Below are 63970 nucleotides of genomic sequence, written 5' to 3'. Positions count from 1 at the left end.
AAGAAGATTTTGATAAAACAAAGTACCAAAATCATAGATCCTAACTTGATCTTACCTTAGGTGAAGAATTTGTGAAGATACCTCCTTGAAAGCTTCTTAGATCACGAAATTTTGGAGGAGAAATGAGAGAGTTTCTTGAGAGAAAAGATGAGTGAAATGTGTGTGTGTGTGCTTGAAATCGGCCGAGAGCAAGAGAGAGAGAAGGAGAAAGGAATGGCTAAGCTTGGAAATATGTGAGTGCATGGATGTTTGAGTTCTCATGCATGGGTGTCCCATGGATAATGGTGAGGTGTCACTCACAAGTCAACTCCTCTTTCTCTTGGGCTTGGGCCGAGAATGGGGAGAGTGAGGGGAGGTTTTTGGGCTTTTTGCCCTTAAGCCCATGTTCTAGTTAGGTTGAATGATTTTTGGCCCTATAAAAATATAAGTGTGATTTTTATGCTTTATTAGGCTAGATTAGGTTAATTATGGTCCAAAATGGTTCATATAATTAATCTATTTCATTCTAGGCCCAATATGGCCCAAAATATTGAATTAAATGGAAATGGGTCCAATTAGAGCCCATTTAAGAGTTGTAAACCCAAGATGGTCAAATTGGAAGCTTATTGGTCCATTGGGCCCAATAAGGAAGTCCTAGTCCAAAAGTGGACTTAAACAAGAACTTCTAGGGTTTCCAATTGCCTATTGACTACTTGAAATGCTTGCATGGTGTATTTGATTGAATTTTTGTTGTCATAAAGTAAGCATCATACATGCTCTTAAGTCTTTGATTCATAATTTTACTCAATTATCGTAGTTACAAGGCACAAAATTTCTAGTTGTGACAATACGGGCCTCGCCCACACTCCGCTATCTAGGAGATATGGGCCTCGCCCACACTCAGGTATCTAGGAGATACGGGTCTCGCCCACACTCCACTACTAAACCATAATATACAAGTATCACACAGACAACGAGTATAAACAATTCTACCACGCTAGCATATAACATCATCAGACTCAACTAAGAGATACGGGCTCCGCCCACACTCCGACACTATCATATCGTCTATACGGGTCGGCCTTGGTGCCTTAGACCCATTACTACTGGAAGGAAACTCACATCGAAGTAGCTGCTGAAAGTCTGCTTGCTAAGCGCCTCACTGCTGAACTGGAACTCCCCGGCTACAATTTCCATACACACTAAGTTAGATACTGATAACTAATCTTAGGGTAAAATGACTATTTTACCCCCCGATCAAAGTCAACATCTTGTTCAAAGTCAACTTCCTGGTTGACCGGACTCGCCGAGTTGGCTCGCCAACTCGCCGAGTCCTTTCCATCTGTTCTAGTTCTACACCTGTTTCTACTCGTTGAGATTAGCGAAGACTCGACGCGTTCTTCCTCGATGCATACATGCTAAGTCCAAGTTCATATGACTCGCTAAGTTGAAGAACAACTCGTCGAGTCTAAGGCAATCTTCATCGGACTCGTCGAGTTGCTCATCCAACTCGCCGAGTCCACGGCTAACTTCATAGGACTCACCGAGTCTATCGTTCTACTCGCCGAGTTCATTCAGTCCTTTTTCTATACAGACCTGATTTGAGTCATGCAGCGGATCCAAACCACAGATCTAGGCTTCTAGGGAATGCTTATCACGTAAAGTTGCAGACTTTATGTGCATGCATAGCTTTAGAGGCTTCAAATGTCCAAACTAAGCTCTTAATGGGATTCTAAGCTCAAGAGGGACCTTAATCACCAATATGACTGAAACTTAACACTTCAAGAAGGTAATGAGAGTTCAGATCTGGAGTATAACCCAACCATAAGATTTCTCTTCAAGGATTTGGGATTTTAGGGCTTAAAAGCAACAATTTAGCGACAAACAAGATCTAATAGATCAATAACCAAGATGGAAACTTTATTACCAGAATGGATGACCACAAATGAATGTGTTCTAGATCTAATTCCCCCTCCTTGACCTCTTCAACCTCTCCCTTCTTCCTCTTGCTCCAAGGTGCACCAAAAGTCCCTTCACAAGGCAACAATCACTTAAACTTATCAATGGAGGCTAGGGTTTTCGATAAGGAATGCTTTGAGGGTGATGGCGGCTGAGATGGGGCTGTAAGGACGTTTAAATAAGGTGCAAACCCTAAGGATTAGGGTCTCCTCCTGATTGGCCTACTCGCCGAGTCCAGGCATGGACTCGCCGAGTAGATCACTTAAAGCCCGCATCCACTCGACATCTACTCGGCGAGTTAGGGCTACAACTCGTCGAGTAGCTCTTCCCAAAAGAACATTTAATCAAAATAAATACGTACCAGGAACGGGGCATTACAAATTGATTCTTAGGGTAGATCTTTAAGAGCAAAGAAGATAATGGGGATGGGTAATTGAGTTAATTGTTTGATGATTAAACATAATAATTATATTATTGTGGGTTGAAAACCCTATGTACTCACCAAGTTTCCCAGCCTGACCCACTCAAACTTATTTATATCACAAGTGTTGATATGAAGTCACATTACACCGAGTGATTAAGAAGATATAAATCACTAGTGATAATGAATGTAAGTTTTGTTTATGCTTATGTTTCTGTATTGACGATGACATCCCAAATGTTTTAAAATGAATAAAAATACTTTTCTTCAGAAATGCTTTGATAACGTATTTATCATGTTTTACTGGGAACAAATTCCACAACATTTTTATTAAAAGAAGCACTCTGATTTTATAAAGCATAAACACAAATCAGTCTTTTATGGTAGTGAAAACGGGGATGTCACAGTTGGTATCAGAGCATTAGTTTAAGCGAACTAGGAATATGGATTTATTTCTAGACTTAAACTTCGAATGCTAAGCAATGATTGTGAGGAGTGTGTCTAATAAAATTTAGGTAATACACCTGAATAGACACAAACACTAGCTAATTTAGGAAAACTGCTTAACATGCTTTTATGTGCTAAAAGATTTGTGATGCTTTATGCTATTGTTTGATCAGATCTATGGTCTGTTGTCGACCGGATCTGGAAATTTTATGTGTTCAAATTTCTAAACGTTTAAGTACTGTATTATGCAACGACCCAAATTTTAAGTCAATTTTTTTTTTAACTAACTAATTCATAAAAACGTTCATGAGGAAATACTGTGAAATTACATCGTCTCATAAAATAATGTATCATGTCTGAAAACCCAAGTCACAAAATAATAACATGTCAGAGTACAATCCCAGAATATCCATGGTGCGGAAAACAAAGAGTGTGTGTATGACGTGCCGCTATCGCGCCAGCTCCTTCCACTTCGCTGAAGAGGTACCTGAAACCAAAACTGTAAACTGTAAGCACGAAGCTTAGTGAGTTCCCCCATTGTACCACAGACCATACAATCACATAACATACATACTGCCAGGCAATTATGGGGTGCCCGACCTACCCGATACAACCATTCTGGGGTGCCGACCTACCCGTACGACCATTCTGGGGTGTCGACCTACCCATGCGGCCATTCTGGGGTGCCGTCCTACCCATGCGGCCATTCTGGGATTCCGTCCTACCCATGTCAAGCCATTATGGGGTGCTGACCTACCCGTCGGTCCTAACAACCGAACCTCGAGGACTATTCCACCCCTTACTGCTACTATCACATATATCATAACATAAACATACTATCAGACATATTTGGGGTGTCCGAACTACCCTTCGATCCCTACAACCGAACTTGGGGACTATTCCCCTCCTACTATCACTATCACATATAACATATCATGCCAACATATAAACATATCATCACGTACTGTCAAACATATATGGGGTGTCTGACCTACCCTTCGGTCCTAACAATCGAACTCTACTATTATCACATATAACATATCATGCCAGCATATAACATATTAGGTAGTAGCAAACCTAGATGAATATCACAAAGACAATCATCTAACATACGACTCCTACTGGTGGGCCGACATTGTGGCCGTAGACCCACCGCTACTGGAAAGTAACTCACCTCGAACAAGTAGCTGCTAATAATCCGCGTGGGAAGTCTCTGTCTGCTGCTGCTCCGGAAATCCTCCGACTACAATCCCCACAAACACTTAGTCAGAAACTGACATCTACTCTTAGGATAAAATGACTATTCTACCCCTAATCAAGTCCAAGTTAAAGTCAACTTCAAGTTGACCTAACTCGCCGAGTTGGGCTGTCAACTCGCTGAGTCCCTCACCCTTTACTCGTCCTCATCCATGAACCCACTCGTCGAGTTAGGATGTCAACTCGACGGGTTCTTCTCTCATATGAACATCACATGAAAACTCATCCGACTCACCGAGTTGATGAACAACTCGTCGAGTTCACCTTCATCTGATGAACACGTTCTGCCCTTGACTCGTCGAGTTCATCTTCATCCTTAAGAAGATTGCCTTGGACTCGCCGAGTCCAAGAACGGACTCGTCGAGTCCAGTCTTGACCAATTCCATATAGTCGGTTTAAATGAGATCTAACACACCAAAACCATAGATTTGGCCTCCTAATGTCCACTTTATACGTAAAGTTCCAAACTTGATACACATGCATGGGGTTTTTAGCTCAAAAATCCACATAAAGTGTCCTACAATTTGCATGGGGCTCTTGTGGCCCTAAAGTTGGCACCTTTATGCCATGAGACCCCTCTTAAGGTCCAGATATGAAGTTAAAACTCACTCAACATTTGTATGTGTTATAATTGTTTCTGTGATAGTAACTTGGAAAACTGCGAGACAATACTTGGGACGAGTATGAATAAGTGTGAATGGTAGTAGAGGTCTATACTACCGGAAGCACAGGACTCGCACTTGGATCAGGGAAAGTCACAAGGTTACCAAGAAACTAGTAATTGATTCCGTTTTATTCAAGTATATTGTTACCATCGTTTCGGTAATGACTAAGAAGATGATTGTGTTACATGGTTCAGAGAACCAAGTCCGATGTAGCATCTAACTTAAGCTGAAAGATTGAAGTGAAAGACAATCAAAGCGATCAGTAGAGGTATCGCGATAGTTGCTTGTAGCTAGAAATGCTACCTTTTAAGATGTGATTATATCACATTAGAATATGAAGGAAGGTATAGTCTATTCTGGAATTTGACTTTAAGAGACCTGAGTCTAAGCGTTGCAACATACGATGATAGGTCATTATAATATGACACATCGGTCCATTGTATTAATAAAGGAACTTATCTTAAGTTTGTTAAGAATAAGAAGGAGTCTCCAGTAAGGATCAAGATTGTGACTCGAATGTCATAATTTGGAGTCTAACGTTAGATAGGGAGCTGGTGGAAGATCAAGCACCGCTTACAGTCAAGAAGACCAGGAGTTAGATACGCATTCGAAGAAATGTAGAAGTTACGGCTACTACCTAGGATGAAAAGAGAATGTATGGAATCATTATACAACCCTGTTTCGTTGATGATTCCGGGACGTAATCATCGTAAGGGGGAGATAACTGTAACGTCCGTAGATCCGGGCTAGTCATTTTCCGACAATAAGTGTCGAAAATGACTTGTCGGCAAAATATTACTTAGAATAAATAATATTAAACAATTTATAGAATATGTCTCAAGGTTTCCGTGGATATAAAGAACGCCGAAATCCGAGTTATAACGAATAAGTTATGGCCCGTCAAAGTTTCACGGCAAAACCGACACGACACCGAAAAATGTAAAATAATGAATTTACGATAGAAATTTTTTTGGCCTTAGTAATCTAAAAAAAAGTTTTAGTATACATTAAACCAAGATCGTCCACAAAAGAACGCCCAAATCTGACTTCGTATGAGGAAGTTATGATTTTTCGAAGTCTCGACTTAGCAGTGTACGATCCGAAACTCGAATTTTAGTTCGAGTTGTTTTTGGCTTACGTGACCTAAATGAGATTTTAAGATCTCATTAATAGGAACTCAATAGTAAAACAACAGACAAAAACAGAGTTCGTATGAAGGAGTTACGAATTCTTCGCGGTCATTTAACAGTGTAATCTCCTTGTACTGTTAGATTTAAGATCGATCGAGAATTAGCCGACGAAGTCAAAATAAAAGTTGTAGATCTTGTTTTTACCTAAGTGTGGATATAAAGAACGTCGAAAATGGAGCTCGTATGCGAAAGTTATGAATTTTTGAAAATCGACTGATTTCCACCCTGTGTGCGATGCCACGTGTCAGCACCAAGTTGTGGTCGGCTGTAGCCAGCCTAGCTCACGACGTGAATATAAAAAATTCACGACGTGAACCTTCCTCTAGTCCCTATAAATAAGTGGTGAGGCCTCCATTTATTCTCACACCTTCCTATTTATTCCTCTCTCTCTCTCTCTAAACCTCTCTCTAGCCCTCGAACCCCCCCGAAAAGCCTAGGGAACTTCCCTAGCACGAGGCGGAAGCCCCGGAGCGCCCGATGACTCCGAGAAGAAGAGCCTTTAGGCTTGGGAACGTTGCTCCAGCGAAGCCTGGTTTTGAGAAAAACCCGCTGTAAGTGAGCTACGTCTAACCTATCTTTAGTATAGCTTATGATTCAATATAGTAATGTTATTAGGACCTTATAACAAATACTTGGGCTATTATTATGGGTTATATAAGTATTGTTTAACGCTTATATAATAGTAATAATATATAGACTATTAATTTGTCTCGGTGAATAATAAACTAAACTCTAGTGGTAATGATACTAGGTTTTGTCCGAAGGAAATTGTTTTGAGATAACGAAGCGTTGTCCGAGTACAGAGTCACCACCTAACCAAGTGAGTGCATAGTTACTTTCAGCTTACACATAGATATGAAGTATTTTATAAATTACGTGCTATGTGTGCATATTATCTGTATACTTGTTATCTATGGTGGATGAATGATTTTATGCATGTTTTAAATGATTTAAACTGTATATGTATTTTATATCTACAAAATGTGTTGGGTAAACATGGGTAGATGAAATAGTTGTTGTGTGACAAAAACAAAATGATGAGAGGTGACATAGACCATGGGATAAGGGTGAGAAGTGAACCATGAGATAAGCCTTTTACCCAAATGTTGGCTCCGTCATCTAGCAGAGTATGGATGACAACCACATACTATTCTAGACAGTCCAGTGGAACACTAGCAGGCTCACAACCTGTAGGTGTTGTTTGAACTGTGTATTCACGAGCTGTACTCTAAAAACCCATTGACATGTATTGCGAGTGGATTACCGGAAACAATATTGTCGATAAACGAGATAAAACCCATTGACATGTATTGCGAGTGGATTCTAGGAAACGATACTGTCGATAAACGAGATAACTCTGGCAACTATGGATTTAGTGCTTGATGAGCAAACCTTGACAACTGTGGATTTAGTGCATGTTGAGTAAACCCTGGCAACGATGGATTTCGTGCCTATTCCTTAGGATAATCCTTAAGAAAGAATGAACGAGGAATAATTGAGTCTTAAGGTAGATCTGTAAGAGTAAAGAAGATAACGGGGATGGGTAATTGTGTTAATTGTTTGATGATTAAACATAATAATTATATTATTGTGGGTTGAAAACCTTATATACTCACCAAGTTTCCCAACCTGACCCACTCAAACTTATTTATATCACAAGTGTTGATATGAAGCCATATTACACTGAGAGATTAAGGAGATATAAATCACTAGTGATAATGAATGTAAGTTTTGTTTATGCTTATGTTTCTGTATTGACGATGACATCCCAAATATTTTAAAATGAATAAATTTTTTTTTTCGGAAATGCTTTGATAACGTATTTATCATGTTTTACTGGGAACAAATTCTGCAACATTTTTATTAAAATAAATACTTTGATTTTTATAAAGCATAAACAAAAATCGATCTTTTCTAGCCGTGAAAATGAGGATGTCACAACATGCGTCACATTCTAGTAGACTGATGAGACATCGACCTCCGGCGAGTCTTCTGGTATTCTGTTGCGGAGAAGATCTGCTAGTCACAATCAGAGAGATGCGTTAGAGCCGCCCCAGGGACTGTGCCCCGGGAGCGGGCTCCGACGGTCAAGTTAGACCAACTGGTAGATCCGAGACGATCCTCCATAGCTGGAGAGAACAATCTTGGTGTTGGTGGTGGTGTATGGTGGCTAACGGCGACTGAGCCACCCGACGGGAGTATAATGTGGTGGTTGAGCCATAGGGGAAGTCTAGTGGTGGCGGCTGAGCCACTTGGGGAAGAGTTCAAGGGAAAGGTCATCCTTCATGGAGGAGACACTATTCTATTTATAGTGGACAATTAGATCAAGGGGAATTAGGTCAGGACTTGGGCAAGCCCAACTCAGGCCCAACTAGCAAGGAGCTGGGCAAGGCCGCCCGGAGGCGCCGGGCGGGGCTGGTGGGCCCGCCCTAGGCAAGGCTGACGGGCGCGCACCAGGAAAGACCGACAAGGGAATGCCAGGCAAGGGAGCACTAGGCCGGGCCAGGAGGAGAGTCCCCAGCAAGGCTGGCAGGAGCGCGCCATACCAGGCTGGCGCTCTAGTGCAGTCTATGCCATGTTAATAGACCATATATCATCACAAACTATTATGCAAGTTTTAATACTTATCAACATCTTTCATTTTTATCCTTTTAACCAAAATTACACAATTAATGATCCAACCCATATTCTGATGATCGTAAAACAAATTTCAAAGATCATTTCATCATATAACAATGTATCAACCAAACAAAATGTTTAACATTTTATAACTTTTGTCACTTTAGACCATATTATCTGTTTACATTAGAGTTCACATACAAACTAATCTAGATGTTACAATAGCCGATTACTTAACTTCTAAAATCCACTTATCACTTCTAATTAACTTCTAAAATCCACTTATCACTTCTAATTATTTTGGAGAAATCCGACTATCCAATACGCATAAAATCATAACTCATAAACCTTGAATTGGGCCGTAGAGAGAGTTTACAAACCAGGCGGTAACCAAGCCAAGCCCAACTCTAATTTCATTAGTTTGCGAAACCCTAAATATCAGATCACATCGTTTTATGCCTTGGTAAAAGGAAACCCCCCATACATTTGTGTTAGGGTTCTTCGTCATCGCCGTTTCGAAGCTGCGAATCCAAGTCTTCACAAATGGTGAGCATCCTAACTCCATCTAACTATCTCATGTTTTCTGTTCGTATTGTAAGGAAATGTGCATAAGTTGGTTATCCAACTCTACTCCCAGCTCTATAGGATGGTTGATTAATCGTTAATTATCAAAATTTTAAGTTGATTTAGGTGGATTTTGTTTGTATAATGCTAATCATAGTCGTGTAATATCTTGTTACTTGCAGGCTCCGAAGAAGGGTGGAAAGCCGATTGTAACCAAGAAGAAAACGGTATGACAACTGAGACTGATTTCCGGCTTTCATTGATTTCCATAGCTAAAGTAGCATTTATATATTGGCAGTAAACTCGAATCGATAACATAGATTTTGAAACCGAAATTCGTTTACTCATAAGAAGAAATCAAACTACATATTTTGAAAACCCCTGGAGTATGATCGGAATTGTTCTGTTGTTAATATCTACGAGTCTATCTAATTTCCCAGGAGAAGGTCGCGAATCCATTGTTCGAGAAACGACCAAAGCAATTTGGAATCGGTGGAGCTTTGCCTCCTAAGAAGGATCTTCACAGATTCGTAAGATGGCCTCAAGTCGTCCGAATTCAGAGAAAGAGGAGAATCCTCAAGCAGCGTTTGAAGGTCCCACCAGCATTGAACCAGTTTACCAAAACCCTTGACAAGAATCTCGGTATAATGCTCATCCTTAACAATAATTTTGTTCTAATTCCAACTATGTTCTTACTCCTTTTACAATCCACCGAGTTTCATCAAACTGATAGACAAATCTCTGTTTATGAAATTATGAAGCAACGACTTTGTTCAAGATGCTACTCAAGTACAGGCCGGAAGACAAAGCAGCCAAAAAGGAACGCCTGTTGAAGAGAGCTCAAGCTGAATCAGAAGGAAAGACTGTTGAAGCTAAGAAACCCATTGTTGTGAAGTATGGTCTTAACCATATTACCTACCTTATCGAGCAGGTTTTTCTCATTTACACTCACTGTAATCTTCTATTTCTTTTTCTTCTAAAGTGCTTAATGACATATTATGTTCCATTTCAGAACAAGGCACAATTGGTGATCATTGCCCATGATGTTGATCCAATTGAATTGGTTGTCTGGCTTCCTGCACTCTGCAGAAAGATGGAAATCCCTTACTGCATTGTAAAGGGGAAATCTCGTTTAGGAACTGTAAATTTTTCCCTTATCATACTTTTTACTTCTTTTTTTCTTCTCATTTTCAGTTGTGAGTGACAATTCTTTTTGTATGATTCAGATTGTCCATCAGAAAACTGCAGCAGCCTTGTGTTTGACTACAGTCAAGAACGAGGATAAAATGGAGTTCAGCCGAGTATTGGAGGCCATCAAGGTACTACACATAGCACACTTTCTCTTGATCTGTTATCTGGGCAAAAGACTCAAATGCCCTTATAGTATTATTTTTTAGTAAAAATTTGGAGACTTGATTGTATTGATTTATGATGTTTGATTTGGTGTTTCAGGCTAACTTCAATGACAAGTATGAGGAGTACAGGAAGAAGTGGGGTGGTGGAATAATGGGTTCCAAGTCACAGGCAAAAACTAAGGCAAAAGAGAGGGTTCTTGCAAAGGAGGCTGCTCAGAGGTTGAATTAGATTATGCTTTTGGTAATGTACTTTCTGGTTTTGATTTTTGTTTTAGAATATCTAAATTTAAGGTTATTTTTTGTTTTGGAAATTTTGAAAAGGACAAATGTTTACTTGTTATGGTTATTGTATGTGTTTGGTTTTTGGATTTATGATAATTATTGATTCGAAGTGAGTTGCCTTAGAAAAATTAAATTGGTTATGTGTTTAAAGTGCTATAAAACACTCGGATTTACGATTTATGTTTTTAATATGGAAAGAGTCGTCTCCTTCAAACCAGTGGGCATGTTAACAGAGCTTTTTTATTCTTATAATTTAATTTTATTAATTTAATTTATAGAATGATACTGGTATGAAGAAAAACTAACTCTATAGTGGAGGTTTGTGAAGAAAAATTTTATTGATAAAACTCTCCAATTATGAAATCCTTTTAGTAATGGTGACTCAACTCTTTTACGTTGTACCGAAGCTTCTATTAAAAACCTCTTCAAACCATTTTATTTTTTATATCTAACAACAATAAGACTTCTAGACTACAATATGGGTAATTTTGCTTTTGTCTCCATTCTCCATACATCGGTAGGGTTTGTGGAAGATGTGTACTTGATTGCTTGCAATCAGCATTCCACAAGATGCATGTGTCAAATGTAGGTATGTGTTAGTCAGTTTGTGTTGGATATAAATACTAGATAGGCATCAAATAATTAATTAGAAAGCAAAGAAGGCATTCTTGAAATCAATTATGTTACTAGAGCTTAAAGATACCTAACCCTAGCCTTGGTACCCATCCTTGAACCTTCTTCCCATAGTCCACTAACCTACGAAGTTATATATGCAAAAAATTGCATTTTAGACCTAGCTAGAGCATCTAAGACCGACTGGTATACATTGCACGAGATGGTTTGTGGTCTAGGTGGCCACGAACCACGACCGTGCACACCACCCCGGTGGTTCGTGGTGGGTCGTGGTCGTGGCCCTCCGTGCTCCGGACAATGACCCTAAACGCCCAATGAGATTTTACGATGCAAAAATTTGACCGTTTACTTTTATGTAGCCGTTGAACGGCTAGATTTGTAAAAAAATAAATAAATAAATAAACAATTTATTTACCTATAAAATACCATATTTTTACTCCTTATTTTTTACACCATTCTTTTCTTTCTCTATACACAAACTACACACTACATCTTCACAACCAAAAATCATGGATTTCAACCAAAATACCCCTCCAAACTACCGAAATCGCAAACCCGATAACGCTTTTGCGTTAGATACAACACCTCGACAATTCCCGACTATGGAGCCACCTCAAGACGGTTTTATCAATCTACTTCAAAGTGGTTCCCCTATCCAACAAACACCACTTTTCCAACAACAATATCAACCTTTTCCGGCTTTCCAACAACAACAAATGCAACAATAATACCAACAATTTCAACAATTCCAACAACTACAACAACTCCAACAACAATCGTCACAACAACAACAACCACCAATTTCACAACCACCACTTTCGCCAGATTTTGTTCTGGAAACGCAACCTTCACCACCACCTCAACCAAAAAAGAAAAAAGGAAAAAAAACGGTCTGACCCACTACCACCCAAGAAAGGGTCCCATGGACAAAAGAAGAAGAAGAAAAGTTAGCGGAGGCATGAGTGGCGGCTTCCGAAGATCCAATTGTAGGAGATAGCCAGCCTTACGGAAGTTTTTGGGAAAAAGTCCGAGCCATTTTTTACGAGTTAATGGAAAGTCCAACTCGAAATGCCGATCAAATTACGTCGAAATGACGAGATATTCGACTAAAATGCACCGAGTTTGGAGGAATCTACAACAATCTCCTAAACATACGCAAAAGCGGCTCGAACGATTTTGATGTTTTCAAGGCGGCCATGGACCAATTTGAAAAAACAACGCCAACATGCAAAGCTTTTCCGTATATGAAACCGTGGCTAAAATTGAAAGACGCCCCAAAATGGAAAGAGCAAATGGAAGGAAGTTCCCAATCTTCCGGTTCAAAGCGTTCGAGAAACCCCGATGGAACTTCTCAACAATCGGACGGCCGAACACACATCGACATCAACGACGATCCGATAGATCTTGAAAACGACCAACCTCTTCGTCGGCCCGTTGGAAGAAATAAAGCAAAAAAAGCGGCGTCAACATCTTCGAATTCTAGTGTTATGGATATGTTTGGCGATAAATTTGATCGATATGTGCAACTTCAAGAAACGAAGGCCGAGGTGATGACTCGGATGGAACAAAAAATGATCGAAGCACAAACATCATTTCAAAAGGCACAAGAGACACTCCAAACAAAAACCGATATGAAAATCTTGAAAATGAAAGCGGACGACCTTGAGGGCGAAGACTTGGAACTTTTCCAAGCAATGAAAGAGTCGGTTCGAGTCCGACGTAGGCGTAGGGGGTAGTTTATTTTATGCATGGTTGAAAATTTTAGTTTTTTTTAATGTTTTTTTTTTAATTTTTTTTAAATTTAACTAATGTAATTTTTATTTTGATTGTTATTTTTATTTTATTTTTTAATTTCAATTAATTTAGTTTTTATTTAATGTAATTTGGTATTTTAATTTAATGGAAAAACTAGTATTAAAAAAATGTTTTTAATGTATTTTTGAATTAAATTTAAATAAAAAAAATGAGGTGGAGTGGTGTGTTTAGTGGTAAGTATCCCATGTTAGTGGTAGTGGAATGTGGTGCTGATGTGGTACCCACCACATATGTGGTATGTGGTGGGTATAACAGATGGCCTAATTATCATCGCATCACTAAACCAAAAAGCATAAGGCTGCCCAATATGGAAGCCTTCTTACGTGTAGGTACATATGCGGCACCCTCCTTCCACTCGTGAACAACGCCCCCAAAGGGCGTAGATGTTTTGTGGAGTGATGTTGGTCACGACAAATCACAAAGACATTGATTGATTGGGACGAACATGAAGACATCACTTGTTATTCTTATTCTCTCTCCCTCCCTCTCTCTACACGTGAACAATCAATCCCCTTGTGCTATAAATATAATGATATTTGTGGAGTAAAGTTGTGATGAGGTTGCGTGAAAACACGCATGAACACCTTGTATAATAAACCTTGTTATTGTAAAATATTTTCACAAAAGTTATTTTGGTCCTACCAATATGAGTTTGGAGAGTAAATTATAAAATATTAAAGAAAAAAGCTATATTTATTGAGCTTGTAAATATTAAAAAAAATGGTAAACACGCTCTAATATCCATGTAAAGATCAATTGTGGAACACTATTAATATTTTGGATGTGTCAGAGTTTGTACTCTGTATCCTATATAGAATATCGTTCTTCAACGATTAGGCTCCTGTAGGAGCTGAGCTTGTAAATAAATAAGCAATGTGAAAAAGCTCGAACAATAGGTTTTTTATTTTACAAAACTTATTTGACCAAATGTGTTTTTGAGAAGATCATAATATTAACTGACAATTGACCTTGTGAATGGAGAATGCGATCCTATGTAAAAGTCATTTAGACTAGTTTTTTAGGAGTATTTTTTTTAAAAAATTTCAAATATACACTTTAATTAATTATGAAAACATATTCTTTTATCTCATTTCATATTTTTTAGTTAGTTTTATCAAACGTTATTTTTTATAAGCTAACTTTTTATTTAACAACTAGCTTTTAAGCTAGTAAGTCAAACATAACTTTATTCGTCAATTACTTCAACAAGTTAGCTTTTATTTATATATTTAAGTGCTTATTTTGAAGTGTTATATTACTATATATATTTTCATTGGTAGGTTGCAGATTTTATGGTTGTTGCAAGATTCACGTGCGGCGATATTTGTACTCGTAACAGGTATATCAACGCCTCCAAACCATATTCCCTGCCATGTCAATCTTAAAATTTAAAAATCTCCCACCACTCTCCCTCCTCCCGACGCCAATAACCTTTACCCTTCGCATTTATCGTCCATATCTCTCTCTCTCCCCCTATCTCTCTCTCTCTCTCTCTCTCTAGAATCCAAACATTATCATATTTTTCTGGTTTTTCATTTCAAATTGGATCTCGATTTTGATTCTGTTTCGTTCCCCCAAAATCACCAAGTCAAACGATGCAGCGACTCGTTGACAACTTTCTCGCTGTCACAAAAGAGTTAGTTTCTCCCTCCCTCCCTCTTTCCTTCCCTAATAAAATTCAATTACATAATTTAACGTGTGGGTAGTTTGATCAATCGAATTGGTAATGCTGATTAATAACGGAGTTTGATCGTGTTGGTTTATACGAACATGAAGACGATTACAATGAAATCGTATGATGAAGATGTTCTGCTTCATCATATGAATTTAAAATCGTTTTCGTTTTGTATTAAGCTTTCATATTTAGATAGCTGATTCAGCGCATGCATCACATTTTGTATCTATGAATGTATGCATATACATGATTTTTGTTTGATTCGTAGCATTTCTGGAAACGACATCTATGCGAAATCACATATGTTTAATTGACGGGTTTAACATTTAGGCGTTGAATTTGTGACACATAGCTTCCATGTATACTCATGAACGATTAGAGAGCATGAGGATTTGAGAATCAATGATCAAAACTGATGAGAGATTATGAAAATTAAACATACATGGATGATTGTAATTAAATGCAATTCATTCCAAAAGTTGTCTAAAATCGATAACAATTGGATTGATTATGTTTATTTTCTTCAGATCTGTGAAGACTGTTACTTATGAGTCATTAAGTAACATATTAAGGCTGATAAATGGATTGTCTGCACTATTATTATCTATATTGCCTGGCAAGGCTAATATGCTTGAAGGAGTCCAAGGTTGGGAGCTCAAACCAACTCTGCGTGGCCCTAAGTTACCACGTTGGATGGAGGAGTAAGTTTATTTGAATATTGATTCTGTAAATAAATCATGTTCTTCATAATCTTAATTCTAGATCAAATTATCACATCGAGGTTTGAAATATTGATTTTCTTGATGTAGTGGGGCGTCATCATTTAACCACTTCATTCATGAACTATCGGTGGATTATGATTCAGCATCAAGTGTAGAGTATTCATCTGGAGAAGACTTGGATGATTATGATGATGCTTACATTTACCCTTCTTCTCCAATGACACCTTACGCAAAATTCTCACGAGCACCAAGCTTCACCAAACGTGAAAGGAATCGGGCTCATTGGATTTTGTCCATTATCATGTTCTTTTTAATTCCTGTAAGACTTTTGTTCGTGTTACCGTTTTATATGTTTAAAACCATTTTCATGAGAAGCAAAAGACCACCGGTGACAAGCCCTGGAAGGATGAAGAATTCACCAGCCGCCAAGAAAGGTCTGGATCATGTTGTTCAACGTGCTACTGACAAAAGACGCGGTGTTGTAGAGGTTCATTAATTTCTTCTTAATTCGTACTCCCTACGTCCCAAAATTATTGTCCACAGACAAAAAACACATAGATTAAGAAATCATTAATTACCACTAACTTTATACAATAAAATGACAGTTTTGTCTTTACTTTGCATTTAATGTTCCATTAAATATTAGTTAGTTAAGTAATAATGAAGGAGTATTTTGATAAAAATATTATTTATTTTTAGAAATAGACTATTATTTTGAGACAAACCAAAAAGGAAAGATGGACAATAATTTTGGGATGGAGGGAGTATATTACGACATCCAAACTTGTTATTTACACGGGTTCTTTTGCATTGGCAGGATCTCCATCTAGGAATAGAGATATGTATAGAAACGGTGTTTGATGGTATTCACCACGCAGCTCATTGTGTTCTTCATCCGTTGGATTCTCTAATGATGTTATTAAGGTGGTCTTCTTCGAATGGTGTTGGGAAAATTCCACGTAATGATTCAGGCACCTCGGTCTCCACTGCCACTCTTGCTGATACTGATCCTACTCCGACCGTAAAGAAAAATAATTTAAGTACCAGACTTAATACAGATTCTCGCACGTGTCGAGATGTAATTACAGGAGAAGGGTAAGAAGAGTAACAATAACAATAATGGTAACAATAGTTATCAATAAAAGTAAGAAACATTTTCTCATCGTTCAAATTTTCAGGTACCCCTATGAAGTTATTAATGTTGTAACATCCGATGGATATGTTCTCCTTCTGGAAAGAATTCCAAGGTAGAATTTTTGTTTTGTTTGTATTTTTTTTTCGTGTTTCAATTCTTAGAAAGTTTCGTTGATTTACAATGTTGTAGGCCGAAAGCGAAAAAGGTTGTTTATTTGCAACATGGTGTATTTGATTCGTCTATGTGGTGAGTAATTATATTGACAATCTACAATGTGATACTATAAAACTTTTGTTCGGGATACCGCTTTCATTTTACGTTAATATTTTGTAAAAACATCAAATTTTTTTGCTATTTTATACGTAAAAAGCAAGGAATTAGATTAAATTTGTAATTTTTTCTCCTATAAATTCAGGCATATATCTTCAACGATTAATCGTTGTTTTCTGGTTTTCTTACTAGTTGGGTTTCAAATGGCAATGTCGGGTCTCCAGCTTTTGCAGCTTATGACGCAGGTACGTGATATTCATCTTTCACAAACTTGCTAATAACTTTTCAACACCCAAAACGATAACAATTCTCTTTCTCTGTTTCAGGTTATGACGTTTTCCTTGGTAATTTTCGTGGTCTAGTTTCTCGAGAACATGTTGACAAAAGCATTTCTTCACGACAGTAAGTTCAGGGTTTAGAAATCAAATCAGGATCAAGTTTTCTATCAGATATTGAAATGGCAATTTCGTATGATTTTGTAGGTATTGGCGTTACTCCATCAATGAGCATGGAACCGAAGATTTACCAGCCATGTTTGAGAAGATTCACCAAGTGAAAACTCAAGATCTAAAATCGTTGTCTGAAGATAACACAGAAGAAGAAAAAAACCCCGAACAACAACCTTATAAACTCTGTGTAATATGCCATAGCTTAGGTGGAGCTGCGATTCTTATGTACGTCGTAACACGTCGGGTAGAAAAAAAGCCTCACCGGCTATCGAGATTAATCCTTTTATCTCCGGCTGGATTTCATCACGATTCCCCGTTTTTCTTCACCGTAATCGAGTACACATGTCTCTGGTTAGCTCCGATTTTGGCCCCAATCTGTCCGGGATTATACATCCCCACCAGATTCTTCCGGATGCTGGTCCATAAATTAGCCAGAGATCTCCAAAACTATCCCGCCGTCGGCGGGCTGGTCCAAACCCTAATGAGTTACCTAATCGGTGGCGACAGCTCGAATTGGATCGGAGTGATGGGGTTACCTCATTACAACATGACTAACATGCCTGGCGTTGCTTTTGGGGTGGCGCGTCATTTAGCTCAGATCAAACGCGCGAGAAAATTCGTGATGTTTGATTACGGGAGTCGTGAAGCTAACATGCGAGTTTATGGTACGCCGGAGCCGATGGATTTAGGGGAACGGTATAATCTGATTGATATTCCGGTGGATCTTGTTGCCGGGAAGAACGACAAGGTGATTCTTCCGTCGATGATTAGGAAACATTATAGGGTGCTGAAAGAGGGAGGCGTGACTGCTTCTTATAAAGAATTTAATTATGCTCATTTGGATTTTACGTTTTCTCATCGACCAGAGCTTTTGGAATATGTAATGTCTCGTTTGCTTCTTCTGGAACCCAATTTGAAGCTCAGGCAGTTGAAAATGAAGATGAAAAAATGTTAAAACGATAGAGGTTAGTTGTTGATTGAACCTTTTGTGTTTTTTAGCTAAGTCATAACTCTCTGAAACTAGAAGTTAGATATGGTTCTCTGTATATATATGATATGTGTATGTATATTATATATCTATATCTCATCCATCCATTCTCCCTCTATTTTTTATGGGGATGGAGATAGATGCTTGGTGAGTAATGTAGATCTGAGTTGTATGGTTGGATTCTTTTGTTACTTTGAGACAGTGGAGGAGTTAGTGGTAGAAAAGAAAGAACATACTGCATGATATTTATATACTCTATGAAGGGGCGAGGATTATGAATTGATTGTTATAATTAGAGAGGAATGTAGAATGGTGTCATAATCAAAATGTCTTGAATTGTAAGGATTGTGTTCAGGCTTGTCCCAAGTCGATTTGAGGCCTAGGGCAAAATCAAACAATAAGACAATGATGGTATAGAGACAGGTATATGAGTACTTGTTATTGAATTATATATATATTATGAAAAAAATGTAGGGATTTAGAGGGTGCGAGATAAATATTAAAACCGATAACCCATTAGCTTACTGAAAAAAAAAAGACAAACCAAAATAAATTAAAAACGAACAATCAAACCATTTTGAAAACTGCCACTTTTGTGTCCGGTAAAAAAAAAACAAAAAAACTGAGTGTTTTGAAAAAAAAAATCATATTTAGGTGAAAACTCAAAAAATAAAAAAAAAAACTTGAAAATGGCTAGGTTAGCTTGAGTTTTTGCTAACAAACAATCAAATAATAGTTATTATATATTAATTGATTTTTTATTAACAAACGTAGTTATTATATATTAAAAGAGGATGCAGGGTAGAAAATCTCATATAGGGAAATTATGCGTGATAAGGAATAGAGAAACATTTTAAATAAAATAAGTGTTTGGATGGTTTGTCAAAACCGTCATTTTATTATGCATGACAATGACTAGAAAAATACCAAAATTTTAAATAAAATAAGTGTTATGATGGTTTGTCAAAACCATCACTTTGGTGTCTGGTAAAAAAACAAAAAGTTGAATGTTTGTAAATTTTTTTTGATGAAAACTCTAATAATAGAAAATGGCCTGCAAAACCTATAGGTTAGCTTGATTTTTTGTTAATAAACATACAAAAAATAGTTATTATATATTAAAGACGATGCAAGATAGAAAATCTCATATAGAAAAATTATGTATGATAAGGATTAGAAAGAACCCAAAGTTTTAATAAAATAAATATTTGGGTGGTTTGTCAAAAAAAAACAAAAAGAACCAGGGACCATTTAAATAACTTGGATGATCTTTGAATAACAAACAAGAATGCATGGGTTATTTTTGTAATTTGAATTCCAATTTTCAATAAAATGAAGCTGCAAGTTATTAAAAAATACATAAAAAATTGAGGCGTGGTACTAATAAAAGAGAGAAAAATGATTATTTCTTGTTAATTAAAAAAGCGCATGCATATAATAAGAATCGAACCTACGCGACCCTCTAAAACTTACCGACGCTTACAACAGCACTGACCAACTCAACTAATGAAATCTTGGTTAACTTTTTAACACGGCTCATATAAATAAAATATCAAAGAATGTTAATTTTGGGACCCCAAGCCGTAGCGAGGCCCCGGGTGGTCGCCCTTGCCCGCCCTATTGGGCTGGACCTGATTGTGTTTTTTCACTATCCCTTAAATAATAATTCTCTACTCACTAGCTAATAGCTATGTGTGTGTGAATCACAAACTTTGTATGAAAGATAATCCAAGCCGATAGAAATTTCGAGTATAGACAAAAAACAAGAAATTCGTAGTACTAAATCTGTGTATGAGAGTTCAAAATCTTTGAAGAGTCATTAATGTGGTAAATAGTATATATACCCATGAAATGGAATAGTAGTTTTCAGAAGTTACACAAACAGTTAAGATCAACAATCCCGAATATATGTCCCAAAATCCAACTTGTTCAGATTATACTCCATATTTATATATTTTGAGAAAGTGCCCTAAATTCTTCCTTGGGCATATTTTGAGGTCGGTAGATTTTGTCTTAGTCAAATGTTGACTCAAGCAAATTGTGCCCTACTCAAATTCCTGCTCCTAATATTGATCTTTTACTTTTGTCCATGTTTTCCATTATACTTGTAGACTGGAAATCTGTTTCGGGCAAGTGCACCTTATACACAAAAGGAGCGCAACCCTTTGAATCCAATCCATTAATTGTGTCCATGATCAAATTAGTGTATACATGTGTGTACTCTGCAGAACATGAATTGTATTAGATCATGGTCTGAATCCCCTTTTGGCGTTCATATAAATTCCAATAACCTAAAATGACATGATGAACATGGATTCTTGAGCTTAAAGATTTCATGAACATTGAATCTAGGAGGCATTTGGCAATGGTGTTTCTCCCAGAGACGAAGGATGATTACAACCCAAAGACTATTATAATAATGTTGGCACACTACTCAATGACTAAAGTGTAGGTTTGTAATGGCATCTCGACCTTCTGCATGATCCACAAGTATCAAAAAGATTTTTCGTACCAATCATGTCATTAAATGTAACTTAACCTTCATAAAACACATATAACTGGTCAAATAAGGTGAAATGATGCATGTAAAATACACCACACAATACCTATGGATGTATCTCGTTAATTATTTGAACCAACCCAAAAAATTATGAACAACATCCTACATAAACAAATATAACAGTCTAAGTATTTCGAAACCAAGACGTTATAAAATTAATACTCAATGATCACTACAATCTTAGGTTGGTCCTTACGTCAACCTACTTATTTAAATAGTAACATACTTTGTGTACTATATTTATCTCCTGCTACATTTTGTGTGTTTTGACTCAACCGTATCAAACTAAAAATTATGAAGACAACTATTCTCTTGCCAAAGTATATCGTTATTTTAACAACACATTATAAATTCTACTGGCTATTAAAAATATTCCGTAAAACCTTATACATAAAACAACAGATAAACACCTATCTACAAGGGCATATTTAGGGGTTCTCGGGATGGTCGATGCAACCCCTCAAATTTTGCAGCACAGTGTAAGTTTTTTGAAAAAAATAAATATCTGGCGTAATGCAAAATTTTCGACATACAACCCCCAAAATTATGTATGCAGCCGCTATCATCCTGCGTTCCCCACTAGAATATATATACATACCAGCAGTGGAACTAGAATATATATACATACCAGCAGTTTTTATAAGAGCTTTCGAAAAATAGTATGGGATTATGAGAATATAGAGTTTGGTGAGCATTGTTGTGAAAGTGAAACCAATGTGATAAACATATATTTATACCAACTCTAAAAAATAAACAAACATATACAAAGATAAATAATGTAAATTTTTAAACGAATGAACAAGAACAATGACAGGGGCGACCCTAATGGTGTGCAGGGTGTGCATCCGCACAAGATCTCGGAAAAAATAAGGCCCGGATTTAACAAAATTAATATTATATACTTAATATATATATATATATATATATATATATATATATATATATATATATATATATATATATTTGTTACATCAATAAGAAATCATAAAATGTTACTTAGTTCAGCCGGCAAAATCTCACTCCCTGTGTGGGCTATTTCATGTTTGATGTTTGTTCGATCCTCTTCCTATTTAACTTTTTTATTAAATCAATTTTTTTTCTTTTTTTAAATAAATAGAAGTTACATATCAAACCCTCAAATTTAGTAGTTAATTTAATAAATCAACTTCCATAAGTTACAAGTTTGGCCTTCCTAACTTTTATAATCACATTTTGAGTTATTAAACAATTTTGTTTTCTGTTTTACCTCATACAATTGATCTTAACCAATTTTGTTTATATATATATATATATATATATATATATATATATATATATATATATATATATATATATATAATCTTATTTTTAGGGGGTCTTTTTTGCGTGTTTGCACCGGACCTAAGATAACTTGGGACCAGCCCTGAACAATGAAATTCGTTCGTTTATGCGTTCATTTGTTCAGTTAAAAATAAACAAAAGCTTCGTTCTTGTTCATTCAGTTATTTTACAACTTTAATCCTACTCATATCTTTCCCTAGAATCCTCGAAAGTTGCACATTGGTGGTCCCAGATGGGGTCGGGTCGGTCTTGAAACGGTCCATTTTATTGGGCCGTTTCGCAACAATCCATTTTTTCGAACCTAACTTTTTTGATCCGATCATTTTTGGGACTTATATTGCGGTTTTTCTGTGCGTCTTTTTTTTTTTTAGTTTGGTTTCGATTTTGAGTTTTTCCATCAACAAATATTTGATTAACACTAAAATGATAGATTAAATATTTATTAAAAATGGTACGCTTAAGTTTAATAAAAGAAAAAAAGGAAAATAGTTAGATAATGTGATTCAAATTTGTGTAATTAACTAGCTATCGGTCTTTTGTATAACTGGTCTCGGAACGACCCGGTTTTTTTGGACCGGTCTCGGAAGGTTGGTTTTATTCGGACCGCTCCCAGACGGTCTCGGGCCAGGTTTTTTTTAAGACCGGCATTTTTTTCAGTCTGATCCGAAATCGGTCTTTTTTGCATTTCTACTAAACTGATTGCAGATCGGATTCCTGATTCTGTAAAAGAACCGGATCGCAGCCTACCTTAACCCGTATGTATAATATGTACTCATTTAGCCCAAATTTAATAAAGTAGCCCATTAGCCCAGTCTGTTAAGGCCCCAAGTTCTCGTCGGAGACTCGGAGTAGGGAAAGAGAACTGTGGCTCTGTGGAGAGAGAGAGAGAGCAGCAGCAGCAGACGATCTGCGATTTTTGTGTATTTGTAAGATAGGAGAAGGAGAATGGTGAGATCGATGGCATGGGGATACATTAGGATCATGGCAGGGACCATCGTCGGCGGAGGTGCCGGGTTTTACGTCATGCACCGCCTCGAAATCAGCTACAAGGTCCTTGGATTTTTTTTATATACATCTTATTGTTGAATTAGGTTTATCCACATCCATGAATTCTCCCTTTGCTCCATCGATTGCTACTATAGCATTGTAATATTAGGGTTTTCTGAATTTTATCATTCATTTGAAATTTTCAGGAGAAGTGGGATGAACGATTGAGGAATTACGAGGAACAGCTGAACAAAAAGAAACAGAATCCAAAAGAACTTGAAGAAGCCCTATGAGTAACTACATACATCTCTTCCTTCATACTTTGTTGAATTTGCAAAACGTTTCTAGGTTTATGATACTGGAAACAGCGATGTATAATTATTCTCTTAACTCTTAAAATTCCAGAAATACATCAACATAAGATTTCAATTGAATGATAAATGTTGTTAAATTCTATTGATTTTTATGTAATTTTTGTTGGGAAGTATTGTATCCAAAACATTTTAGGGATTTTTATAATTTGTGCCCCTTTTTGTAAAAAGGAAATCATAATGATAATATGAATTGAAAGTACCTTGCTATTATTGAAGTAATTTAGGTTGTGAACGGCTCTTGTAGAAGGTTGTGTTGGAAAGGTGATTATTTGAACTATGTGTATTGCATTATGTACGCATGATTTATTGAGACTGTAATAGTTGAACCAAAAACTCTGTAATTACTAGACTAGAACATATTTGTGTTATTCGTGTGAACCCTGACCATATCAAGATTGTTTAGAAACTAAATGAATCTGGATTCTATCACTAACGAGGAGCAAAAACATTTTTTTCCTGACATGAAATTCAAAGAAACGTTGATGTCTAACAACTATACCCGGTAAAAACAATGTTTTTATAGATTAACGTTCTGTTCCCTGAGTTTATCAAAAGAAAAGAAAAGAAAATGAAAACATTTTTTTTTTTTTTTTTGTGTTCTCGAGTTGGAGATAAGTGGAAGAATAATTAATCATTTTGTTTTTTTTTTCCAAATCGGAAGGAAAGTTAAGAAGAAAAGTGATTCTTTCATTTCTCTTCATTTCCTTTTTTTTAATGAAACTGAGGAACATCAATTTCTTTTATTTTTTCTCATTTCCAATGATTTTCTTTCTTTTCTCTCGTTAAGTTGAACTCGATAACATGATGTAAAGTTTGGATGCCACATTTTTGTTATAATTCTATAAATGCAATTGGATGACACACCGGATAGCCTTATATTTCAAGTCAAACCAAGATACTATTGTTGTAAATGTTTAATCTTTTTAAATATAATTTTTTTCTTGTTTTTTGTTGTTAAGGTATTTATTTATTTTTTTCATTAAAATGACTATACATTGGTTTAGTATATAATTACGCGACAATACTTTTATCTTTTATCACAAAAGAAAAATGACTATACATTGGTTTAGTATATAATTACGCGACCATACTTTTATCTTTTATCACAAAAGTTACTATCTACATCGTTTAAAAACAAGGATCTTATTTTTCTTCACAGAATACATTTTATTAAAAAACATTGCTACTTTTAGCAGTAGTTAGTAAAAATACTCAAATTTGTGAAATATTTTGCTAAAGACTGTATAAATTTTCAAAAGTAAACTAAAAATCATAAATTTGTGAAATATTTTGCTAAAAACTGTATAAATTTTCAAGAGTAAACTAGAAATCATTTTTCTTTAGAAAGATTTGCATAAAAATAAAAATTGATTTTTTCAAACTTGTTTAACATAGATATCTCCAAAAATTAGAAATGTGGTTGAAATAGTTAAGATTCATGGTTTCAACTCTCAAATGTCTATTTTAGGCTTAAATCTAATTAAATTTTGTTTTGCCACAATTTCAACTAACCTCATATTTGCTTATGTTTTTAGGATCTACTATAATAAACGAAGATAATTTTATCACATGTCAATCACTAATAAGTTTTGACACTTGTCATTTTATGGTATTTTTTAAATAAATAATATCCAAATGTCAATTTATGTTTTTTTCAATTTTTAAATTTAAAAAAGCCACATAATACTTATTATACTTATATACTTAAAGTATCATATTTAATAAATATTATATTAAATTGCAATTAATATGTTCATTTGTTCCTTATTTCAAATTTTTATTTTAAAAAACTAATCATTATTTATATTTTAATGTTTTATTTTCTTTAATCAACCTGGGTAATACATATGTTTTACACATAGTTATTTATTATATGATTTTTGTAAAATACTGTACAAATTTGAGTATTTTTGTCAATTGCTAACGTAATTTAACATGATATTTTTGTTATAAAATGTTTTATGTGTTAAAAAGTTTGACATATGAACACACAAGTTTTTTAATGATGTAGATAGTCATGTTGTGATTAAAGAGAAAATGATCATGTATATCAAATTAATATGTAGTTATTTTAGTAAATAACTGTTAAAAAAACTAAATAATAGATTAAACAAATGACAATAATACCATAGGTCCTTAAAAGACTTTAGGTGCGGACATGTAGTACAAAAGACTCCATTATTGATCACCCCAATTGGGGCAAAAATGTTTGGTGAAAGAGTGACATATTCCACACATAGCAATAATGTATATGCACTATAAATCTTTATTTTACATATTTTAACAAAATAACATGATACTATAAAAATCAATTTAAAACATTTTTATGTATGTTTTATTTATTTGATTTAAAAAACAAAACTGATACTCAAAAAGTAAAGATCGATGAATGGAGTGATTTTTACTATCATTTAATATTTTAATTCATATATTGATATATTGAAAAGTATAATACTCTGGTTTTTATATATATATATATATATATATATATATATATATATATATATATATATATATATATATATATATATATATTGAGAACTTATAGTTTTCCTAAAACCCAAGAACTAAACAAGGACTGATAGATCAAAATAATAGAATGTTAAGATGTTCTGTGACATTTTTGTAAATACTTAAAAAAAATACTGGGGGTATCTTCCTGAAACTAATCAAGGGGCATTTTAGGGATAATATCCCAAATCAAATCTATGATTCACGTCACACTCATTCCATATATTGCCCCCCCCCCCCCCCCCCCCAATTCCCCCGATTTCATCTCGCCTCCTTAACGATGGGCGATTCACCATCTGTCCTCCGCAAACTCATTCCATATACTCTCCCCTCCTCCCCCCTTCCCCCGTTTCATCTCGCCTCCTTGACGATGGGCGATTCACGATCTGTCCTCCTCCTCTAAACGACAGTCTTCTCTAATGTTGGCAACAAACTTCTTCCCTGTCAATGTATCATTGTCGATCCTTCATCAATCCAGTCACCCCAAAAATCAACACCACTGTCGTCCAGATCTGAGATTTAATCATCATTCCATATCTCGTCTCGTTACTGCCTCTAAATCCATATCCCAATCGATCTAGCTATCATTATCAATGATCATCATTCTATATGAAATCAGAAATCTCCTCCCCCCACCCCAACGATTGTTGCCGACCATGAACAAAATGTAGGTGTGATGTGGTATTCAAGGCATCATAGGTGATCAATTGAGATGTATTATTGTGGTGATGGCTAACTTGCCGCCGGTTATAGTAAACATGGATGATCAATAGAAGGTTGGAAGAGGAATCGAGGAGCATTTTTCTCATACCGGGATACATCAACAACAAATCAAATGTAACAACCCAAATATAGTGATAATTTTTTTTAAAGTCATTAGTTCCATACATCTTATGTCTCTAAAACAACCACGATACAAACTATCAAAAACAACAGAGTAAAAGTAATCATAAGTGCGGAAACATGAGGGGGATGTTGTGCCGTCACGTCGGGCTCTTCCCTTTCGTACTAGAAATACCTGAAACCATAAACATAATTCTAAGCACAAAGCTTAGTTAGTTCCCCAAAGTACCACATACCAAACATACAGTTGACCCAACCTGGGGTATATTTCAACCCAATATACAATCATGGGCCCAACTATGGGGTTTCTTTCAACCCGTCATATGTTCATGGGCCCTGCCCTGGGGTTTCTTTCAACCTAATCATATAATAATGGGCCCAACCCTGAGGTTTATTTCAACCCAATCATACAAATGCAAGAGTCACAAAGACATCTAGCATCCTACATACACAATCCAGTGGGCCGTCTTTGGTGCCTTCGACCCACAAATAAAGTGAAAGGACTCAACTATGAGAAAATGCCCAACTGCTACTGCTCATAATTATAGAATATCGCTGCTACACACCACATATACAGTCATACCAGATAAACCCTTAACTCTTCATCCAAACTAGGTGTTTGACCAAAACTCAACTCAAGTCTAAAGTCAACAGTCAATGTTGACTTTAGTCAATCGTCACATCATGACCACCAATGGCCACGTCATGGACCTCAATCATCCAGACAGTCATGATTTTCCCAATCGCCACGCCATGGCGGCCTAATGCCACATCGTGGGCACTGGGTTTTCAACAACTTAATGGGTTAAGTTGTTTTCTTCGATCCTAAGAGCTCCAAAGGTCATATATGGTCTGAAACAAGGTCGAGAAGGATAAAATTTCCTAATTTACTTAATATAACCACCCAAAAGGTCAAAATCTCAAACCCTAGGTTCCAAAAAGGCTAAATAAGACATGACTTCATCCATTAAACATTTATTTCACAAAGTCCTTGGCTCATACACTCTAAAAGGTTCTAATACCAAAACCATCATAAAAGTCGGTGCTTTATAGATATGCATGTCTAATTTCTTGAAGCCATAATTAGTCAAAATAAGGGTTTTTTTCCATGGAAATCACATGCATGGCTCAAAACCCAACTAAAATTCAGATCCAAACCAACAATCATGTCAAATGTTCCAAAGATTCATAAAGTCGCAAACTTTATGAGATATCACCATTCCAACCAACAAGAACATGAAGATTTAGGGACAAAACTTAAGATCTAGCAACCTATCATGATAAAAATCGTGTCTTGGACACTTACAAATGTCCAGAAAAGTGCCAAACCAAAGGATGACGACTAGCTTGTTGAATTTTAGCTCACTTCTTCTTCTTCTTCTTCCTTTAATGACTTCAAGGTCACTTACAAATTCCCAATACAGAGAAAGGATGGAGATCATTCCCATCCTAGGGCACTTGAAGGAAGCTTGCCTATGCAAAGGCTTTGGTTCGACCCTTACAGAATCAACCCTCAAATGGCTGCTAAACGTTCCCCCATAGTCTATTATTTCATTTGCACGCTTAGTGAATATATTTAATAACCAGTTTTCTTGCAGCAGAAACTTCGAGAAGATCACTAGTAATCTCTAGCGGGTGGTTCAGGATCCTAAGGAAAAACTTAGGGACTTTGTTAACACGTTTGGCAGGGAGGCTCTGAGCATCCCTAACATTAACATGGCCACCGCTGTAGAAGCCTTTAAAATGGGACTAAGAAAGGATTCACCCTTCTATGAAGACCTTGTGATGACCCCATGAAAAATATTAGATGAAGTCAGGTGCCAGGCGTTGAGGTTCATAAGGCTCGAAGAGGATAGAGAGATCCAGAAGAGAAGCAACCCTTTGGATCAATATGAGAACCCCAAAAGGAAGGCCGAATCCTCGACTTAAAGATCCTATAAATCGAAGCCCTATTCCAAACCGGATCATCATAGGGTTAATGCCCTCGAAGATGGAGGAGAAGAGGAATAGCTTCCTAAAATCACTGACTATTGTTTTTGGGTGGATGTTTCTGGTGTAATTCATGCTATGCAGGATCTTGGAGACAAAGCAAGATGGCCAAAGAGATACAACAAGTCCACCGCTTGGAAAGACAAGTCCAAATGGTGTGCTTACCACGAAGACTTTGGCCACATGACGGAGGAGTGCATAGCCCACTGAAAAGAAATCAGCTACCTCCTTAGTAAAGGACACCTAAAAGAGATCCTCGGGAGAAAAAGAGAAAAATCCAAGGAGAACATCCAGGATGATCATAGGATCCTAGAGAAGCCAGGATCTCCACCCTCTAACGTAAGATAATTAACGTTATCTCGGGTTGATCTGACATCTGTGGTACCTCTTATTCTCAGGCTAAAAGACACACCAAGGTCTCTAAAACGGAAAAGGAGGACAGACCCCGGAAGAATACCAAGATTAGCAGTGAAAAAGAAATCACATTTGACGAGACAGATAGGGAAGGAATTCAGGATCCTCACCATGATGGACTCGTAATAACAATGTACATGGCCAACCATTTCATCATAAGGATCCTTGTTGATGGAGGATCCTCGGTCAATGTCGTACTCCTAGACACGCTGAAGAGAATGAACATCCCAAAATTAGAAATAGTCAGAAGATCCTCAACCCTCATAGGATTTAGCGGGGAAACAAAACACACGGTGGGAGAAATAAAGCTACTGATATACATAGAAAGGGTAAAATCAATACAAAATTTATGTGTTATTGACACCCAGTCTTCTTATAATGTGATACTAGGTAGACCATGGATCCACGAGATGAAAAGCAGTTCCATCAACATACCATCAGTGTGTGAAGTTGCTCCCTCCTTAGGGGATGGTGAAGATCATGGGAGATCAGCAAGAATCGAAAGAAAGCAACAAAACCTCTATGAAATCTATGACCAAAACCCAACAAGCATAGCAATTAAGACAGGGAGTAACGCCCGCAGGTCCGGACTAGTCAATTTAGAGGTAATAGGGGTCGAAAACGACTTTTCGACAAAAGATTATTTATAATAAATAATCTTAACCAAGTTTTAGAATATGTCACAGGGTTTCCGTACATATAAAGAACGCCGAAATCCGAGTTATAAAGAAGAAGTTATGACCCGTCGAAGTTTCGCGACGGAACCGGCCCGACATCGGGAAGCGTAAATAGTGAATTTACGATGTAGAGATATTCAGCCTTAGCGATCTAAATGAAAGTCATAGAAATCGTTAAACTAAGAGCGTCCATAAAAAGAACGCCCAAATCTGACTTCGTATGAGGAAGTTATGATTTTTCGAAGTTTCGGCTTAGCAGTTTACAGCCTGAAATTCGAATATTAGATCGAGCGGTTTTAAATAGACACAACCTAAAAGAGAATCGAAGATCTCATTAAGAGTAGCGTAACGATAAAAAGGTAGACGAAAACGGACGTCGGACGAAGAGGTTATGAATTTTTAACGGACCAAACCTGTCCCGGCCTGTTAATAATATAACTTTTAAAATAGAGTAAAAATTAGCCGACGGAGTCTAAACGAAAGTTGTAGAGTACGTTCCCGCCTTCGCGTGGATATAAAGAACGTCAAAAACGGAGCTCGTATGAGAAAGATACAAAATTTTGAAGTTGGCACTCGATTTTGCGAGACCTGTTGCAAATCCGATGACGTGGCCCGATCTAATCCGTCCATTGCTGATCTAGCCTTGCATCCGATGATCGCCACGTCGCCCTCGCATACGCCCCGCGTCCGAAGTCGATACGCCCCGCGTACCCTCGCCCTTATCCATCCGATGTACGAAGACAGCTGGATCCGAGCTGGTGGCCTTATCCAAGGCGTACGCCCAGCGTACCCTCGGTACGCCTAGCGTAATACGAGCAGCTCCAGCATTATAAATACCATGCGAACCCCCTCAGAAATCTCACACCTTTCTCCACAATTTCTCTCACTACTTTCTCTCTCTAAGGGTTTTAACCCTCCCTAAAGTCTAGGTGAACCCCTAGCACCCGAAGGAAGCCCCGATGTAACATCCTATTTCAGATTGTCCGTGATTAGTGTTGGTGGGCCATGATTCGGGCGCGAGAGGGTTTCAGGTTGAGGCGATTTGCTAAAAACGTAAGGGATCTCATTACCTTTCGATATGTATGAGGATTGTGGAATCAAAGATTTATCTTTGAAGCTATAAAAGTTTGGAGGGTTGACAAGTTAAGTCCTTAAAGTCAAGACGTTGGCAGTGAAGTACGCTGGGCGTACGTATGCGTACGCTTAGCGTACAGATGCGCGTGTTTCTTAAGCAAGAGCCACCTAGTACGCTGGGCGTACCGGGGGGTATGCTGGGCGTACTAGGCACAGAAGAAAACCCTAATTAAGTGAAGTGTCCCTATAAAAAGTAAGAGATGGTCTCATTTCTGGCCACCATCCTCAGTTATTAAACCCTCTCAAACCCTAATATCCATTCTTGAAGCTTGTGGTGGCCATGATGAACTTGTTTGTGTCATTGTGGACTTTTGAGAGTTAAGAAGGAGCATGGAAGGGAGTGAAGTCGAAGAGCAAGTTGTGGATCTGAGCTTCCTTGGGGCTAGAGCACCACTTGAAGGTATAAAGCTCCAAGCTTTCCCTCTCTTTTTGTTTTGTGCATTCTAGGGTTTTTGGTCCCAAGCTTGAGACTTTATGAGTTGATGCACTCCAAAGCTTAATAACCTGTCCTTTTAAGTGTATCTAGTGATGAAGGACCATAAAAATGAGATCTTGATCGTGTGAATCTACCCATGCATGAGTTACGAGCATTTTGGGTTAAGAAAGTAAGATTTTTTATGTGTTGTGACCTCATCAGCCATGCAAAGGCTTAAATTCGATAACTTTATGGAGTAAGAGATGTTAGGAAGTCCAGATCCAAGAGATAAGTTAAGGTCTTAACGGGTTAAGAACCAGAAATTGATTTAAGCAAAACTGAGAGTACGCCCAGCGTAATCCTAGTACGCCCCGCGTACTGGGCTGAGGTCCCCGATCAGATTTGTGCATGCTTGAGTACGTTGAGCGTACCAAGAGAGGCACGCCCCGCGTAACCCCTCTGTGGGCTTTTGGGCTAGGTGATCTTTTGGGCTTTAAGTGTTGGGCCGGAATCCTTGGGCCTGCTTAGTGGAGCCTGTGAATAGAGAATAAAATTGATGTCTTGGGCCTCATGTTGGGCTTGTCTTGTAGGGTGAGGTTGGGCCTTGGGGAAAGCCCATTTATTATTGGGCCTTGGTGGGCCCAATGGGTTAGGACCGTAATGGACTGGTAGATGGTCTATCTTTAGACCTGGTAATTGAGAAATTGGACTTAGTTCCTGATTGGGTTAATTATGGGATTTGACACAGAGATTAGAGGTCGGTGTTTGGCAAGCAGCATGATTGGAGGTTGATTCTTCGTGCCAGGTGAGTCTTCTCACTATACGTTACCTTGAGTGGTATTATGAGTTGGCCAGAGGGTCTTATGTGCTATGTATGAGATTACGTGATATGTATGAGATTACGTGCTATGTGTTATATGTATGCTGTATGATTGTGTAGACCGGACCAGAGGGTCCAACGATATAGACCGGACCGGAGGGTCCAACGATTTAGACCGGGCCAGAGGGCCCAATGAGCTATGACTGGAACGAAGGGTCCGACGAGCTACGGGACTAGAGGGTCCCGCTGAGACATCTTGACCAGAGGGTCGAGTTTAGCCTTGAGTGGCGTATTTGTGGTATGTGGTATTTTGGTGGACTCACTAAGCATTTATGCTTATAGTTGTTGTGTTGATGTCTCAGGTACTAGCGAGGACCGTGGGAAGGCGACAGCGTGACACGTACACACACCGATGGAGTTTATTATGTGTAGAGATCTTGGGATTTGTTTTGAAAACACTATTGATTATGGATTTGAAATTGTGATGTGATACATTATGTGTTTTTTTTTAAAACGAAAAATTATCTTGAAAATTTACGGTGTTACAAGTTGGTATCAGAGCCTTAGTTTGAGGGATTCGGATGCACCTTCGGGCGTATTTGAACTCAAACCGAGGATTTGAGATATTTTCAAATAAAACTAAAATTTTCTAAAAATAAAAAGAGGTTTTGGAAGCAAACAGAGTGGAAGGTGTGTACGGTCAGTCAGCGCCCGAACGGTGAATCCCCAAAATACTCTTACATTATGTGTTATGAGTTATGATATGATATAAAATGCATGTTAGAGTAGGCTAGGTAATCATATTAGGACTAGAGTGGCCTGATTTGTGATGCCTTAGCCTAGGAGATTTCTGCTGCTATGAGATGCTTGAGAGTGAGTAGGTAGCAGTGAGGAGCTTACGAGAGGTCTGCGGGAGATTAGACTATGCATAGCGAGATCAGAGTGCTTGTGATCTGGGATCCTAGGAGGAGGACTTGGGGTGAATACTGATGCAGTGTGAGCGGTAGTATAGGGCCCTTACTACTGAAGACACCGGATTAGTGAGCAGTCCAAGTAAGAATCCTTAGGGTACTAGGGAAACAAGTGGGGACGAGAGATCAAGGAGTAGTGTCATGGTTCGAGTTGTTGGATAAGGTGTCTAAGTGTATAACAATTTCTGGTCAGTACTTGACCCGACCCGGCATGGCCCATTTGGGTTGCATGGCACCATGCAATTGGATAGACTAAATAAGAGAAATAACACTTGGAGATTATTAATATATTATAAGTTCTAATATATTAATAATATTATTTGATTAGTTTGATCAAAGAATTAATTTGGAATTAATTAAGTGATCAAAAGATAACTAATTAAATATATGGGTTGATTATGTAAATCATTCATATCTTGTATAGTGGGCTAAGAGGCTCCATGGATTATCAAGTTGGGTTCTACCCATAGGATGCTCCATGGGAGTTACAAACCCATGGGTCATGGAAATGAAGAGTCATGACACATTAGGGTTTACATGGTGTAACCCTAGATGTGTCAACACTATATAAGGATCCCATTCTCCACCAAAATCGGTTACACATAAGAAACTAGAGGGCTAGGCCGATTTCAAGAAGTGTGTATTCTCTCAAAAGTCTTTCCAAGAGCATTTGGTGTTGTGTGAAGCATTTGAGGCATCACACTTGGGGTGCTAGGCTCACAAGGTTTCAAGGAACATAAGCAACAACAAGGTAAGTTATTCTATCTTTCATTCAAGTTAGAAATTGTTCCCCATGTATGCTAGATAGGAATATAACCTTGGAATTCAACTTTGCATGATAATTAGACAAACATAGATCCAAGGTTATTAGGGTTGCATGTACACTTAGGAAGTGTTAGAATGCTCAAAACCCATCAGTGGTATCAGAGCCTAGGCTTGTTTGTTTGTTATTTGTGCTTAAAAGTTGAAAAAAGTCGAAAAACTTGTTGTGTGCCTGATGAACTTGCCGAGTCCATGGGGAGACTCGCCGAGTTCACTTGTATCTTCAACCTACTCGCCGAGTAGGTTCATGCACTCGGCGAGTAGGAGCCACAGAGTGCAGAATTTCGACTTTAGTTGCTGGAAATGGACTAGAAACATTACCCTAAACTGTTTTGGTACTTGAAAACTTGTTTTAGATGGTGTAATGTCTTTGCTAATCCATTTACAACAACTAGTTATCAAAATTACAAAGTTTAAGTGTAGTTTTGATTCATGAAAGTGTTCATATTCATGTTCTTGATCTTATGATGTTTAGATGATCATAGGAATTATTTGTAACCTATGTGGTAGTTTAATTCTTGATCATAATGTGTTTTAATAGAGTCCATAACTTGTCCTCAAGTTATGGAAAACCAAAAGTCACTTGAGTTAAAACCATTAAAAGAACACAAGAGTTAGAAAAAAAATGAAGAGTCTTCATTTTATTACTCTAATAAACTCATAAGTTACAAGAAATGAAAAGTTTTGAAAGTTTACAAAACTTGCCCTCAAGTTTTGGGACAAGTAAAGTCATACTAAAACTTTAGTTCCAACCCTTAGAATTTTAAAAGTTAAAATTCAATCCTTATACTTATATTATTATGATTTAATAATTATATATATATATATATATATATATATATATATATATATATATATATATATATATATATATATATATATAAGAACAAAGTCATCTTACCGCTAGTACGCCTCATTCACGAAGTCGGTCTATAAGGTGGGTATAAGGTTGTTGCCTATAAAATGGCAACTTAATGGGTGTCCACTCTCACCCACCGCTTGCTTGACCGGTGGAGGGTCGTTAGCCGAACGGGTAAGACAAGGACTTATAAATTCTCATTAAAAGTATGATGAATATTATAAAAGTAACTAAATGTTTTATTAAATTCCCAATCTTAGTTACTTTAGGAAAAATGTGAATAAGGTGCTAATCCATGAAATTACACTTTACACTTTGTTTAAGTCGTTGGTGGAGCGTGTGTGGTTAACCGACACACTAACTTGGATTACGACATACCTCTTCTAAGTTATAATATATTGTGATTGGATCCTAGCCTTAATATTACATTTGGGTGTTTTATTAAGGACTCTCTAAATATCTAAACTAATCTTGTCCTTTTCCTTCAGATGTCTTCAAACAATGTTGCTTCTGGCTCTAACCCTAATGGCTCCTTTACCCTTATGAACTTGTGTGGGAAAGTCACTTTTGATGGATCCAACTTCAATGAGTGGATCAGAAACATCAGGATGATTACCCGCTACGAGGACAAAGAATATGTCCTTGACAAGGGGCTTAAGGAGATTGACGAGACCACTGCAACTCCTTAGGAGGTCGCTGACTTTCAGGCACATGAAAGGGATGCTACGAAAGTGGCATGCATCATGATGGCCACGATGACAGCGGAACTCCAAAAGTCTTATGAGGATTTCTACCCTTATGAAATGCACCAAGATCTGATGGAAAGATACCATCAAAGTGCACGACAAGAGAGGTATGAAATCATCTGCTCCATGATAACAACCATGATGAAGGACGGGGAATCCGTCACGAGCCACATGTAGAAAATGCAAAGGTATGTGGATCGATTGCTGAAGCTTAATGTGAACTTCCCTGAGGAGCTTGCAATAGATATCATTTTGCACTCCTTACCATCGTGCTATGATCAATTCCGCATGACATATCACATGAATAAGGAAGAGGTCACACTCAGCAAACTTCAGGGACTTCTCAAGACCGCAGAAACAGGTCTTAAGGGGAAGTCGGTTGTTAACACTCCTACTCCAAATTCTACTCCGGTTTTGGCAATCGGGAAAAGTCGAGGGAAGAAGAGAAAGAGCTCTTCTAAGGGTACCAAGGCTCGGACCCTTGATGGCTCTTCTTCAAGTGGAACCAAGAAAGGTTTCGTCACTCCTTCTTCTGACCCAAAAGAGGCTGAATGCTTCTATTGCCATGAAAAATCACATTGGAAGCGGAACTGCCCAAAATACCAGCAAGATGTGAAGGATGGGAAAGTTAAACCCAACCATGCAGGTATTTACACTATCATTTCTAATAACTCACCCCATTCTAAATCTTGGGTCCTTGATACCGGTTGTGGTATTCATATTTGTTGTGACTTGCAGGGACTAAGAAGAAGTGAGAATGTGGAGCAAGGAAGAATAAACTTAATCATGGGGAATAGGAAAGCTTTACCTGTCACCAAGATTGGAGTTTATACTTTATTGCTAAGTAGTGGGTTTAGTTTAGATTTGAATAAGTGTTGTTATTCGCCAGAAATGGCAAGAAATATTATTTCCTTTCATGCATTGTATAAACAAGGTTTCACCTTTTCGTTTGATAATGAAGTTGGTTCGGTTAATGCTTTCTTTAATAATGTTCTTTATTTTAAAGCATTACCTTGTGATGGCGTGTATGAAACAGTATATGTGGTTGATAACTTAGGAAATAATGTATTGTGTATTGATTCTATTAATAATAATAACTTGGATAAAACATCATTATGGCATTGTCGTCTTGGACATATAAGCAAGAAACGCATAGGCCAACTCCAAAAGGATGGAGCCTTGGAGTCATTTGACCTAAAGTCAGATGATAGTTGCGAATCATGCTTACTTGGAAAAATGACAAAGTCACCCTTCACAGGCTCGTGTGAGAGGGGTGAAGGTTTGTTGGACCTTGTACACATGGATGTGTGTGGACCATTCAAACATGCCACAAGGGATGCTAATCGTTATTATTTGACTTTTATTGATGATTACAGTAGATATGGATATGTCTACTTGATCAAGCATAAGTCAGAGACTTTCTAAAGGTTTAAGGAATTTAAACAGGAAGTCGAGAATCAATTGGGCAGGAACATTAAGATGCTTCGATCCGATCGTGGTGGTGAGTATCTTAGTTCAGAGTTCCTTGACTATCTAAGGGAATGTGGGATAGTCTCACAATTGACACCTCCCAGGACACCACAGTTGAATGGTGTGGCTGAGAGGCGTAATCGAACCTTGTTGGATATGGTTCGTTCCATGATGAGTCGAGCTTCACTACCAATCTCATTCTGGGGGTATGCCTTAGAGACTGCCGCCCATATCCTTAATCTAGTCCCTACAAAGAAAGTTGCCAAAACTCCTCACGAGATGTGGACTGGTAAAGTACCCAAACTAGACCACATCAAGATTTGGGGTTGCAAGGATTTCGTGAGACGCGAGACTCATGATAAGCTCGAACCCCGAAGCGAGAGGTGTATTTTCATCGGCTACCCACAACAATCCTTTGGTTACCTCTTCTACAGACCTAGTGAAAATGTGGTCTTTGTAGCTAGGAGGGATTTCTTTAGAGAGAGAGAGAGAGAGAGTTCATAAGCCAAGGAAACAGTGGGAGGCAAGTTGATCTTGAAGAAATTCAAGAGTCAAGCGATGAAGGAACTTCAAACCCTAGCACTCAACTTGAGGAGGAAACTCCTGTTGAGCCAATTGACAAGTCTGTACCTCTGAGGCGTTCCACAAGGGTTATGAATGCTCCTGAGCATTACTATGGATTCCATATAACTGCAGAAGGAGATACACTTATCAGTGATGAGACACTGATAGGTATGGATGAACCTAACAGTTACGCGGAAGCCATGGCAGGCCCTGAGTCAGCCAAGTGGAAAGAGGCAATGGACAGCGAAATATAGTCCATGTATGACAATCAAGTTTGGAACTTGGTTGAGAATGTACCAGGTCGTAAGACAGTAGGGTGCAAATGGGTCTTCAAGAAGAAGACCGACATGGATGGTAAAGTACACACTTATAAGGCTAGACTGGTTGCAAAGGGCTTCTCTCAAATTCCTGGAGGGGACTATGATGAGACCTTTTCTCCAGTAGCCAAGATTAAGTCTATTAGGGTTCTGTTAGCCATAGCTGCATTTCATGACTATGAAATATGGAAAATGGATGTCAAAACCGCTTTCCTTAATGGAAAGTTGGATGAAGATGTTTACACGAGTCAGCCAAAGGGTTTTGTCAGCAACGAGTACCCTAAAAGAGTGTGTAAGCTTGAGAAATCCATTTATAGATTGAAGCAAGCACCTCGCAGATGGAATCTTTGCTTTGATGAAAAGGTCAAGGAATTTGGCTTTTCTAGGAGTGAAGATGAGTCTTGCGTGTATGTCAAGGCTAGTGGGAGTATAGTTAGCTTTTTGGTATTGTATGTGGATGACATACTACTCATAGGAAATGACATCCTAACTCTGCAGGAAGTTAAGTCCTGGCTTGGGAAGTGTTTCTCTATGAAGGACCTAGGAGAAGCTGCCTATATTCTAGGGATAAGGATCTTGAGAGATCGGAGTAAAAGACTAATTGGACTTAGTCAGAGTACCTACTTGGATAAGGTGCTGAAGAGATTCAGCATGCAGGACTCCAAGAAAGGAGAGTTACCCATCCAGAGTAACACCAGATTGAGTAAGACACAAAGCCCTAACACTGAGGCTGAGATTGCAGAAATGAGTCAAATACCTTATGCTTCGGCTGTAGGATCGATCATGTATGCAATGACGTGTACTCGACCTGATGTAGCCTCTGCCCTGAGCATGGTTAGCAGGTATCAGGCGAACCCTGGCAAGGCACACTGGACTGCGGTAAAGAATATCCTCAAGTACCTACGGAGGACTAAGGACTGGGTCCTTACCCTCGGTGGGAGTGATGAATTGAGAGTTGTAGGGTATAGTGATGCTAGCTTCCAGACTGATAGGGATAATTTCCGCTCTGAGTCGGGCTGGGTCTTTACCCTAAATGGAGGAGCAATTTCTTGGAAGAGTTCCAAGCAAGAGACAGTGGCTGATTCAACTTGTGAATCAGAGTGTATTGTATCTAGCGAGGTGGCAAAGGAGGCGATATGGCTGAAGAACTTCATTGGAGACCTTGGAGTTGTACCAGCTATTAAAGAGCTAATGGAAATTTTCTGTGATAGTGAAAGTGTTGTTGCCTTAGCCAAGGAACCAAGGGATCATGGGAGATCCAGACACATCGACAGAAAATACCATTTTATCAGACATCGGATAGAAGAAGGACTCCTCATGGCAAAGAGGGTATCATCAGATGAGAACCCAGCAGATCCCCTCACGAAGGGACTGACTCGGGTTAAGCATCTCCAGCATGATGGGAGCATAGGGCTGAAGGATGATATTAGATTTAGTAGTTAGATAACCTTGAAATTTGTAAAGTGTAATTGACATTAGATGATGAATAAAAGGTGTTTTATTTATGAGTAAAGTGTTGCTATCTTTTGTCGATCGTTTACTATATTTCTTTTGCATGTTTTGACTTCCAGAATAATTTTGTTGGTATAACATATTATTCAAACCTCCACAGTCGGTCATATGTCGGAAGTAGGTATGAATCAAGACTGTCATGATTGGTTGCAGAGGTCTAAGGTGTTGGACAAGGCTACAACAATCATGAGTGCTCATAAGTTCTGAGCATTGGACTCAACCCATGCTCACTGGAATCACTTCATGGAATTTATCTCGAGTGATCGTGAGACGGTAATATCATATAAGTCTTCAAACCTAGAGATATGATTTGTTACTTACAAGTTGGTAATGCATTGATTGTACGAAAACGCATTGTCAACTCGATATTATAAAACGTGCTTTTGTGTATAATTCAATGAGTGGTAGAACAAACATATGAGTCGAAGTTTATCTGTTCCTTCTTGGATTAGAGGCTGATATCTGGGCCCCTCGATGATTTTGTTTTGACCTATGTACCGGGCCCGGTCAGAACTAAGTTGATGTGTTCAATTAAGTTCTTTGTCAAACAAATCGGAAATCGGGAAACAAACTGTTGGACAATAAGTAAGACATTGTTCCATGTATTTGTCCGGCTGATATCTAGAACAAAGGATTATATGATCACTTATCTTAAATGGCGTATCAACATCTTCTCAGTTCCGAGAGACCTTGAAAGAGCTACGATTGCCGGTCGGTTCCTGAAGTACTGGAGTTATAGTTATTAGACTTATCCAAGTGGGAGACTGTTGGATAAGGTGTCTAAGTCCATAACTATTTCTGGTCAGTACTTGACCCGACCCGACATGGTCCATTTGGGTTGCATGGCACCATGCAATTGGATAGACTAAATAAGAGAAATAACACTTGGAGATTATTAATATATTTATAAGTTCTAATATATTAATAATATTATTTGATTAGTTTGATCAAAGAATTAATTTGGAATTAATTAAGTGATCAAAAGATAACTAATTAAATATATGGGTTGATTATGTATATCATTCATATCTTGTATAGTGGGCTAAGAGGCTCCATGGATTATCAAGTTGGGTTCTACCCATAGGATGCTCCATGGGAGTTACAAACCCATGGGTCATGGAAATGAAGAGTCATGACACATTAGGGTTTACATGGTGTAACCCTAGATGTGTCAACACTATATAAGGATCCCATTCTCCACCAAAATCGGTTACACATAAGAAACTAGAGGGCTAGGCCGATTTCAAGAAGTGTGTATTCTCTCAAAAGTCTTTCCAAGAGCATTTGGTGTTGTGTGAAGCATTTGAGGCATCACACTTGGGGTGCTAGGCTCACAAGGTTTCAAGGAACATAAGCAACAACAAGGTAAGTTATTCTATCTTTCATTCAAGTTAGAAATTGTTCCCCATGTATGCTAGATAGGAATATAACCTTGGAATTCAACTTTGCATGATAATTAGACAAACATAGATCCAAGGTTATTAGGGTTGCATGTACACTTAGGAAGTGTTAGAATGCTCAAAACCCATCACGAGTACCATGCGCCGTAGCAGATGGAGGAGTGATGTTGTGGTTCGAGTACCATACATCGGAGCAGATTGAGAAGTGATGTCATGGTTCGGGTACCATATATTGTAGCAGACTGAGGAGTGATGTCATGGTTCGGGTACCATGCATCGCAGCAGATTGAGGGGGATGTCATGGTTCGAATACCATGCGTCGTAGCAGATTGAGAATAGACGTCATGGGCTGAGTACCATGGTTTGTAGTGAATGAAGCTTGTGGTTCTCCGGTTATCCGGTCATGATTGATTATGCGGAGATTGGGCGCGATGAGGTTTTAGGCCTGAGGGACATGATTGAGTCAGAAGAGGCATCCCTTGAGAGGGAGGTCGAGAGCATTTCAAATATTTTTGGTAAGATGTCAGATGTAGTCGCAAGACTCAAGGATGAGTAGAGATGGTTTTTATGGAGGAATACGACTTGAGTGGAGCAATCAGTCGAGAGAAAGGGGACACTTTCTGTGACCTGAGCGGTGCTATTTCCACTTCCTGTGGGAAACATAAGAGGTGTGAGACTTCGGTTTTGGGGTTAGGAGTAAACCCTGCGGGTTGACATTGATGGCGATCTTCCACCAGAGTTTTTGGCAGCATGTCTGCCACGAGAAATGATATACCATGAGCAGGTTGTTTGTTGGGACTGACATGGTCAAGGACCAGGATGCACCCTACTTGAGTATAGTAGGACGTATGATAACTGTAGCAATGGGTGATCCATAAGAGTATATCGGGGCGGTGACCCTTATGTCTATGTTGGGTATTGAGTATGGGAGTGGAGTCCCTGTTCTTGTGATGATTCACACGTTGGTTGGGAGTACGAGGATGAGGAGTATGATGATTCAGAACTTCCAGTTTGATAGTCAGGATTATTACTGGAAAATTGAGATGTTTGGTAGTGGATGGTATGAGATTTTGGAGGGACTAGAGACAGTCGTGACGAGAAGTTCTTGAGGACTTCATCGGAGATTCAGGGAATTTTGGGGTTGCTTGATCCCTATGTGGGGAGATCATGGGGCGTCGTGTAGCGCCTTCCAAGAGTAGGTGCGATGTTCTGGTAGAAACTGTCTGTGGGATAGTTGTTAGTGCGTCAATTGGTGATGGTTCGAACCCTAAGTGGGGGAGAGCCGGACTTTATGGAGGGGATCAGAGATTTGCTCAAGGGCGGTTAGAAATCTGGATATAGAGACCTGCAGATCGGAATCATGAGACCAGGGTTATTAGTGGTCAAGGCGAAGTGCAGAGCGACATTATGCATGAGGTACGTTATGAGAACGGACGTGTGTCTCCACGGCAGGTGGCCATTGGTCAGGAATCTGGTGGTGGTTAAGGATGTTAAAGGTGGTAAGCCCATAGGGAGGGTATTGGCAACTGAGGACTTATGGTTCGATGTATGGATTGTTATATGCCCTTTTAAGGTATTTAGGAGATAATCGGGCGGCCAACTCCCGGGTCGGTATGTGTATTCTTATATGGGTTTTGAGCAGTAAAGGAAAGAACTTCGGATGGTCATCAACGCGTTCTGAAACGTTAGCGATTCCTTCGTGTTCCAATGGAGTGTTTGGATACACCGAGGTTGCGCGTTGGGTAAAATGAGGGATTATTTACGAGATTCGGAGAGAATGTATTGTTGTACCTGCAGGATGCTGAAAATCGGAGTTAGTGGTTGAGGCAGGACTTTGGAATGTTTTGTAATGGTGTTTCGAGGGATCTGAGTATAATGCCTTGATTTCCGAATTAATTTTCAGAAGTCTTGAGTTTGTGACGGCAGGTGGTGTATCGAGTATCTATGAATCCAGTGAGAGCCTTCGAGTACTGTCATCAAGAGGGATTATTTAGAAGAAAGGATGTTATGATGCTACGGGGAGCCGTAGTACTCATTATTCAGAGGAGGGTGTGGTGATGCTACGGGTAGCCATGGTACTCACTAGTCAGAGGATGTTATGATGCTACGGGGAGTCGTAGTACTCATTATTCAGAGGAGGTTGTGGTGATGGTACGGGGAGCCGTAGTACTCGCTAGTCAGAGGTGTGGTGATGCTACGGGGAGCCGTAGTACTCACTAGCCAGAGGATGTTGTGATGCTACGAGGAGCCGTAGTATTCTCTAGTCAGCGAGAAGTGGTTATGAGGGAATACTCTTTTATTAGAGCATGGTACATGAGGATCTTGGGCTTGAGTAGCTCTAGTATTGAGTTTTTGGGAGTATGGTGGTTGAAACAGGGGCGAGACTGGGGTCTCCGTTCTTGACGGGAATCACTATATTTGAGTTGAGTAGTGATTGTTGCATCATAAGGGATTGGAAAGGTGGTATTTGCGCTGGGCGCAGGTTGAGTCATGGGATAAACGTTTCATTAGGACATGAGGTTCCAACGTTGGTACAGACCAAACTCTTGAGTTGAGTTTGACATTAATGGTGTGTGGGTACAAGAAGTGAGATTCTAGAATTCCGAGACAAATCTCGTGCTAAGAGGAGGGATTATTGCTATCACCCGATATCTTAGACCTAGGTAGGGTCGGTCCGCAGTACGGGAAATGCCATGGGGAACATGAGACGATTCTATCGGGAGTATAGTATCCGGTTGGAGTAAAGAGAACCTTGAGAATTATGTATCACTGGGAAAAGAGAGCTGATACGAGAGGGAATTTAGGGAGATTTTTTCTGCTGAGAGACAGAGAGGTGGTATCGTGGCATGGAGTACCGGATCCGATTGTTTCAGATCGAGATGTGCGTTTCTCTTCCAGGTTCTGGAAAAGATTTCATGAGGAGTTGGGACACGTTTTTGCCCTTGACTGAGTTTTCTTACAACAACAGTCATCACTCGAGCATTAGTATGCCACCCTTTGAGCTGTTGTGCAGAAGGAAGTGTCGGACCCCCATTAATTGGGGAGAGGTAGGCAACGATTGATGGGTAGTACAAAGATAGTGATTCAGACAACAGAGCAGATTCATCAGGTCAGACAGAGGTTGTTGACCGTTCATAGTCGCTAGAAGAGTTATGCGGATAGAAGACGATCTGAGCTCGAATTCCAGGTCGGTGATTTTGTACTCCTGAAGGTATCTCCTTGGAAAAGAGTGATTCGATTCAGGAAGAGGGGCAAGTTGGGGCCCCGGTATATCGGGTTGTTTAGAGTGATCGCAAGGGTGGACAGGGTAGCATATCGCTTGGAGCTACCTGCGGAGTTGGATCTGATTCATGATACCTTCCACGTGTCACAACTGAGGAAGTGTATAGCCGATGAGTCGGTAGTGGTTCCACTGGAGGATATCCAAGTGGATGCGAGTCTGTATTGTGTCGAAAGACCAGTCGCGATGGTGGATCAGAGGATCAGTGAGTTATCGGGGTTTGACATTCGAGGAGCGAATATCATGGTGATCTTTGAGTAGGCGGTCTGGCGGCGGGTCAGGCCACTAGAGTTTTCAGATTTTGGGATTGAGCGTATCAGCGTCAGAGTGGTTGGATTAGTTTTGATTTTGAGAGTTCTATGTGTGTTCAGTTTTCCATGGAAGAAGATTTCGGTATGGTATGAGATTCATTCGGTGGTACCCTTCAGAGATAGTATAAATTCATATATGGCTAAGGGGCGATTTCGAGGGCGAAATCTAATTCAAGTAGGGGAGAATTGTAACATCCTGTTTCAGATTGTCCGTGATTAGTGTTGGTGGGCCATGATTCGGGCGCGAGAGGGTTTCAGGTTGAGGCGATTTGCTAAAAACGTAAGGGATCTCATTACCTTTCGATATGTATGAGGATTGTGGAATCAAAGATTTATCTTTGAAGCTATAAAAGTTTGGAGGGTTGACAAGTTAAGTCCTTAAAGTCAAGACGTTGGCAGCGAAGTACGCTGGGCGTACGTATGCGTACGCTTAGCGTACAGATGCGCGTGTTTCTTAAGCAAGAGCCACCTAGTACGCTGGGCGTACCGGGGGGTATGCTGGGCGTACTAGGCACAGAAGAAAACCCTAATTAAGTGAAGTGTCCCTATAAAAAGTAAGAGATGGTCTCATTTCTGGCCACCATCCTCAGTTATTAAACCCTCTCAAACCCTAATATCCATTCTTGAAGCTTGTGGTGGCCATGATGAACTTGTTTGTGTCATTGTGGACTTTTGAGAGTTAAGAAGGAGCATGGAAGGGAGTGAAGTCGAAGAGCAAGTTGTGGATCTGAGCTTCCTTGGGGCTAGAGCACCACTTGAAGGTATAAAGCTCCAAGCTTTCCCTCTCTTTTTGTTTTGTGCATTCTAGGGTTTTTGGTCCCAAGCTTGAGACTTTATGAGTTGATGCACTCCAAAGCTTAATAACCTGTCCTTTTAAGTGTATCTAGTGATGAAGGACCATAAAAATGAGATCTTGATCGTGTGAATCTACCCATGCATGAGTTACGAGCATTTTGGGTGAAGAAAGTAAGAGTTTTTATGTGTTGTGACCTCATCAGCCATGCAAAGGCCTAAAGTCGATACCTTTATGGAGTAAGAGATGTTAGGAAGTCCAGATCCAAGAGATAAGTTAAGGTCTTAACGGGTTAAGAACCAGAAATTGATTTAAGCAAAACTGAGAGTACGCCCAGCGTAATCCTAGTACGCCCCACGTACTGGGCTGAGGTCCCCGATCAGATTTGTGCATGCTTGAGTACGCTGAGCGAACCAAGAGAGGTAAGCCCCGCGTAACCCCTCTGTGGGCTTTTGGGCTAGCTGATCTTTTGGGCTTTACGTGTTGGGCCGGAATCCTTGGGCCTGCTTAGTGGAGCCTATGAATAGAGAATTAAATTGATGTCTTGGGCCTCATGTTGGGCTTGTCTTGTAGGGTGAGGTTGGGCCTTGGGGAAAGCCCATTTATTATTGGGCCTTGGTGGGCCCAATGGGTTAGGACCGTAATGGACTGGTAGATGGTCTATCTTTAGACCTGTTAATTGAGAAATTGGACTTAGTTCCTGATTGGATTAATTGTGGGATTTGACACGGAGATTAGAGGTCGGTGTTTGGCAAGCAGCATGATTGGAGGTTGATTCTTCGTGCCAGGTGAGTCTTCTCACTATACGTTACCTTGAGTGGTATTATGAGTTGACCAGAGGGTCTTATGTGCTATGTATGAGATTACGTGGTATGTATGCGATTACGTTCTATGTGTTATATGTATGCTGTATGATTGTGTAGACCGGACCAGAGGGTCCAACGATATAGACCGGACCGACGGGTCCAACGATTTAGACCGGGCCAGAGGGCCCAATGAGCTATGACTGGACCGAAGGTTCCGACAAGCTATGGGACTGGAGGGTCACGCTGAGACATCTTGACCAGAGGGTCGAGTTTAGCCTTGAGTGGCGTATTTGTGGTATGTGGTATTTTGGGGAACTCACTAAGCATTTATGCTTACAGTTGTTGTGTTGATGTCTCAGGTACTAGTGAGGACCGTGGGAAGGCGACGGCGTGACACATACACACACCGATGGAGTTTATTATGTGTAGAGATCTTGGGATTTGTTTTGAAAACACTATTGATTATGGATTTGAAATTGTGATGCGATACATTATGTGTTTTTTTTTTAAACAAAAAATTATCTTGAAAATTTACGGTGTTACACCCGAGGCTCCCGGAGTCCCGAGAAAAAGGGTCTTTCAATTCAGAAACGCTGCTCCGAGCAAGGCCCGATTTTCTTTAAAAACCGTTGTAAGTGAGCTACGCCTACGCAATTTTTAATATAAATTTTAAATAATTATAGTAATGTTATTAGGTCCTTAAAATAATAATTTGGGCTATTATTATGAGTTATATAGAGTGTTGTTTAACGCTTATATAATAATAATAATAATAGCTAGATTATTAATTAGTCGCAATTAACGCTAGACTAAACCCTAGTGATATTGATACTAGGTTTTATCGAGGGATAATTGTTTTGAGATAACGAAGCGTTGTTCGAAGGCAGAATCACCACCTTTTTCAGGTGAGTGCATAGTCCCTTTCATGAACATGATTTTAATACAAGTATTGATTGAATGTATTAAATATATGGTTATGTGCGAATTATTTAATGTTGTCTGAATTACGTGTTAAAGAACATACCTAGTTATTTATAATGATTTAGGGTAATGAGTAAACCTAAAATTTGTTATGAGTGTCATTGGGTAGTATCTCCTTATGAGTACGAGTGAGATATATATGGGAATAGAACCCTTAAACATGTTGATCAAGAAGTACGGATTAGACATAGTCATTCGTCCCTAGTCTGAGAGTATGGATTGGACTCAGTCAACTGTCATTAATCCGGGAGTATGGATTAAGACATAGTCAGTTGTACTTAATCCGGGAGTATGGATTAAGACATAGTCAGTTGTCCTTAGTCCGGGAGTATGGACAAGACATAGTCATATGTCATTAATCCGGGAGTATGGATTTAAACACAGATCAATTGTCCCTCATCCGAGAGTATGGAATAGGTACGATAAAGGACTCGAGAGCATGGATTAGATCCGGAGTAAGAGGTAAAAATTAAGGTCCGTGAGTATGGATAGTCTCGTTGTGAGGACTGACGGGGTGGGGTAATAGTTGATTATATATATGGGGAAATCGTATATTGTGTGAGTTTTTATATATATGTTATAACATTGTGGGATTGAAATTCCTATGTACTCACCAGGTTTCTCAACCTGACCCACTCAGCTTATTTATATCTCAGGTGTTGATATGAAGTCACATTACACTGAGAGATTAAGGAGATATAAATCACTAGAGATAATGAATGTAAGTTCTGTTTATGCTTATGTTTCTGTATTGACAATGACATCCCAAATGTTTTAAAATAAATAAAAATACATTTCTTCGGAAATGCCTTGATAATGTAATTATCATGTTGTTCTGGGAACAAATTCCGCAACATTTTAATTAAAAGAGATACTCTGATTTTTATAAAGCATAAACAAAATCGGTCTTTTCTGGCCGTGAAAATGGGGATGTCACAGTTGGTATCAGAGCATTAGTTTAAGCGAACTAGGAATATGAATTTATTTCTAGAGTTAAACTTAGAATGCTAGCAATGATTGTGAGGAGTGTCTTAGGTAATACACCTGAATAGACACAAGCACTAGCTTATTTAGGGAAAATGCCTAACATGCTTTTATGTGCTAAATGCTTGTGCCTGATATGCTGTTATTTGTTCGGATCTATGGTCTATTGCCGACCGGATCTGGAAACTTTATGTGTTTAGGATTCTTAGCGTTTAACTACGATATTAGAACTAGCATATAAACGTTTCGGAGTGATAAGGATGATTTAAATGTCAATCCTAAATAAAGATCTAGATTCACCTTATTCGGTGTATAGATCAAGATGGAAAGGACCCGTAGCGGAAACGTGAATGCAAATGGGAACCGAGATCAGCCCCCAGTGATACATCAAATACCAGTCGTAGTAGAAGTTGCACCCGAGCCAATCACCATGGCTGGAGTACAGGCCATGATTCAGGCTATGATGGCTGAACAAAGGGAGGAAATGAGGCAGATGTTGCACGAAAATAGGGACGCCTACCATGCCCATAGAAAAACCCGAGCTTATTCCCGAGCAATCGGAGGAAGGGAACTACAGTCGCCAAGTGAGTCTAGTGGGGACTCAAGGAGAACGAAGGAATGGCCTGGGAAAGGGAAACTACAAGGATGGAAGAATGTATAAGAACTTCTTGGGTGCCAAACCACCAAGCCTTTCCGGAAGCCCGAAGCCGGTTGAGATTTTGGATTGATCTCCGAGATGGAGATGGTGTTGGAAAGCTGCAGTTGTAGCGATAAACAGAAGACTGTCTTCGCAGTAAGACAGCTGAAAACTGGAGTCTTGAGCTGGTGGAAGCTATTGGCAGATACGATGCCACGAGGAGAAGCCCTAAGGATGTCATGGGAAGAGTTCTTGGAACAATTGAAAATGCAGTACTGCTCAGAGATAGATCTGATAGACCTTAACAATGAGTTTCAGAACCTGAAGAAAGGGAAGATGAGTGTTGATGAGTATGCCACCGCATTCACCGAGAGGATAAAGCTATTTCCCTACTTGGTTCCTACTGAACTCTACAAGATTGATAGTTTTGCTAACGAACTGCCCACAGACTTTGGCCCAATGGTCAAAATGGCAACTACTTTGAAAACAATTGTTAGAGCAGCAAAGAACATAGAGATCCAGATAAGAGAAAAGGTCTAGAAAAAAGATAAGGAAGAAGAAAAGCGAAAGTTTGAAGGATCCTCAAGGTCCGACGAGAAGAGAAAATTCTCGAAGTCTGGTTCAAAGAAGTTCGAAGAAGGAACGCAATGGTGTGACAAGTGCATAAAGAAGCAGATTGGGAAATGCTCTAAAGAGATGACCTGCTTTAAATGCGGGAAGACTGGTCATTACGCCAACGAATGCACAAACAAGAGAGAAGTCTACTTTAAGTGTGGTGAAGAGGGACACTTCAAGCAAGACTACCCAAAGAGAGAGGGGGATACAAAGCCAAATATGCTGCCAAAGCCAAAGGCGAGAGCATTTCAAATGATCCTTGACAAAGCAGATGACAATGCAAGGATTCAGGAGTGAAGACTTGACATCCAAAGATCGAGTTATGAAGTAGTCGTGTAGATAGTACCACGTGACGTAGCCTGTTAGAGGCATAGTCTAAGGTGAACTTGAACACCTATGTAATCATTTCAAGGAATAATATAAAACCTTCGTTTTGATATTTGATGTGTTAAGTTGTTATGTGATATATTGTTACATCGTAATGCCTTTTGGTCTTTAAAATGCAGGGGCGACATATCAAAGATTGGTGAGTCGGATGTTTAAAGACAAGTTGGGGGACACCATGGAAGTTTATATCGACGACATGGTAGTGAAGTCAATGAAAGTCGAAGATCACCTTAGATACCTCAAGGAAGTGTTTAACATCCTGGACGAGTACAATATGAAGCTAAAACCACTCAAATGTCACTTTGGAATGAAGTCAGGCAAGTTCCTCGGATACATGGTAACCAAGAAAGGGATAAAAGCAAGCCCAGGACAAATAAAAGCAATCATGGAACTAAGATCCCCATATTCAACAAAGGACATCCAAAGGCTAACCAGAAGAGTAGCAGCACTCAACAGGTTCATTTCAAGATCCTCAAAAAGGTGCAATCCCTTTTACGATATCTTGAAAAAGAACAAAAGATTTGAATGGAAGGAGGAACACGAGAAAGCCTTCCAGGAACTGAAAAATATCTAAGCTCTCCCCCGCTACTAGTAAAACCTATAGATGGAGAACCACTTATTCTCTACCTCTCGGTATCCTCAAACGTGATAAGTGTCATTCTGGTCAAGGATCTTAACGGGGACCAACATCTGTGACAACCCGAAATTTCTATCTCGAACAATAGATCAATTCAATCAAAGTTAGACTCGTTTTTTTCTAACTTTTAACATTGTTTAGGGTCTATTTGAGTGTTCTAAACCTATTACAATCAAGGCAGGAGCCTAGAAATGGGATAACACGATGCATATCAAGAAAACTCGGGCCAAACACTCCAACATATGGAGTGTGCGGCCGCACACTTGAGTGTACGGCCACACACAGGTGTGTGCGGCCGCACACCCATCCCAGCCACACACTCTTACCTATATATACCACACTTAGCCATTTTTGAACACTTTTTACACTCCTTCAAAGTTGGGACACGTTTTTCTCTCAAGTACCGTCCCAATCTTCATCTTGATCTTCATAAAAGTAAGTAATCCTTCCTTTGATTTGTTGATACTTTAACTTAACTAGCCTTTTTCCCTACTTTGATCCATGAAAACACGTTTTTGGTGTTAGATCTTCAAAAACACCAAGAACACACACTAAGTTTTGGACCCTAATCACCCTTTTCAAGCCTCTATAACGTGTATATACTTGTTATAACTTGTTTTAGGCCAAGAACACTTGAAGATATACCTGAAAAACGCCATTTCTCATGATCTTCAGGTGTGTACGGCCGCACACACCATGTGCAACCATACACACCTTTTTTACGTCCTAAAATGGCAACAAACTCCATTTATGGCTAGAACGTGAAGTAAGAAACCTTCCTAGATGAGTCCTAAGGCCTCAAAATATGTTTTGACACACTTTATGGGGAGTGTGCGGCCAAACACACACCCTGTTCGCACACACACTAATATGGTTTATTTTGACCATACACTCCCTTGTATAGCTATATACCCCTCATATACAATCATATATGGTTGTAACACTTCAATATAAGTCTTTAATAGTCCCTAAGGTGGTCCCAATTCAATAATTAGTTGTTTCAAGCACTAATTATATATATATATATATATATATATATATATATCGTTATATGGGTAATAGGATCTGTTTGTGCTCAAGTCTGCGATTGACACTCAACTTCCTAAACCGATCCTACGGTCGCATCACTCACAACAGGTGAGTTCATACCCCTTAATCAATCACATGTGATTAAGTTGAATACCATAGTTATTATATCAATCACATGTGATTAATAACTATCAAACATAAGGATTTACTATACTTTCAAACTGTTTTACTAAACAAATGACTTCAAATTGCTTATCAAACTCTTTTACATGTTAAACTCTTTACTAAACTCACTTTTATGTATCAAACCTTTTCTATTACAGCTTTCGAACTTATATATTGTTAAGACCATGTCTATTACATATATAGTTATATAAGTAAGGATTGAAGGACTTAGGACTGCCAACTCACTTTATTTCATGTTCCTTGTTTGGTTGTGGACTTAGAGTACCCTATTGTTTGTCCGAGTGTCGTTGGATCCTTAGTTATATATTATGTATACATGTATATATATAAAGACTTTTATATCAGTTCAATACATTCAGTCATACAAACGATTCTACTAGTAACTATAATAGGTATAGTTAGGGATATACTATTCATTACTACTAGTTCAATGAAGCATATAAAGAGCCAGTTCATTCATGAGTCAATACTTACTATTATGAGAAACTATACAACTATACTATGATGAGAAACTATACAACGATACTATTATGAGAAACTATGCAACGATACTATGATGAGAAACAATGTATTCACTACACTAGTACATACATTACATATATACAAGTATACTATAACATAAATGTGATCCACTGTTTTGGGGTATGTCTTCACTGCCATGGCCCGATTTGTAACCAGAATCTCCTGGAGGGAGAGCGTGAGTTTGTGTATAGATCTATATTGGATTGACTATCCTACACCTTGCTGCTAGCTACAGTGGGACCTGCAAGTCTTTGGGTGCCAAATGTCATTACTTTCGACGTCTTACATCGTCGTGTTCATAGTCGATAGTTAGTACTGCAGTAGTTATTATAATACAACACTACAGTACTACATTAATTTACCCTTTACATTTGTTTTCTGATCACTTCACTTAAACAATAATGTACAAACTATATTTTGATAATGATAGTTACATTTGGGAAAATTATATACTTTTACAAGAAACAAACATACAAAACAGTCGTGCCTTGGTAGACGGCTACTTTTAGTAGAAAATATAGGATTTTCTAGGAGTTACAAACAATTATGAACTTTTACAAACATTTACAAATATTCACATACTTTTAATACAAACGTTTACAAACTCGTATTTCACACACTGTTGCAAACATTTTGATACAAACAATGACACTAAAATACTTATGAACTCACCAACTTTAAAGCTAACAAACTCTTTCAAAATAACTTGTATTCTTAGGACATCAGTAAACAGGTACCGATGCCAGCTTTTGAGAAGATGGACCGCATTCAAGACTCGTCTTATATTTTGATTTACATTTTGGGTGTCTTATAAACTATACAGAACACACTTGTATTAAATTATATTATTAATGCAATGGATGATGTTGTTTGCTTGTTTACTATTATCTGTGTTGTGATACTGTACATGACGTCCTCCACCCTTGAACGTTTCCGCCGTTCTGGTTTTGGGGTGTAACAACATCCTATCTACTATGTAAGTAAAAGTCTTCTGGATCTTGAAACCAGGTACTCTCACCTCGAAAAATTAATTCTTGCCTTAATAACTGCTTCTACCAAATTAAGACACTACTTCGAAACACACACTATACATATAAAAACTAACTATCCTATCAAGAATGTCATGAGATAAACAAAAATTTCAGGAAGGATGGAAAAATGGTTGGTGAAGTTAAGTACATTTGACATCAGATACGAACCAAGATCCGCCATAAAATCACAAGCACTAGCAGATTTTGTGGTTGACTTTAGTGATGATCTATAAAACGAAGTGGATATGGAAGCCAAGCAACTCCTAGAAGAGGAACACTTGGGAAGATGGACGTTGTTCACAGATGGAGCTTCAAATCAGAAAGGTGTTGGATTAGGTGTCTAAGCCCATAACTATAATTGGTATGTACTTGAGTTGATAGCAACACAGTCCTTTTGGGTTGCCCTCAAACCTAGCAACCGGACAAGGAAATTATGAAAGGAGAGACATTGATTTATTATAAGATTAATAAATTAATATAAATGATTTATTAATATGTTAAAAGATTAATATATTAATTAAAAATCATTATGTTTAATTAATAGTTAGCCAGAAAATAATCAGAATTAATTTTGGGGTTAAAAGTATTAATTATAAAGTGTAGGGACTAGTTTGCAATTATCAGATAGTTGAGTGGAAGGCTCCATAACCTCCTTGGAAGGAGGTGGACGAAATCTATAGGGGAAACCCTAAGGATTTCGTCCAAGGGGGCTTAGATAAGGCCTTGGATTATCTTAGGCCCCAAGCAAAGGAGTATTAGGGTTTTCCCTAAACCCTAGATCCCTCAGCTATATAAGGAGCCCCCCAGCTCCTAAATTTGGTCACTCCTTCTTTGAAGAAACCCTAGGGCCAAAAATTGCATACTCCCTCTACCCTCTCTCCTTCAGGTTTCCTTCTTGATAGTTCTTGGGTGTGATTCCATTAGAGGCATTACATTTGTGGTGCTAAGCTTCTAAGAAGATCAAGATCAAGATCAAGAGGATTGTCAATTGTTTGCTATAACAATTTAAAGGTATGTAACTCCTAAACCCTAGTTTGTTATTTTTGAAAATAGCCTCTCTCCTCTAGGGTTCTTATTTTGCAATTCAAAGTTATATGTTCAATAGTTAAAACATAGATGCAAAGTAGGTTGCATGTGAACTTAGGAATTGTTTTCTAGTTTATTTGTTTTACCTAAAACCCATTAGTGGTATCAGAGCCATTGTTGTTTTAAATTGAATTGCTATAATAGTTGAATTGCAAATTAGGGTTTATAGCTATTAAACCCTAAAAGGCCAAATTTTCGATTTCTAGGATTTTTTGGTTCAAAGGGTTTTCGAAAAACCCTAGCCTCCTTGAACCCTAATCAAAATTAGGGTTAGGGTTTTGGAAACCCTAGCCTCCTCCCTTAATTTTCGAAATATGCAAGAAGAATTAGGGTTTCTTTGTTTTGGATAATAGTTGCCTTATTGGATAATTGAGAAAAATAAGGAAATTATCTTATCCCCATATTTTCGAAATCTAGAAGGGATATGGATTAGGATTAAATTAATTGTTTAATTTAATTAGATAATCCTTACAATATTTAATAAATTAATTAAAAGTTAATTAATAGATAAATATTAAATCTAGTTATTTGGTTTATTTAAATTTAAATTAATAGTTTAATTTCGAAATTTATATAAACCTCAAAGTTAAAAAAAAAAGTTTAAAACACACCTTATATATATATATATATATATATTATAATTAAAAGTTAAATATTATATATGTATAATAATATGGTCAATCAAATCGTTAGTATGCCTCATTCATGAAGCTAGTCTATAAGGGGGGTATAAGGAAACTGCCTATAAAATGGTAGTTGAATGGATGTCCACTCTCACCCACCGCTTCCTTGATTAGTGGAAGGTTCGTTAGCAGAACGGATTTGATAGGACAACTATATATCATTAAAAGTATAATGTTATTAAAGAAAGTACTAGAATATTTTTCCAAAAAATCCCAACTCTAGTTACTTTAGAAAAAATGTGAAAAGTATGCTAATCCATGAAATTGCACGTTATGCTTTATTGGTCGTTAGTGGAGCGTGTGTGGTTAACCAGCACACTAAAAGGCACTAATAAAGAGTAGTAATGGGTATCTCATAATTATCATTTTGATGGAGCGTGTGTGGTTTACTGGCACATCAATAGTTAATGATAAAGACAATGATGTTACCAAGCACATTTGCATGGTTATTCACATCTTGTTTGTGATCCTTGGCATCCCAGTCACAAATAGAAGAGCATAATCCGAGATTTAAACATGCCATTGAAAGGTTCAATGAATCTCAAAAGATCTAGGAGTTTCCAATACATTTAAAACTAAACCTTTTTTTGTTTTTCATGGTGGAAATTGGTAAATTGTCATTTATCTACCTTCAAATATTCTGCAAATTGGATTACGGCATCCGTCTTCCAATTTGTGGAATGTTGTGTTGGATCCTAGCCTTAATATCTCTTTTGGGTGTTTTATTAAGGATTCAATCGACTAACTTGATTTCTCCCATTTTGTTGATGTCTGATTCTAACCATGGTCTTCCCGAATCTAAAGGAAAAGGTATTCCTGCTCAAAGTGAAAGTTTGTTCCACTATGAAGGTGAAAGATTAGTCCCTGCCATGTGGACTAACTTGATTCCACTTCCTCCAACTCCTCCCGTTGTTCTCCCAAACCCACAAGACCGAAGGATTGAAAAGTTCAATATCACTAAAGCCATATTGGCAATGAACCATGAGGATGGTAAACCCGTGTGTGCTCACGTCCTAGGGATGAAATCACACATCGATAGGTTGATAATGTTGGGTGCGACCTTTCCCAAGAAGTTGGCTGCGGATTGGGTTCTTCAGTCACTCCCTGAGTAATATAATAAGTTCAAAAGAAAGTATTATATGATGGATCTTGACGCCACCCTCATTGACCAAACTTACATGCTTATTGCTGCTGAATCAAAAATGATTTGGCAAAGCAATGGAGCATATTTGTTTGGTGAATCAACCAACCATGCTTTCAAGGACATTCCAAAAGAACCCACCTGTTTCTGCTGCCAAGAGAAGGGGCGCTGGATACAAATCTTCCCTGAGAACCTGAAGAGTCCAAGAGATGGGAGAGTCAAGGAATATGGCTCTGCTTCAGGTAAAATCCACTATCTAACTCCATTAAGTTCCTATTCATTGATTCTTAATACATAATGTGATAAGATTACATTTGAATGTTTTGCAGGATCAGAGAAAAGAGAGGAAGCTTAATGGAAATGCAAGATGAGTCTGATCACGAAGAAATGGATCACGATCGCATGGATTCGAGGATCAGATTTTGAGCTTAGAAAGTTATGATAGATTTGTTAGGAATATTTGATTACATAGTTTTCCGTTGATTTTGCATTGTAAGGACATGTTTTCCGCTGCTTTTATGAATAAAATAAATTTTGGTTTGAATAATTATATATATATATATATATATATATATATCCTTGCAATGAAATCGTTATGAAAAATTGATGCTTGTGTATTACTACAATGAATGGATTTGATTCTTAATTATGTTATTTGTGGAAATTTCAAGAATTTTCCAAATAAGGGAAGATTCTCATCACCCAAGTTTCAATTGGAAAGAAACTTGGAATCATACAACTAGGTTGCATGATGAATGAGAAACTTCATATTTGGAAATTGGACTAATTCTTTGGCAAAGAGTCAAGAGAAGGACTAGGAGATCAAGTACACTAGGTTTTGCGTTGATAAAGTCCACCACAAGAGTGATAAAGATATTCATCATGATTTACTAAAGTTTAGTAAATATGGTTATACTTATAATATTAAGTATAATTTTGAGTTGATTGAAAGAGTTTCAATCAATAGCAGAACGAATAAGAAGAATCAAGTAGGCAGAAAGATAAAAGTTTCTCTAATAAGAAGGGAGAGTACCTTTTATTGTGATAATGATTAAGAACTATTTCTCAATTGGTCCTCTAAATGAGTCTTAGTGCATTTGCATGTCTAAGAAGAGGAATCGAGAATTATGGACATAGTTAAATCAATAAGTCGATCGTACTTCATTCCAATATCAAGTCTTAAGAGTCATACTCCAAGATTGTGACTTGAGTAACACGTCTTTAGTAGGTTTATAACACTCAACAAATGTGGAATTGGAAAAAAGTCTTCTTGTTCCTGCACATTTGAGATTGGTAAGTTGTGATGTCTTGGATAAGACAAAGATCAACTAGAACCAATTATGTGAAGAGATAGTCTTGATAAAACTACACTAACTCTTGAATATTTGTTTTGTCAAGGAATTTTTCTTGACAAGAGAATCTTATATGTCAAGGAGTTAGTGGGAGACTTAATGGCCTTGAAAGGTTTCAGGAACAAATCAAGAGTTAAACCTAGTTGATCATCACTAGCACACGACTTGAGGTTTGAAGCCTATCGTGGATGACATACTCCTTTTCTATGCCATTCCAATTGAGTTATTTATGCATGTGAGTTCTATTAGTTCTCATGTGAATGCATAAAAGACAAAGCGCCTTGATCAATGGAAAGTACATTGATAGGTAAGGATGAGTTGCTAAACCACATGGAAGACATGGTGGGCACTCGTGTTACCATGAGGCAAGAAATCGAGATTGAGCACGTTCGGTCCATATGAGTTTGGATTTGTCGCAAACTTTGGTTTTGGCAAATTCACATGGATAGGAACACATACACCATAAAATCTAAGTGGCATAAGGTTTCCCTCCTTCATGAAAATGATTGTGAGAGAATGCTTTCACTAAGAGAGATTTTAAAAAGACAACAATTGTGAAAATTTTATTCTCAAATTCGATTATGATTAAGGCATCCCTCTTCATAGTTCGAATTGTGAGATTTGGCAATTAGTCTGAACATTTGGGACTTAGTGACATAAGTTCTGAATTTGTCTAGACACACATATGAGCTTTCTAAGGAAAAGGTGTATGAGTTTAAGAAACTTTGATAAAGGCTTATCAAAACATTAGGTATTAGAAATATGAACTTAAGGAATTCAATAAGCATGGTTCTCTGGAAGTTAAATTGTTTTCTGAATACATGTCAAAGCTAGTGGGAGCATAAGTGTTATGCTAGTAAGAAAACAATCATCATGTTAGTGGGAGCATGATTATTATGGTAAGTATTGCAAGTTAGCAATATTAGTTATAGAAAACAAAGATTCACTTTGCAAAGTTGCAATGGTTGAAAAGTTGTTTTGCTATAATTAAAGGAGAGAATATTATACTTCGTTTCAAAATTCTAAAGCTTAGATCGAGAAACGTTAATAAATTAGTCAAGGATACATAGTGCATTCTCAAAATTCGATTATGATCACGACATCCCTCTTCATAGATCGAATTGTGGGAACAGGACACATAAAATATTGTGGAAGAAGGATGATAAAGTATCACGTCTTTATGTGAGACATTATGGATCGTGTCCAATACACTTCGGGTATAGGATCGATTGCATATGCTGTAATATTTGACCATTCTAAAATTTTCAAATGCCTAGGGCATTAAGAGGGAAAAAGGGACTAGAATCGGTTTTGACTAAAATAATTAAACAACTATCAAAGGACAATCTGAGGTTCACTGAGGATTTGTCGCTTGTGAGTAGTTGGAAGTATAGTACTGAATGGACTATATTGACATTATTATGAATAGATAAGATTCTATTAGAAATGAGTTGTCATATGGCAAATATGGAAATGTTTCCATTAATGGGAGTTGGATATTAAGAAATATGTCTAGATTAGAAACTTTTATGCAAGAAGGATGTTCAAAGGAATGTACTTTGAATGTGAGACTTCACGTCTATGGAATTTTCTTGTAACAATTTTCGATAGAATACCTTTTAATTTCATTAGTCGAGTCTTGGTAACTTTTGTGCTATGACATTATGAAAGAATCATTGCATAAAATGTTAGAATCTGACATATTCTAAAAGTGGTAAGAATTTGGTATTCTTATACTAATAATAAGGATTGGGGATTGTGAGATGAAAAGTTTTTCAATTGATCTATTTCACAAAGTATGGACCATAGGAAACCAAAATGTGCATGCTTGGAGCATGGGACAATTGTGATTATAATTCGAGTAATAAGTTGATTTTATGAAACAATAAGAAATGAATAATGAGTAATAAATATGGTGTTTAAATAAAAGTGTTTTTGTTTACACTCAAAAGCTTTGGGGCCATATAAGATTAATATTATTATTGCATTTCACTTTGCATGTTTTGACTTCCTGAATAATAAGATTATTCAAACTCCACAATCGCTCGTACTTTTAGAAGTAAGCAGTGAATTAAGACTGTCATGAATTGGATTGCAGATTGTCTAAGGATAGACATAGCAATAGAATTGTTTCAATGCTCATGAGTACTTAGAGAGTGAGATTTCAGTATTGGATAAACCCACACTCAGAGTATTACTTCATGGAATTCATCACGAGTAATACTGAGACGATAATATCTATGATCTTGAAACAGAGATATATGAGTTGTAATTTGCAAGTCGGCTATACATTGGTGATACGAAAACGCATCAGTAACTTGGTGTTATAAAACGTATTGTCATGTATGGTTTGATGAGTAAAAGATACAAGCATATGAGTCAATGTTTATTCGTTCCTTTTTCCCTTACGGGAAAAGCGATATCTGTGGGCCCCTCGATGATTTGGTGTTGACTTTTGTGTTGGGCCCAGCCAAGACTAAATTGATGTGTTCGATTAGAAGTCCTATATCATCACAAATCAGAAATCGGGAAACATAGATTCTGGACAAAGAGATTGATTGTATTCCCTGTCTTATGTCTAGGGATATCTAGTAGAACGAAGGGTCATGTGATCACTTATCTTAGGACACGTAACTGACTGGGTAAGAGTTCGACAACAGCTTTTGGAAGCTACAATTTGCTGGTCATATTTAGAAGTCATACTAGCAATTATAGTTACAGACTTATCCAAGTGGGAGACTGTTGGATTAGGTGTCTAAGCCCATAAATATAATTGGTATGTACTTGAGTTGATAGCAACACAGTCCTTTTGGGTTGCCCTCAAACCTAGCAACCGGACAAGGAAATTATGAAAGGAGAGACATTGATTTATTATAAGATTAATAAATTAATATAAATGATTTATTAATATGTTAAAAGATTAATATATTAATTAGAAATCATTATGTTTAATTAATAGTTAGCCAGAAATTAATCAGAATTAATTTTGGGGTTAAAAGTATTAATTATAAAGTGTAGGGACTAGTTTGAAATTATCAGATAGTTGAGTGGAAGGCTCCATAACCTCCTTGGAAGGAGGTGGACGAAATCTATAGGGGAAACCCTAAGGATTTCGTCCAAGGGGGCTTAGATAAGGCCTTGGATTATCTTAGGCCCCAAGCAAAGGAGTATTAGGGTTTTCCCTAAACCCTAGATCCCTCAGCTATATAAGGAGCCCCCCCAACTCCTAAATTTGGTCACTCCTTCTTTGAAGAAACCCTAGGGCCGAAAATTGCATACTCCCTCTACCCTCTCTCCTTCAAGTTTCCTTCTTGATAGTTCTTGGGTGTGATTCCATTAGAGGCATTACATTTGTGGTGCTAAGCTTCTAAGAAGATCAAGAGGATTGTCAATTGTTTGCTATAACAATTTAAAGGTATGTAACTCCTAAACCCTAGTTTGTTATTTTTGAAAATAACCTCTCTCCTCTAGGGTTCTTATTTTGCAATTCAAAGTTATATGTTCAATAGTTAAAACATAGATCCAAAGTAGGTTGCATGTGAACTTAGGAATTGTTTTCTACTTTATTTGTTTTACCTAAAACCCATCAAAAGGAACAGGCCTAAGTATCATACTAAATTCTCCACAGGGGGACATCATACCCCAGACAATTAGTTATGAATTCAACACTACCAACAATGAAGCAGAATACGAAGCACTCATCATGGAACTACAATTAGCTAAGGATCTTCAGGTATTTGTTGATTCTTTATTACTAACCAATCACTACAATGGATCTTATGTAGTGAAAGGTGATAAATTAACATTATGCCTAGAGATCCTAAAAAATTTAGCTTCTGATTTCGAAAACTTTAGCCTAACCCAAGTTCCTAGAGAGGAAAACACAGAAGCAGATGCATTAGCCAATTTAGGATCCTCCCTTAGGATCCCACCAGAGAAGAAGATTCCTATAACTCACATAATAACCCCAGCTATAGAAACCTGTTGGATTTTGAGCATTCTAACACTCCTAAGTGTACATGCAAGACTAAATACCTTGGATCTATGTTTTCTCTAATATACATGCAAATATGAACTTTCCAAGGTATTCATCCTAACTAGCATAATAACATTGATTCATATGAATATTGTTGGGTTTTGAGCATTCTAACACTTCCTAAGTATACATGCAACCCTAATAAACCTTGGATCTATGTTTGTCTAAGGTACATGCAAAATATTATTTTCCAAGGTTTATAACCTATCTAGCATGGCATGGGGTACTTTTAAACATAAAAGAACTAAATGAATTACATACCTTTTGTGTATTGTTGATTCCTTGGAGTTTGAGAGCCAAGCACCAATAATGTGAATGCCTCAAATGGAAATCACAAATCACCACAAACTTGGAAAATGTATGAGAGAGTATACTAACTCTTAGAATCTGGCCACCACTATTACACACACTCTACGGTGTTTTTCATGCAACATAAGCTTGTTTATATAGTGGGCATGGTTAAGGAGAAACCCTAATAACCCATGTCTTTTCCTCTTCCAAGGATCTACGGGTTAAAGCTCCATGGATCATCCATGGACTTCCATATAAGCTTAACCCATTAACAAATGAGTATTAGCCCACACCATATAAATATAATAGCCCATGATTTAATTAGTCTTCCTTTTAATCACTAAATTAATTCATAATTAATTCAAGATTAAAATTAATTAAATAACATGACTTTATATTAATATATTATAACTTATAATATATTAATAAATCGTAAGTATATAATTCTCATAAAATTATCCATAAATAGTTTGGGTGAAGTGCAACCCAAATGGATCATGCCGGGTCGGGTCAAGTATATACCAAATAAGTTATGGACTTAGACACCTTATCCAACAGACTCCCACTTGGATAAGTTTAATAACTGTATTTGCCTATATCACTTCAAGAACCAACCGACAATCATAGCTCTCGAAAACTCTGTTGAACTATGAAGCGCCATTTTAGACAAGTGATCATATAATCCTCTGTTCTCATGATATCAGCCGGACAAATACATGGAACAATGTCTTACTTAGTGTCTGGCAGTTGTTTCTCGATTTCCGATTTGTTTGACAAAGAACTTGACTGAACACATCAATTTAGTTCTGACCGGGCCCGGTACATGGGTCAACACAAAATCATCGAGGTGCCCAGATATCGCTTCTATTTCTAGAAGGAACAGATAAACTTTGACTCATATGCTTGTTCTACTACTTGTTGAATTGTACACAAATGCACGTTTTATAACATCAAGTTACTGATGCGTTGACGTGCAATCAATGCACAACCAACTCATAGGTAACAACTCATATCTCTAGGTTTGAAGACTTATATGGTATTATCGTCTCACGATCACTCGAGATAAATTCCATGAAGTGATACAAGTGAGCGTGGGTTTATTCCAATACTAATAACTTATGAGCACTCATGAACGTTGTAGCAACCATTGCTATGTCTAAACACCTTTAGCCATATACAACCCCAATTCATGACAATCTTGATTCATACCTACTTCCGACGTATGACCTATTGTGGAGGTTTGAATAAATTAATTATTCTGGAAGTCAAAACATGCAAAACTGAAACAATAGTAAATAATTTACAATGATAGTAACACTTTACTCATAAATAAATCACAAATTTTATTCATCATCAAACGTCGATTACATTTTACAAGTTTCAGAAAAGGCTATCTAATCTGTAAAACTAATATCGTCCCTCAGCCCGATGCGCCTCGCATGCTGCAAATGCTTAACCCTCGTCACTCCCTTCGTAAGGGGATTTGCAGGGTTCTCATCTGACGATACCCTCTTTGCCACGAGGAGTCCTTCTTCTATCTTGTGTCTTATGAAGTGATATTTTCTGTCAATGTGTCGGGATCTTCCATGATCTCTCGGTTCGTTGGCTAAGGCAATCGCACTATTGCTGTCATAGAAAATCTCCATAGGCTCCTTAATAGCTGGTACAACTCCAAGGTCTCCGATGAAGTTCTTCAGCCATATCGCCTCCTTCGTTGCTTCAATCGCTGCTATATACTCTGATTCACAAGTCGAATCAGCCACCGTCTCCTGCTTGGAACTCTTCCAAGAGATTGCCCCTCTATTTAGGGTAAAGACCTTGCCCGACTGAGAGCGGAAGTTATCCCTATCAGTCTGAAAACTAGCATCACTATACCCTACCACTCTCAAGTCATCACTCCCACCAAGGGTAAGGATCCAATCCTTAGTCCTCCGCAGGTACTTGAGAATGTTCTTAACCGCGGTCCAATGAGCCTTGCCAGGGTTCCCCTGATATCTGCTGACCATGCTCAAAGAAAAGGCCACATCAGGGCGGGTATAAGTCATAGCATAC

General features: G+C 38.0%; 2 protein-coding genes and 1 long non-coding RNA gene across 4 annotated transcripts; all 3 read left to right on the top strand.

The window, feature by feature from the left end:
• The first annotated feature begins 8965 nt into the window (after positions 1 to 8965).
• LOC111879700 (60S ribosomal protein L7a-2) lies at positions 8966 to 10851 on the top strand. 2 transcript variants are annotated; one of them, XM_023876162.2, is made up of 7 exons: positions 8969 to 9083; positions 9284 to 9328; positions 9542 to 9743; positions 9863 to 10032; positions 10114 to 10242; positions 10328 to 10420; positions 10554 to 10851. In XM_023876162.2, the coding sequence occupies exons 1-7, from the start codon at positions 9081 to 9083 to the stop codon at positions 10683 to 10685; spliced, it is 774 nt and encodes a 257-aa protein (XP_023731930.1). In that variant the 5' UTR covers positions 8969 to 9080; the 3' UTR covers positions 10686 to 10851. The 2 variants fall into 2 exon arrangements, with proteins under 2 accessions (XP_023731929.1, XP_023731930.1); XM_023876161.2 differs by having other exon boundaries at positions 8966 to 9083; positions 9863 to 10242.
• Positions 10852 to 14606: 3755 nt separating this feature from the next.
• On the top strand, positions 14607 to 18580 carry LOC111879695 (uncharacterized). The gene is made up of 9 exons (XM_042902426.2): positions 14607 to 14822; positions 15389 to 15562; positions 15671 to 16070; positions 16401 to 16678; positions 16762 to 16830; positions 16908 to 16964; positions 17181 to 17233; positions 17315 to 17390; positions 17471 to 18580. The coding sequence occupies exons 1-9, from the start codon at positions 14782 to 14784 to the stop codon at positions 18390 to 18392; spliced, it is 2070 nt and encodes a 689-aa protein (XP_042758360.1). The 5' UTR covers positions 14607 to 14781; the 3' UTR covers positions 18393 to 18580.
• A 3825-nt stretch (positions 18581 to 22405) lies between these two features.
• LOC111879708 (uncharacterized) lies at positions 22406 to 23865 on the top strand. Its single transcript, XR_002846209.3, has 2 exons — positions 22406 to 23355; positions 23499 to 23865. It is a non-coding gene; the product is annotated as an uncharacterized LOC111879708 (long non-coding RNA).
• Positions 23866 to 63970: the final 40105 nt, after the last annotated feature.

The sequence above is a fragment of the Lactuca sativa genome, chromosome 5 (genome assembly GCF_002870075.4).
Source record: "Lactuca sativa cultivar Salinas chromosome 5, Lsat_Salinas_v11, whole genome shotgun sequence".
Classification (NCBI taxonomy): Eukaryota; Viridiplantae; Streptophyta; class Magnoliopsida; order Asterales; family Asteraceae; genus Lactuca; species Lactuca sativa.
Note: the sequence above shows the minus strand (reverse complement) of the source record. Positions and strands in the feature narration are given on the sequence as shown.

Excerpts from the sequence above, each read along its gene's own strand:
- LOC111879695 (XM_042902426.2), top strand. The coding sequence starts at position 14,782 with ATGCAGCGACTCGTTGACAACTTTCTCGCTGTCACAAAAGA. Across the intron at positions 14,823-15,388 it reads TTTCTCGCTGTCACAAAAGA|ATCTGTGAAGACTGTTACTT; the intron begins GTTAGTTTCTCC and ends TATTTTCTTCAG. Across the intron at positions 17,391-17,470 it reads AAAAGCATTTCTTCACGACA|GTATTGGCGTTACTCCATCA; the intron begins GTAAGTTCAGGG and ends ATGATTTTGTAG.
- LOC111879700 (XM_023876161.2), top strand. Across the intron at positions 9,329-9,541 it reads TTGTAACCAAGAAGAAAACG|GAGAAGGTCGCGAATCCATT; the intron begins GTATGACAACTG and ends CTAATTTCCCAG. Across the intron at positions 9,744-9,862 it reads AACCCTTGACAAGAATCTCG|CAACGACTTTGTTCAAGATG; the intron begins GTATAATGCTCA and ends GAAATTATGAAG.